Source organism: Poecilia reticulata, linkage group LG16, assembly GCF_000633615.1.
Source record: "Poecilia reticulata strain Guanapo linkage group LG16, Guppy_female_1.0+MT, whole genome shotgun sequence".
NCBI lineage: Eukaryota > Metazoa > Chordata > Actinopteri > Cyprinodontiformes > Poeciliidae > Poecilia > Poecilia reticulata.
The window spans coordinates 11886154-11945895 of NC_024346.1; the positions used below are offsets into that span (position 1 = coordinate 11886154).

The 59742-nt window shown below is 40.4% G+C and overlaps 1 protein-coding gene across 1 annotated transcript; it reads left to right on the forward strand.

The window, feature by feature from the left end:
- Positions 1–14785: 14785 nt before the first annotated feature.
- ephb6 (eph receptor B6) lies at positions 14786–58551 on the forward strand. The gene is made up of 18 exons (XM_008431488.2): positions 14786–14853; positions 27948–28220; positions 31937–32106; positions 32204–32499; positions 48398–48553; positions 48911–49182; positions 50893–50974; positions 52963–53087; positions 53177–53339; positions 54008–54122; positions 54237–54292; positions 54795–54911; positions 54990–55237; positions 55319–55537; positions 55627–55776; positions 56188–56372; positions 56459–56617; positions 57345–58551. The coding sequence occupies exons 1-18, from the start codon at positions 14788–14790 to the stop codon at positions 57448–57450; spliced, it is 2958 nt and encodes a 985-aa protein (XP_008429710.1). The 5' UTR covers positions 14786–14787; the 3' UTR covers positions 57451–58551.
- Positions 58552–59742: the final 1191 nt, after the last annotated feature.

Sequence of the window (59742 nt, forward strand, 5' to 3'; positions counted from 1 at the left end):
GTTGTGCAGCGTTTTCTGCCACACTTTTTCCTTCCCACAGAGGTGCCTTGATACAGCACTCTGGGAACAGCCTATTGGTTCAGAAATGTCTTTCTGTGTCTTACCCTCTTGCTTGAGGGTGTCAATGATGGCCTTCTGGACAGGAGTCAGGTCAGCAGTCTGACCCGTGATTGTGGTTTTGAGTAATGAACCAGGCTGGGAGTTTTTTAAAAGCCTCAGGAATCTTTTGCAGGTGTTTAGAGTTACTTTGTTGATTGAGATGATGAGGTTAACTGCTCGTTCAGAGAACCTTTTCATGATATGCTAATTTTTTGAGACGGGGATTTTGGGTTTCCATGAGCTGTATGCCAAAATCATCAGTATTAAAACAATCAAAGACCTGAAATATTTCAGTTGGTGTGCAATGAATCTAAAATATATGACAGTTTAATTTTTATCATTACATTATGGAAAATAATTAACTTTAACACAATATGCAAATTTTTTGAGAAGGACCTGTATTAGAATGGCTTCAGATGTGGAGAACCTTTAGAACCAAACCCCAAAGAGATCCACAACTAGAGCTGCAGCAGTGTTTCAATTTCTTCCTCTCACTTTACAAATACTACTCCGTGTTAGTCTATCACATACGATCCCGCTAAAACACAGTGACGCTCGTGCTGACAAGATGTGAAAACGTTCAAGAGATTTGAATTCTTCTGCAAAGCACAGGCGCTGCGTTTTGCCTCAGCTTCTTGCACTTGCAGCCGCAGGAGCGTCGCGTCTTCTCCTTTTGCGTGCGGCATAACTGGGAAAGGTGCGACTTTGGATTTGCCACCCTCACACGCTGCATGTGTGAGTGTTGATACACTGTTGATGGGAAGCCACATGGCCGGGCTCTGGAGTGCTGGATGTGTGTGGGAGACTGTGTGCTCACACTGGATTAACACGACGCATTAACAGGAAGGAGCCCGCGCCGGGAGCACACCTGATGCCCTCCGGTGTTTCCCATCGTGGGTGAGCAGAGACGCAATGATGCTCCCTGACATGTGCAATTACTGAAACTTATGTTGTGCATTTCAAAGTTAACGATGTTTGATTCTGTTCAAACGGGTGCAGGCAACAAAAACCCCAAACAAATATCGGTAATCTCCTAAAAGAATGCACTGAAATTCGCGTGCAAAAATCCACAAGGAACAAATTAGAGACTCTTATTTTCATCTTTATGAGACCTTTAGCAGTAAGAATCCTTTTTGTATACTTTTTTTATTTTATTTTATGCAACTGAGATGAAGATTTAATTCTCAAAGGATCTTTATTATCATCTCCACAACTGCCAAATACAGCATAAAGTTTAGTAAGGCACAGCTGACTTGTTTTGGCTTTTGTTTTACTCCACTGCATCAAAGGGGCATAAAATACCATAATGTGTTCATCAAATGTAAGAAAAAAATCATCAAAACACAAAATGCATAAAAAAAAACAACTCAGGATTTGCTTGTAGAAAGTGAAGGGAAGTACATGAATGGATACATAATGTGAAAGAGAAGCTAGAATCAGATGTTTTTATTAATCACGATGGACATAAAATGCAAGAAGAGGATGCAATCTTGCGTTTGGAAGAATCGGATTTGTTTCATATCCAGAGACTTTAGACAATAAGTTGTGGACGCTGAACGGGCTGGAAAAAGCAGTCAGAACTGCAGCGACCACAGATTCTTAACATGTTGAGAGGATTCGAGACCATCTTTAATCTTTTCCAGCAGCAGTCGACCTGCATAGATCATTCTCAGGCTTCAGAAGAGAAGCGAACAACAGCGACTCTGAGAATACATGTGTGCGCTGACAGGCGATTTATTGCTTCTCCTAAGTCTCATATAGATCAGATGGATGTTGCATGATTTTTTTTTTTTTTACGTAACTGATGAGATCGAGTCAAATTTGTTGGATCGAAAGCGTAACCTTAGAAATGATGTGGTAAACAAACTGGTGGTGGTTTTGTGCTTTGGGTCCATTGTCTCCTACATCTGGGCCGGCGCAGTCTGCTGGCGTTCATGCAACGATGGGTCCCGAGCTACACAAGTGAACTCTAAGGGAAATTGTCAGGACATCTGCTCATGAACTGAATAACGACAGTAAGTGGGTCAAGCGGCAAGAGCCCAACAGCCCAAAGCCCAAGAGTCATTTTACCGCCTAAAGACGGATAAGGTCAGAGTTTTGAAAGAGCAGAGGCTGAAGCCTGGCTCTGATCCGATGTTGGGGACGGGCTCACAGTTAATTTGAGGAAACCGTCGCGCATCACAGAATTGATTTTAAAATGAGGTGAGGAAAGGAATACGATAGTTTCTATTCAGGTTCGTGTTGAACAATGCAAGCGTACAAAACACGTGAATAAATACGCTGGTGCTTTAAACTTAGAATGATGATCGATGTGCCATCAATCTGGAGGATTGATCTTTGAGGTGAAGTATTTCATAAAAACGGCTCGACTCGGAATATTTAATTCACTGACGGTGAAGAAACATAAAATTTAATTAGATCCTGTACTCAGGGCTGACAAATCACCTCAGCGGCCTGCATGAATACTCTGGGGTGTTTGTTGCTCGGTGACAGTTCACTTTTCAGTCGAAAAGTTGAAGGTTTGGTCTCAGCTTCCAGTTTTGCCATTTGGCTGCAAGTCTGGATTTTCTTATTTTTTTCTTAAATAACGACACGCATCTCTCAGTTATTTGTTTGTTCATTCAGGAACTGATTTGCTCATTTTTTGTAATTAATTTTTATTTTCCACCATTTATAATATGTATTTATGTATTTGGCCATTTTGGAATTTATTTAGATACTTATTTTGTATTTACAGTGCCTTGCGAAAGGCATTTTTTGCATTTTGCTGCCTCACAACCGAGAATTAAAATGGATTATTGTAGAATTGGCATCATTTCACATCACATGCCTACGAGTTTAAGTATTTCATTTGCTTTGTATTGTGACACAAACAACAAACAGGACAAAATATCAGAAAACGTCAGTGTGCCTAACTATTCGCCCTGCCCTAATTTCAGCCGACGTTTGCAGAAATTACAGCTGCAGCTTCTTCAAGTTAGGTAGTTTCTGCTGACGAAGAGCAATCATTAAGTCTCACCACAGCTTCTCAATTGGATTGTGGTCTGGGCTTTGGCTAGGCCATTCCAATACATTTATGTGTGCATTTCCTCGTAAAGCACTTGCGTGTTGTTTTATGCTCCTGCAGAAGGTGAACCTACGCCCCAGTCTCAAATCACTGACAGACTAAAGCAGGTTTTTCTCAAGAATATCTCTACATTTAGGCTCTGTCTTCATGATATATTTCTCTGTTTTTTTTTTTCTTAATTTACTTCACAAACTTGTAATATTCTATGTAGGTGCCTCATATTTGTATGTTTGGATATATAAAGCACACATTTAAATGCAAGTTGCAAAATAATAATTTATTAATTTATCTGTTTATTTATTTACTTGACTCTGCCTATTCATTAATACATTCCTTCACTAGTTTTAAGAAAATATTTTAATTTAGATAAGAAATAAAACTAAATACATTTCTTAATTTATATATTTATTAATCTATTAACAATACATTTTTGAATTTCTTGTCATTGTAATGTTTCTTAGTATTATTTTTTTTCTTCCGGAAAATGTTCTTTAAAATTACCATTCCTTTTATAAGTGCATTCGTATTAATTTCATTTTCTTCATACAGTTTTTATACACTTTAATCTGAAATCCAGCCTCATTCTTAATTATCAACATAATATTAAACACACTGTGGATAAACTAAGAGAGGATTTGTAAGTCCGGTAGTCTGAAGGTGTTATGAATCATCCTGGGGATGAGCAGACGCCTCCCAACAATGAACCTGTCTGCATGTGGACAGTTCCCACCTCAGGGTCGCCTGGGCCGCCGCTCCAGCTGTCAGCCGCCACTCTCTAGCCGGGTATTAATTGGACACATTGCCTTTCACCTTCTGAGTGTCATAAGCTGGAAATTAGCAAAGTGTCATAAGGAAACAAATGGCACACTTGTCACAGATGCTCCTGATGCTCGCCTCCCCGGCTCTCGTCCCCTCGCTGCTCGGACTCTGTCAGCTGCACAGACCCCACGCTGATGGGAATGCGGACGCAACATCCTCATCCGTGGCGCTACGAAACCTACCTGTGCGCGTTACTTTCACTTGCAACGTCAACGGCATCTGTTGAGAGCGCAGCAACAAGACTAGGTCACATTTCCCTCGGATGAATCACCCAGCTGCCTTTCGAAGGCGGGGAGGCCGAAGCCTCCGGGCGGCTGTGAGGAAAGACGCTCTGTTAGGAGTCAGACAATTCATTTGTGGGGTTATAAGTCGCAGCATGAATACAACTGAAAGATAAACACGATCTGTCGACTGCCACAATGGAGGAATGTTGTTTAAAGTGTTGGATTTCACGTTGAGAGCTGTTGCTGCTCGGTGGTTCGTGCACTGGCTCCGGCAGAACTTTGTGATTGAGGAAAGACTCGGTGAGGCTGCAGAAAACTGATCTCCCCTCGTATTTACATTCCTTCAGCAGCCACGGTGCAGAAGGAGGAAACAGTGATGAAAATAGGCTTAATCCAGATTTCTGCTCTTAAAAGCAATTCAATATGACTTTTACTGGCAACGTCTGGGCCATTTAGAGCCAACTGTCTGGTTTTCTGGTTATCCTTTATGATTCTAAGCCCTTTGTAATAAGCATGACTTGGACAGAGTGAGATGTTGCAAAAATATTTCTCTTCTAGTCCTAATTAAATCCTGCAAAGTGATTAGCACTTATCCTACACATATATATATCTAAAATGTTATACAGTTAATGTTAGTTGTATTTGCCTAATTGTATTTATTTAACTGAGAAAAGTAAATACTTCACTTTATGCACTCACAGCCGTGTGTAGCCCTTTGTTTGCATTGACATTAGTTGGATTGCAGATAAAACAAGCCTGGGTAGGTGATAAATCTGCCTGCTGACACACGCAGAGCTCAGAAATGAATGTGTCATTTGTTTGTCAAAAAGAAAGAACATTACAGACTGCTGTTGTTTTCTCTGCTCATTACATGCAGATAATTGCAGATAGAAATGTCTGCACTTTAAAAACACAACTGAGCCTTTTTCTTTACGTCTGCAGGTTATTATCCGTTTGAAATAGACACCATGAGACATTTGCCAAAAGCTAATTACTGCGGATGTTCCTGTTTCTGGAGGTTATCAAGAACCTGGACGAAATGGAAGAACGTTGGGCTACAGTGGTCTGGCGCTGCTAAATGCTGAGTTTCATGAGCTACAAAAAAAAAAAAACCCAAAAGGAAACAAGTATTTTGATTAAATTTAGGATTCAGCTTTTGTCAATATGTACATTTCTCCAGCAGCGATGGTCAATAACAAATCAGGATACAGAAATTAAAACGTTTCATATGATTTAATTGTGCTGATGAATTGATATACTGATTACTACCGGTCTAAAAATATGATATATAATATACTATACGATACTATTATTTCAGTAAGTTCATTCACTAAGTGAAACACATTATTTAGATTAATTACACACAGACAGATGCCTTCAAATTTGGTGAGTTTTCATTAATGAAAACGTGGCGGATAAGATTAGAATATTGTGAGCTTAATGAAAAGGATGTCTAATACCTGCTTAAAGGTTATTTTCAAAAGGTACTTTTAATCTGACAAATAAATATCACCCCATCGCAATTCCCGATTTATTGAGTTTGACCAGACTGGATTAGCTTATGTGTTTCAGCAGCTATAATATAGCTACTCAAGCTGGCTTATTTTTTTGTTTCTCTTTGGTGTTTTTGTTTAGATTATTTTCATGTTTTCCAGCGTCTCGTTTTGTACTGAGTTTCGTAGTTTATCTCTGTGTGTTTTTTTTGGATTATTTCTGAAGAATCTGCATTGGTCTTCTAGTTCCTTTTTTGGTATTGGCTTTGCTCCCTTTGGGAAATTAATTCCCTGCAGTCCTTTTTATTTTATTAGAACCTCCCCAGTTGCTCTGCATCCTGTTTATTGTTTCCAGCTGGTCTCTGTACCACAGTCACACCTGCAGAGGATTTAAGCTCCTGGACGTCCAGTGCCCCCTGCTGGGTTCTGTCTCTCTTGTGTCCTGTCTCTCTTTCGTGTTGTGCTTTGTAAATTGTTTTCTGTTTGATCACTAAATTAATCTTCACCTTCATCTCAAATCTGCTGTTCTCCTGCTGCTACTTGGGTCCTCTTTGCAAGCCACAAAGCACAATAATCCGGCAGCCGGTTGCTTTATAGATGTGCTGCACAGTTGTTCCTTACCCTTGTGGTTTTAAAACAGTCATGATTGGGGCTTCTTTGGTTTCCCAGACTGTATGTGTTTTTATGAGACTAGAAACATTTCCTGACTACTAAATTTGTGTTTCTCCGAAGGTAAAAGGTGGCACATTTCAGCCAGTTGACAGAAAGTGTGCAGCAACATGTGTCGCTTGTGTCGCCAGGATGAAATTACAGCCTGTCCTGCACTTTTTCCACATCTCCTCAAAAGATGAAGTTTTACCTTGATCTGTACCTCACCTGTACTTATTGTACAGTCATTTTGCTTTGAAGAACCTAATTTTCTGTTTTATTTATTAAATTCTGCTGCATTTCTGTCATCTGTCGATAACTCATCTGGAGAGATGAGGAAAACTTTGCATAAACTTAGTTGAGATTCTGTGACAGGATCAAATGCTGCACGGTTTTGTCCAAATAAGTCACTGTTTCTGTTTTCAGCAGCAAAGGGGACTCAACACATGGGAGTGCCAAGTTTCCATTGACTCCACATGAATAAAAACAATAGAAAACTTGTTCAGATAAGTTTTTTTTTTTTTTTATCTGGTGTTCATGGCGCCCTGGGCAACAGCCCATATGGTCCTTATCAAAAACAGCCACGGCTACCAGAACTGCAGGAAGCCTGGTTTGAGAGTTGTCTCAGCTTGTTAAGATATTATCTAGGAAGAACCTTTGCCGAATGTAATACAAGTGTTGGTTGTTTGGTAAGAAATCTGTATTAGAGGTGGTTAATGTAGAAAAGTGTGCAAAGTAAGCTGCAGAGCAAGAGCCAAATGCAGCTGATGAAGAGAACCAGGAGACAACATACCAAATAACACAGAAGAAAAAGCAAAGGCAGAGCAACAGCTGATCAGAGCAAAAATAACCAATCATAGCAAAACAAAAGAATCCACTCAATATACAGAAGAAAAGTGTTTTAACACAAAATACTTCAGTACAATGGAGAATGATCCAAAATCAATTAATCATGCCCCACTGATTTTCTCACTTCACTGTGATTAAAAACAACAAATGGAAAGAAAGTGCACTGACGGCATTCTTACTTGGGGCTTAAAATCAGGTTGGACAACTTAAACTGCAGTTTTGTTTGTTTCACTGTCCAAACTCCTTTCACAGGAGGATAAAGTTATGATTTACTGTTATAAATAGAAAAAAGAAAGTGGAATACACCAGCTTCATGGTAAACCATCAGTACATTGTGTAATCTTTTATAAGAAAGTACAATCATCTATAAATACTCGGAGCTTGACTTTTAGTAGTTTTTAAATAAACTGGCTAATTTTCAAGTCTCACAAAGGACTTCGACTAAACACTCATGTGGTACAACAACAGCACCTTATGTTTTCTTAATTTCTGTCACCTCTAATTTTTTCAGGGATTAAACAAATTATTATATAAGATTTAAAAAGCTGAACAAATATGAATCGGTTTTTAAATTATGATTTATTTTGTTCAGGGGAAAAAAGCAACTCAAACCTGCAGCATGTCTGAGTACAACCAGACCAGACGACAGAAAATCACAGACAACAACATCCATCCATTTTCTTGCACCCTTGTCCCTTAATGGGGTCGGGAGGGTTGCTGGTGCTCACGCTCGGGTGGGAGGCGGGGTACACCCTGGACAGGTCGCCAGTCTGTTGTAGGGCAACACAGAGACACACAACACACACTCATACCTAGGGGCAATTTGGAGAGGCCAATTAACCTGACAGTCATGTTTTTGGACTGTGGGAGGAAACCGGAGTACCCAGAGAAAACCCACGCATGCACAGGGAGAACATGCAAACTCCATGCAGAAAGACCCCAGGCCGGGAATCGAACCCAGAACCTTCTTGCTGCAAGGCAACAGCTCTACCAACTGCGCCACTGTGCAGCCCGATCTGACAACAACATGAAGTAGAATAAATCAATTGAAGAAGAGATAAAAAAAATAATAATAATCTACATCTTTCATTCTGTAAAGGGTTCAGAAACATCTTGACTTCTGGGAAAATATTCTCCAGACTGATGGGGCAAAAGTTGGGCTTTTTGAAACGTATTCCATCTGACGTTAAACTGAAAGAACCTCGCAGGTTCATGAAGGTCACAGTGCAGTCAGAGACCACTGGAATACCTGCACCCTTAAGCTCAAGCTCATTTGTGTAAGGCAGCAGCAAAGCCAGCCAGTAAGTCCACATCTAAAAAATAAACAAAACAAAATGAAGATCTGAAGACGGCCGGGTCAAAAAGTTTGATGAAAACACTGCGGCAGGACCTTAAACAAAAAAAACGTTCCAACTGAGATAAATTGAAAACTATTCTGCAAAGAAGAGAGGGACAAAAACAGCTGTGTAGTAGAAATATTGGCATTTATTACATTTGCACAATCTGGTATTAAATCTAGAGCGCTTATACTATATGACTTGGGTTAGTTTGGATCGCCTTTTTTCCCTTTACTGAATAAAATCTGTCCTAAAATGAACAAAAAACCGTTGTTGGCTCAAGAAAGGAACTAGTTTTATGATTCAACTTGGCAAAGTGCTCATTTTAAACATCAGCCTGTCTGAAAGACGATTTACCTCAAATACCCTTTGGTGGATTGGTGAGAGATCCAACAATAAAACAGTTTGGCAGATATAAAAGAATATTTTAACAACAAAAAGGTGATTTCCAAAAAAAAAAAAAAAAAGCTATGACCTGAAACTAGTTAGAGAAAAACCCTCTTCACAGACAGATAATGAACATCTTGTCATCAAGCCGTCAGTTTTTGTGAAAAGTCTCCCCTCTGCCTGTTGCTACCTGCTCAGAGTTTCTTTGGAGATTTCACTCTGTCATCTTTCTCTGCTTAAATACAGTATTTTCGCAGCTGCACTTTCATTCAGCTTTAACCGCCGCTGACTTTTTTTGATAACTCCCTTTGACATGTGCATGCTTATTTCTGGCTTCACGTTAATCCCCCGCCCTCCTCTTTGCCTCCTCCTCTTCCCTTTCTGTCTTGGCGTATCACTCTCGCTGTGGTTGCTTGTAATGAAGGTTTAGCACAGGCCTTGTCCTTCGCCGACTGTCTGTGGGTGGGAGCATCTGGAGCTTATAAAGAAAGGGTGGGAACGGGAGGATGAGTGGACAAAAGACAAAACACAATCTTAGAGTTCTTTAAAAAAAAAAAAAAATTATTTGCCGACACTGTGGGAACTGCTTTGCTAAAGTGTCTCAGTACACAGGTTCTTAAGAGTTGCTCATTCCCTTGAATTTTTACACAAACTTTGGTGTATTTCTTTGGATTTTATGCTGAGTAACATATTATTTGCGAGGGGCAAGAACATTTTTTTTTTTTTTTTTACCAAAATAAAATCTAAAAATTTGATAGGTTTTTGCATTTGTGCACCTTTCCAAATGATCCTTAGTAAATGAATAAATCTGTGTGTAATTTAATCTCAGTATAAATCCAGTAATTCTGTGAACATTTTCAGAACATACAGACCAAGAGCAGCAGACGGGTCAGGGAGGAAAATCTTTAACTCCTCTAACACAGCAACCTTACTTTGAAGTCCTAGATGCTCTCTCTCATAAAATTATCAAAAAACTGTAAAATTTTTCACCCAAATACTCAAAATATTCCCAAAACTTCAGACAGAAACATGCATGCAACGTTTTTTTCGCATATTTTATTTTATTTTATTTTATGTTCTTTTTTGTCATCTTGAGCGTTTTGTTTCTCTTTTCGCCACATTCACACCACTCTTAAATTGTGTTGTGGTGAAAAATGGCGGTGGCAGGAGATGTTCTTCCTGAGCTCAGACAGGGGAGCTGATCCAAGCTGACGAGACGATGGCTGGAGTAAAATCCTGGCCACAGCTACAATAAAACGATTTAAGTTGAAGCTTATCAATGTGTTAGAATAGCCTAGTCAAGTCCAGAGACAAAAATCCAATTAAAACCCCTCAGTAAGACTCCATAGACACGCTCCAGTCACTCTGAGTGGGCTTGACCTATTTTACAGAGAACAATTATTGAATACTGTAGTTGTAGCAAAATGGACAAAGCATTGACTTGGGAGGGAAAAATTGAAATACACGTTTCACTTTTCAAATTTTAATTCGTAATAGATGTAAAAAAAAAAAAAAACGGTTTTAGTTCCACTTCACAGTAGAAATTTCAATGAAAAACATTCATTCAACTCTGCAACTGCAAACTGATAAAAGTCCAAGAATTGCAAACACTCTCAAAAGGCGCCATGCTTTTCTGTCCGCTCTCCTTTCCACTTTGACGCAGAAGCGTGATTCAAACTCGCATCTCTCGAGTGTTTGCGAAATACTAACAGCAAAATCCTTCACTGAGCACCAGGCCGAGCTCTGGAAAAGCGTGCTGTAAAGTAGCGTACATGTGCTGTCAAGAGGTGTAACATAGGCGACAGAACAACACTTAGTGCAAGAGAGGGTGTCAGTGCATGCATGGCCACACTGAGAGGGAAATGTGCTGGGCACGGAGACATGAGTGGCGAGAGCAGAGAGGGGGTCATTCAGCTGAAGTGCACACTCCAGAGGCAGAGGGGACAGCCAGAAAGTAAGGCAGGTCACCTCTGCAACAAGAGAAAAGAGCATTTTACACCCACGGCATGCGCAGTGAGAGAGGAGAAACGAATTCATATGCACAAGCACAATCATATCACCCCTTTCCTTTCATAACCAGGCCTTTTTTCTACTCTATTGTATCCCATCTTCTTTTGCCTTGGATATCAAAGCACTTTCCCAACAAATCCAGCATCAATAATGGAGCACAGCGTTATCTCCCTCCTTTATGTTCAGAGATGCCATACCCTGCTGTCACTTTTCAGATGAATAATACACACACACACACAAAAAAGAAAGAAAGCAGAGGGCAGACAGGGAAGGCTGGGGGGACGGAGGTAGGCAACTTTTCCAACAAGAGAGAGTGGAGCGAAAACCGGCGAGGGGCCTCCGTGCATTAAGACGGCACTCAGGTGGAGACTGCAGACTCAGCGGTTCCTCCGACTGTTGGGGACAAACTTTGAGTGTTTCGTCCCTCAGATGGACATCTTTGTGGAGATGCCGCAAACGGGGAGTTAAATAAAGGGGCTTTTACGACCACCCGAAAGTCCCCCTTTCTCTTCGGGCGACGACACACACAAGCAGTGATTTCCCCCCCCACCCCTCAAGTAATCTTGGAATTTGTGCAGCTCTCTGCTCTTACCTCAGCATGTCAGTCGCGATGAATAATTCAACGCGCTTAAGTCACACAATGAGACACACGTGACGCTGTTTGAACTCTCCTTCATGTAATCCTCATGTACAAGTTTGTAGCAGAAAAAGAGCAGAGGAGATGCGAGGGCCCGGGTCCCCCACGACGAGAAACTAAATAGCAGCCGCATAAATATTAATGTCAAAATTGTTTGCTGCGTGTTTTTTATGCATGACTGAGGAGGATGGCTAAATGAATCGGCAATGACACATTTGCGCTACTTATCCATGTGTGTGCGTGTGTGTGTCTGTGTGTGATCTATTTGATGTAAAAAGGATGATACTTAATAAGGCCACAGCACACGATCTGTGAGCTTATGTGGTGCAAACGTGTTTCGTAACTCGCTGAGCTTTGTAAAAGTATTCATCCCTCTGGAACTTGTCACAGGAACTACAGGGAAAAGGACGCATGTTTTTGAAACGAAAAAAAAAACAAAACATCTGAAATGTGTTTCCTCCGTCTCTCGGTCAGATTAGATGGAGAGGACATGCCAACATATTTCTTCAAGCCTTATCGCAAATTCTCAAATGAATTTGAATCTGAGCTTTGACTAGGTCATTTCAATGCACCGACATGCTTTCGTCAAAAGTGGGGATCTTCAAATCCAGGCGTCCAGGTGGAAGTCCTGCAACATTTCGATCTGTCCTGTTGAAATGTAGATATCAGCCCAAGTCTTAACCCTCGTGTTTAGAAACAGGGTCCAAACGACCCCACGCCCATATCACTTGTATCAGTTGCCTCAGTCCTCCCACGCACAAGGCTTAAGTCTTTAACAGGCTATACAATTTTTTTAATTTTTTTTTTCCAGATCTGCTCTATATTTAATTCCCCTTCATTTCTGTCCAGCTCCTCTGTCCCGGCTGAAATAAAAGCATCGCCACAGCATGATGGTGCCATCACCATGTTTCTTGGGGTTGGTTTGTTCAGGCTTACATTTTCTTCCACGTTTAACGTTTTTGATGAAGACTAAAAGTTGGTCTGACCAGACCACAACTTTGTTTGGTCTCCATCCAGCAAACTTCAGTCTTTGTGTAAACTCACTTTGCCTACTTCTCCATGAAATATTTATATAGAGTGCATCTAATTGTTGCCCCAGTAAAAGATCAGCTGGGGATTTCTGCAGCTCCTCCACATTTAATTTACAGGTAGTTGGTTGCACTGGATATTATTTAGGAGTATCGTAATAAAGGGGGTTATATAGCAATGCATGCCACGTTTTTAAGATTTGTGTTTGCTAACCATTTTCCCTTCTGCTCCACAGTTGTGCTCCACTTTGCACTAATTACAAATGTTTGGTGTTGTCATGAGAGAAAATGTGGAAAAGTAGAACTGGGATGTAACCACACACCCACACACCCAGTGTGATCAAAATAATGAAAACAAAAATTGTTTACAGGTATTTGTAAAATTATGTGCTTTCTGTCTTCAGCTCCCCTCGACAACTTGGCTATTTGTGCTGCACGAGCTTAAAAACACGTCACAGTCCATTTGTATTCCAGCAGCTGATGCAGCTTGTATCACCTCAAATCCTGGAGGACGTCCATGGAAAATCTGTGACTTTAATGAGATTGACATGAAGACAAGCCAGTGGGTGAAATCAGACAGACCCCCTGAGGAATGAAGGCTTGCCGGACAGATTTGTGGGTTCTCCATCTGCGAGTTTAATCCTGCAAAACAGAGAAGGGGGGGGAAATCAGTTTTCAGAACAGCCGGAGAACAGCGACGTGTGTCAGGGGCTACAGGAGATAACCGTGTTCTTTTGGTTGTTTGATTTATTAAGACAGGCAGCAGATTTTTGTGCACGTCTCTCTGCATTTCCGGGACTAAAGATGTATCTGTCGTTCTCTGTGTGTCGCTGTTGTTTTTGTGGGGTTGGCATACTTTTTAAATTCCCGGTGTGCAAACGGATTCAGAGGATACCATTACTCCATCTTTGTTTGGCTGTCAGTGAGAGCAAAAGAGAGCCGTTAGCTTCTCCAGTAAGCCAACGGGGTGACATTAAATGGAGATGAAAGCATAAAAACATAACAACAATGAGAGGAATTATTCATCTGTAAAGAGCGGACGATGGTTCCTCTCTCCCACAGTGCCTCGTCTGTGAATATGTGTCTGGAGCCCTTTGGGTGATTAGTGCGCTCTGTGTTTTTTCCTCCATTAGCTCCGAGCGCGCAGGCCCCAAGTCTGATGCGTTCGCCACCTCTGTGTCAACGGCAAACTTTGGCGTGCATTCAGTTCCCCCGACGCAGGCTGGGCCAAGCTGAATGAAGAGCAACTGCCACAGTTTCTGAATACTAATGGAAAATTCAAGGGCTTCGAATCTGTGTGGGAAGCTGCCATGTGTCAGCATGCAGCACTCAGCATTAAAGTCACTCTGTGAGAGTGAGCCAGTGAGTGAGTGTGTGAGGGAGTGTGCGTAATTTCTTTGCCAGTTTGCTTTTTAAAGCACTTAAACCCCCAAAAGCAAATTTATGGGAAAACACCCTCAAGCGCAAAAAAAAAGTAGAGCCTCATCTTCATTGCTCTCTCTCTCTCTCTCTCTCTCTCCAGATCCGAGGGAATGAAAGCATTTCTGATAAGAAATGCAGCAAAAGTTGAGTGCTAAGCATGTTGATCCAACGGAGGAAATGTAAAGGGCAAAACCTGCAGGTTTCTATAAACATGTAACAGTAGCTGTCATTGCATTTTTAATCTTGGAAATTTGGTTTATAATCACGGTGCCCCTGCGGGTCAATCAGTTTCAATTTCCTAAATCCCAGAAGTCGGTGCCAAAATGCTTCATCACTCAGAATCGGCTATCGGGTTTGACAGATGCACGCTGTTGGAGATCGCCCTGACTTCACTTTGCAGAGAAGGAAAGAAAAAGAGAAATGTGGTGCAGCTACACAAACTGTGCTGCGACTTCCAACTTTGCGGGATATCAAACAAAAACTCTTAATCTAAAAGGATTCTTGAAAATGAATACCTAATGTACTGAACCAAGTTCCAGATCTTGATGGGATCCCAGAGTCCCAAAGGGTTGGCTGTTCTCAAATCTTCAAATATTGATTCTGGTTCACAGGTTCTTGTCTTACTTTGGTGCTCAAGCTGTTCCTCCGTGAAACTATCAAGATTCAAGCAATTATTTTAAACAGAATGCTGCAGATGTCTGGTTTTTTTTTGTTTTTTTTTTTCTCTCACAACTTGTCTATGTCTCTGCTTTTTCCTCCTTCCAGTGATGCTGCTGGACACAACGGAGACTACCTCAGAGCTGGGCTGGACCACACATCCAAAACTATCCGGGGTAAGTGTTGATCTCATCTGCAAATGTGGCTTCCAGGTGATTTTGGGATTAACGCTGCACACACAGATCTAAAATGATAATTTAGCTTATTAAAATGATCAAAGTTCCTGACTTAACCCAACTCAACTCCCAGTACGTGCTGTTGATGTTCTGACTGCAATTTTATCTCAGCTGCCCTCATAACACAGTAGCCAACACGCAGTGTGTTTATGTTCCGCATTTGTTTGTTTCTGAAACTGAGGAGTTGTGTCTGTATTTCCATAAACTGCACTCATTACATTGTTGATCTGAAAGAATAAGGACTTTCTGCAACACTTTTCAGCACTTACAATGACGTTCTCAGAAAAACTGAGACTGAGTTGGCTGCTGCTGCTTCTATCCTGTCTTACTTATATGAGCTTCAGACCATCAAATCAAGTTACAATGAAAGGTTTGTTTGTTTGGATGCATTAAATTACTCAAAAGAAACTTTGGCTGATACGAGAATAACCCTGGTCCAAAATAAATATACATTATCCATGTTAGCATCAGGTCGTAGTTTTCTTCTCTTCAGACGCAGCAGACAGAGGTGATCGCAGTGAGTGACATAAACGGGCATTTCAGGCCATGGTGAGACCAGGCCACTCTTTAAAGCAGAAGCAGGTCTTTCTTTGACGACTGGACAGATGCTGGTTTGCACATGTTTGGTGAATGCAGTGACTTTGTGAATTTGGCCCAGGGTGAGCATGAAGTTCCTCTACGGCTCTGAATCACCAGTTACCAATTTAAAATGTCTGCTTTTGCTTAATGTTTGGTCAACTTGGAGGCATGGAATGCAAACTAAGCCTTTTGACAGAATTATTACAATTATCAATCTGTGTAATAATGTTGCTTGTTTGTTGTTTGTATTGTGTCTAAACAAAACAATGATTTAGCACACTAATGTAGAAATTACAGCTGCATGTCATTGTTTGCAACATTCGTATAGCATAGAACTGTTTGGAGTGCAATAGTTCAATTCGGTTCAACTCGGTTTATTGATATAATGCCAATATTTTCAATTAATCACATACATTCCAACTGATTATCAAACAGAGCAGTTAGCTCAGTTAATGGCTAATATATTCTGAGTGTTATAAGCTTGCATTGTACATGCTAATGTTACAGTCAGCCCGAATCATGACAGCAGATGCTCACACCAGACAGAAATGAAATTACCCATAATCCTAAAGGCCAAAAAGAGAAAGAAGCAAAGAGAAAGAGATTAAAGAAGAAAATAGACATTTTTCATTTTTATCATCATCACAAGATTTTCTAATAAGGTGCAGCACTACTAGAAATATATATATATATAAAAATTATTATTATTTTAACTTTGTATCAAAGTCTTGTTATTTTGAAATTCTGGTTGACTTCTTTTATTTTGTGATGAGTGAAAAGGACAGATTTTTACAAGTTTCAAAGAAACACACTTGCTGACAAGGGACAAAATCTTTTTCAGACTCATTGCTACCTCTGCTTATGAAGCTAGAGCTGATTTTTATAAGTAAGAGAAAAACTGAGGTTGGAGCTTTACAGAAATCAGAAAAGGCCAAAGAAATAAGCAATTTGAGTCTCACCATGAATAACATTGTATTGTTACTCAAAGGATCGAGGTCTTCCTTTAATTCAGGCAGTAGATTTATTTTTTTTGTTGGCGTGCATTTCTGGGAAAAAGGGGAGAGAAAGAGTTCAGCGTCTGAACCTGGTTGACTGCTGGCGTTAGTTTTACAATTGCAGACACGAGGCTTTTTCAAAACCCACCAAATAAATCAAGGAAATAACAGCATCAGAGAGCGAAAGAAAATAAATCTATTTTCAGGGAACAACAGATATTTTTCTGTGGATCAGCAGGTCTTAAATCCGAACTCTGAAAGGTGAAAGGATTGATTCAGTTCAAACGCCGCAGGATATACAGGACCTAACACTCTGACTGGATTCATTTCTTTAAAATCAGAAACGCTGACGGTCACTTTCACACATAAATGAGGTGTTAATTTGTGTTCAAAGCAGGCAGCGTCGCTGAAACGAGCCTCACGCTCTCACACATGCACATAAATCTAAACGCGCAGCTGAATTAGCACAGTTTGCTCCACACGTTTTCCACGATTACAGCAACAGAAAAGTACAGCTGACTTCTACAAACATCCTGGTTTCTCTCTCTCTCTCTCTCTCTCTTGCTGGATTCGATGTCTCTGGTGGTGTCGGTTCTGGTGCGCAGCAGGACATGTCAAAAGGGCCACTAACAAATAACTGTGTTGCAAAACACTTGTTCAATACAAAGCGATTTTCAGGCTGTTGTGCAGTGTGTCGCTTCCTTTATTAGGGCACTGGCAGAAGAGATCATTGGGATCATTCCCAGGATATTCAAATCCAGCATGGTCACTTTTTCAACTAATAACTTCAGATTTACAGAGGGCTTGCAAAGGCACGTCTAATATATAGTTATGGGTAGGAGACAGGATTATTATCTTTTATAGCAGCTGAAAGCTGACTTTACGAGAAGCAGCCAAAGCAGGCCCCACCTCTCATTTCTCAGGAGACTTAAATGCCTTTTTCTCGTGTTTTTCCTTTATTGTTTATGGTAATCCACGACAGAATTACTCACAGTAAAGCAATGATAATGTTTGAACTCGGTGTGCTTATATTCAACACCACTGAGTCAACATGTTGGAGAAGCGCCTCTCGCTGGAGTTACAGGTGTAATTCTATTATGGCGAGTTTCACCAGATTTGCACATGGGGACACTTTGCGCTTCTGCCCATTGTTCACAATGAGATGACTCAAACTCAGTCACACTGGGTGGAGAACGTCTGCCAACACCAGTCAGTTTCTGTCAAGAATTCTGGATTGGATTTCTGTCCTTTGACTAGGCCGTTAATGTATGTTTTTGATCTATGCTATTTTGTTGCACCTCTTGAATAGAAATGGTATAGAAATTCCTTTGTTGTCCCACAGTGGGGACATTTCAAGTGCAACAGCAGTAAAGTGAAAGGCAAGCAAAGCAATCACAGAAAGAATAGCAAAACACTTGAGCATTTCTTTTGTCCAAAGAAATGTGCAGCTAGGTAGGTTAGTTAAACATGTTCAAAAGGGGTATTTGTGCATTAGATTGACAATCAAAACAGTGAAGCAGCAGAAATGAACAGATACTAGCAGAAATGTAATTTAAAATGAGTAAGAACTGTGCAAATACCAGCATCTCCTCTTAAAGACTTCTCATTGCTCTCTCTAAACACCTGAACACTACTGTCACTCCGATAGTGGCCATATTTGCACGCTGTAATAAATAAAATGAAAATATACAAATTTTCCCCACTTTTATCCCAGTTAAGACAAATCTTCACCAGTCTGAACTCGATGTTTGCCACAGTTGTGTGAAGGGTTAAGATTTGATTCTGTAAGTGTCTGACTTAACTCCAGCTGATGTCAGCCAAACATGTTTTAACTTTTAGAACCAAATCTAGACACATTTAGGAGAACCGATTACCCAAACTGTGAACAAGCTCAGCAACAGCTAATGTTGCTTAAACCAAATCCCAAGAAAAAATAAATAACAATTATAGCAAAATCTAGACTTATTTCATGTGGTTGAGGTCAAACTGTTGTGTTCACAGCCAAAAAGGCTTTAAAAAGAAACTGGAAGAAGAGTTGAAAGGAAATAAACAATATAAAAAAAATCTAAGAAAGACGTGGCAACAATTTATCCAGAAGGTTTTCCAATGTGAATACAGCAGCACTGCAAAAACACACAATCTTACCAAGTAATTTTAGTCTAATTTCTAGTTAAAATATTTGCACCCTTGAAATATGACAAAACTAGCTTACATGTAACTTTTCGCAAGATATGAGCTAGCTTGTTTTAAGTCAATAATTCCTTAATTTTGATGGAAATGTATCAGTTCCATCGGTAGATAATTTTACTCATACCATGAGAAAAATGTATTGGTACAAGTGAAATAACCTACCAATGGAACTAGTACATTTTCATCAAAATTAATTAATTATTGACTCAAAACAAGCTATATATTTCTTTAAAAGTTACCCGTGAGTTAGTTTTGTTTTATCTTAAGTGTGCTAAGATAATTTAAACAGAAATTAGACCAAAATGACTTGGTAAGATTTTGTGTTTTCGCAGTGAGATGCTGACCAGGAGCAACTTTCTCAATAAATCCTAGTCTAGAGATCAAATCATTAAATACAATTTGCTTTTCTCCCAGTACACAGAGGACCGCACTTGGTGTGAGCTTAAAGCGGAAAGACGTTGATGCTTTAATGACTTGTTTATATGTTAGGTCACATTATCACAACATTTACTATTTCATCATCACACGTTACATGCTTTTCTCACTTCCTGCAGCCACATATTGTTTTTCACTCAACGGCTACAGACGCCTTTGTGTCGATCTGTCACATAAAACACCCAATAAAATACACTGAGGTCTGTGGTTATAACAAGATGTAACAAGAAACAAAAAAAAAAACAAAAAAAAAACTTTAACCACTTTTGTCTGTCATGTTTTTTTACTAGCTGTTTTTATTAGTTTGTGCTCTGACGCTTTTTAGGCTAAATGAATCTGTATCTCTGGTTGAATGTAAATGTTGGTACTTTTGAATGGCGCTGCTGTTTTGCCGGGTCCCTTTTTTAAAAGAGACTGTAGATCTCAACAAGGTTTTTTATCTGGTAAAGTAGAGGTTAATGTTATTATTACAAATACTCTTGCGAGGCCTTATAATGTCATTAGGCTACCTTGAGGGTGTGTGTGTGTGTGTGTGTGCGCGTGTGTGTGGGGGTGTGCGTGTGTGTGTGTGTGAGTTTGGAGGGTGGTTTCTGCTCGCTATGTGTGTGCTTGCGTGACTGTGCGAGGGTCAACCCCTGGGTCAGTTAAATTCATTCATCTGTGAGTGATTATGGCTCAGTTCTAATATGGCTCATAATTAGACTTATACATTGTTCTGATGCTTTGACGCTTGTGAGTGAAATTGTCATTTTAAAGAGACCTGAAAGCAGACTGCCGGTGCAGAACGACTCCGTCAGACTGTGTAGAGATGTTCAGATTTTATATTATATTAAGAGCATCAAACCACACTGGGAAGTCGCTGAAAGTGATTAGAAAGGTTTGATTGTAAAGCAGAGCAGATTTTAATTTTAACCAACATCTGGCAGGCAGACGCACCAACGTCAGCCTTTTATCTCCTTCTGCACTAACTCTACCTTCCGGCGGCGGCGGCCCGTTCTGTCTTCCAGCGACGGGACATAATAGAACATGATGTTTGATTAAAAAGGGCCTCGTGTGCGTTAGAAAGTTGTGAACCGTGATGGCAGCTGCTAATAGGAGAGACGGTGTGTGTGTGTGTGTGGAAGAGAGAGGAAGTAAGTCCAGGGATGAGCTTGAGTTTTCCTTTTTTCTTTTCTTCCGCTGTCCCTGGATGACAAGTGCTGCTGAGATGAAGATATGGTTATTTGACCTGAGGGCATCGAGCTGAGAAAAGTAGAAAGACAGACCATGAGAGGAGCCGAGGAGGAGAGATGGAGTGTGTGTGTGTGTGTGCGTGTGCATGCGTGTGTGCGTGTGTGTGTTCTTTTTAACCCCGTTCTCTCCTTTCTTTTCACATCCCAGCTTTTCTTTCGCTTTAGGGTTCATGGATATCAGTTACTGCAGTCATTCCTTCTCCATCTTTCTGCATTCTTACTACTGACTTTCTCCCCATGTGTGCAACTCCATTGCTCTTCACACACTCATTTCTTCTGTCCTCCCACAATCATCTTGATCCTCTTTTTTTTCTCTTTCAACCCCAAATCAGTGGAAACTTTTCTCATTTAGTTGCCTTCTTTTGCTCTCGTTATTTTCACTCTCTGTTCATTGTGTGTCTTAGTTTTGCATAAATAAATGTGTGTATGCATGTGCGCGCGTGTGTGTGTGTGTGTGTGTGTGTGTGTGTGTGTGTGTGTCGTGTCAGAGGCCCTGCCCCTCCCTGTCCTCTGTCACTGAGAGCTTGCACGACCCTCCGACATTTCACTTCAAATTAAATCACAAAGATGAGTGTTCTCCTTTTTGTCTGTAACTTTTCCAACGAATCATCCACCCCTCCTCCCCAATTTGTCCCATTTTTCCCCCTTTTTTTTTTTTTTACAAAGGGAGGGAAAATGAGACAAGGCAAAAGAGAAAAAGGCCTGGAAGGGTGAGGAGTAATGGATGAGGAAGGAGTTTAAAGTCACAAAAAACAGAAAACTGTGTTTTTGCACGCAATCATGCAGACTCTGTATACTTAAGAATATTCAGTTAATTTGTTTTCTGATATTTTTTGCTGATAAAAAAGCAAAATGGGATTTTTAAATGATTAATTTTTACAAAAAAAAATGAAATGTGGTAGAGTATCTGTAATGATGTGGGCAAACCACCCTGGTCAAATGTGTGATAAAACAGATCCAGTTGTTAAATAATAGATTAATTTTGATTAACAACATTACTACGCAATCTGTAGAGTCAAGAAGTCACTAAACAAAAAGAAGCACTCGCCCTCCAATCTAAAGAAACGAGAAATTCACTGACATCTATCACTTTGAAATGTTTTACAAACTCCTTGTCGAGGCTCAGAGACGTCGGCAGACCACGGGGGAAACTGTGATCCACAAACAGAGGAAACATTGAACAGAGCTGAATATTCCCAGTCGCCAGCAAACAACTCATCCAGGATGTCACAAAGGAATCCTGAGCAACATCTTAAGCATTGCTAGTTTCACATGTCTCAGTTAAGCAGGACTTTACCGGGAAGAAAGAGGCTGGGCAGAAACAGTTTGTTTAGCAGAGCTGCAAAACCAAAATTAAACATTATAATGATCCCCAGGAAGGATCACATGAAGCTCCATGAATGATCCACAAGAAGCTGTTCTGCGGACAAAATCTTCTGGTATAAAAACTAATGCATGTCTGAAAAATGACTGCTGAACTTTTACAAACTACCTCTCAGTCCAACACACTTAAGAACGGTTGTAAGCGGCATAATGGAAAGGCAAAGCTGTACCGAAGAGCAGGAGCTTCTTAAGGTCCAATTTCAAGGTGATAAAGTCAAATTTCTTTAAAGTTATGTTTGGTAAATATAGGATTTTTATTCCGTATGAAGACAGGATCCTTAATTGTGTTATAAAATGACATTGTGTGCCTGGAAAGTACATCATACTGCCCTTTTAATCACAGTTGTGTTGAACAGCAACACAACGATCTGACCGCTAGTGAGGATTTAACTCAACCAGCTTTTAGTTTTAGAGTCAGATTTGCTATTGAGGCTATCGAGGTTCAGATGTAATTTTTCCACTCACAGCTCAAATCATTATTCGAGAACTGCTCAGGTTGTCTGATTTTAAAATTAGCTCCATGATCTGCGACATTTAAGTGTGGCAGTAAAGCTTAAACACAATAAATCTGTGGAGGAGAAAGCACTTTCTCACAGCCCTGGTTCAAAGCCGTGGCGTATCAATGTTTTACTGCACAACCTCCCGCTATCTTTAAACGCAAACCCATAAAACTTCACACTGGTGCTCAATTTTCAGCTCGCAATTTTTATTTTTTTTTCTCCACTCTCCTCATCTGCATCCGTCCACCCGACCGTTTACTCTCCGTTGTTTCCTGGTTCCAATTTCCCCTCGTTGCCTGGTCTGAAGGAGTGAGTCAGAGCCTTGGAAAGACATTTCTGTCCTTTCACTCCATTAGACCGACAGCGCCTCAGACGCTTTTTATGTGCTCACTGATCATATCATTATTCCAGCTGGTCCAAATACCAAATCACTCTCTGATGTGTGATGCTATGAAGATTTTCCTCCCCGCAGACTGTCAGAACCACAGTGAAACAGACCTAAGCGCGCCAAGATGGAGTAACACGTACAAAACCATGAATCACACATGAAATGCGCCCCTGTTGGCTGGTTGGACCTTTTGTCTTCTTTCCTCTGTTGTACTGGGGAATAATGACGATCAGGGCCTAATACATAATTCTTTTGAATTAAGCCAGAAAAGGTCCAGCTTTTCCCTTCGGGAGCCAGGTGAACCTAGAATCAGAGTCTTTTCATCCCTGAAGGGAGCGAGCTCTGCAGCTAGTAAACCTAAAACCCGCATGTACATTTGCATTTTGCAGAGTCGAACCGAGTTCCTTTCTGAGTTCACTTAAATCTAAGTTTGTACTCTGCTGAAGGAAAATAAAACCGGATTATTTCTTCACCTGTCACAGGTGCACAACTCCAGGCAATGCAGACGGATCAGAACAAGGCTGCTGAAGCGCAAACTTATTTCCATACTATTTATCGGTATCATATAATTGCAGCAAATTGTTCAAAATGTGTTGTGAAGTATGCCTGATTCTCAGTAGTTTGTTGTGTTGACATTGAATTTTGTCTCTGATTCCGGTGGGCGTGAAGAGAATCTCTCTTTTCAAATAAACTCAGCATCAACACGTCTTTTCATGGGCGTCCTTGCTGCTCCGTCCTTTATACTGAGGGAGGATTCATTTTGAAAATCGCTTGCATTATCTCCTCTGTTGTTATCCGTTAATATAAAAAGAAACGTTTTTTCGGGATATGGCAATTTTATTTCATTAATTTTTGACATCGTCCCTTTGAGTCACTGAAATATTAGGCAAATTGAAACCGGATGAGATGGAAGGCTATGGAGAAATGAATGCTTTTGGATCATTATTTATCCACAAAGAAAACAAAAACTTCTAATATTGTGTAAATGGACTGATATTTAAAATGGTTATTGTTCATAAAAGTTTTCCCTAGAGCATAAAGGACAGCAGGATTCACCTCATACGGCTGCACAGAAAGATCCAAAGCCAAAAGTCACATGTTTCTGCTTATGTTGTCACCTCGTTTCTTAAGGTATGTGGGCCACAGCTGATGAACATGTGAGGGAGCGGCGAGCCCTATGGATGTGTGTGTGTGTGTGTGTGTGTGTGTGTGTGTGTGTGTGTGTGTGTGTGTGTGTGTGTGTGTGTGTGTGTGTGTGTAAATGGGAGTCATGCTTCTCAGCTGTGCAGCTGTCAAAATGTCAGCTTGATATTTGAAATCACCAACAAAACACCACAGCCACAGTTTTCAGCAGGAGAATGCAAAACAAAAGCTGGGATGTGAAAAGAAAAGAGAATGGGGTTAAAAAACACACACACACACACACATGTGCGCGCACGCACACAAACACACACACAAAGGCAGCATCACATTTGGTCATTTTATTGCTCTTGTCTGGAATTTGCAGAGTTTTTTTTTTTTTGGTTCTGTGAAAAGTGTTTCCCAGTTATTATCAATGCTAGTTTTTACAACTGGACTCAATTTTATTTTATCTGTGCGTTTGTATCTGTGCGCATGCAGCCATAGCGCCATCTACGACTGTAAGCATTCCTCTCAGTTTGCAAACTCAAGATTTCACACGGTTGGAGCATAAAGAGAGAGAAATCTTTGATCTCTTCGCACAACCTCTCTAGATCATTCAAGGTCGTCTCTTGTTCTCTCTTCTCCTCAGTCGCCTCAAACACTCTCTGCAGGGTTTATGTCTGAAGGCAGAGCTGACCATGAAAAGTACAGATTTGTTTCTGATTGTCTACTTCTGTGTTAATCCACATTCTGGATCGTTATCCTGCAGAAAGAGCAAATGACAACCAGCTTCAGGATTTCTGGCAGAGACTTAAAATGTCCCGGTATTTCAAAGAATGTGAAATGCTGTGCACTTTAACAAGTTTGCTTTGCACTTTGAAAAAAGCATGACTTGCCCGCAGCATGACAGATCCACTATCGTGCTTTATCATAAGATTGACGGGAGGTTATTATAATGGATTTTTCACATTTCTGTTGTTTTAAGCAAAAAGTGCTGTTTGATGCTAAAAGGGACGTTGTATCCTCATCTGCCCAAAGTGTCCAGTTTTGCTAAGAAACCCTTCACTATTAGCAAATTCCAGATATTTATATTCATGATGGTGGGGAAGAAAACACTTTTTTTTTCTACTATCATTCTGAAATAACAAGTTGGCACACTGATTAATAATAGTTATTATGGAGGATCAATGACAACAAGAAGAAACTCTTAACTAATCAGAGGCGATGAGCAACAAGTGTAGCGAAATGCAAGCAGGGAAACTGAAGGAGAGCGACTAATTAACACAGAGGAGCTGAACTAAGACTCAAACTAAATTTAAGAGAAAAACAAAACTACAGTGGTCTGTGAGAACCAAATTTAAATGCACAAATAAGAAAACAGGAATGTGCTAAGAAACTAACAGTTAGTCCTCTTCTAGCAATAGTTCACACAGATATTTGAACTGAAATATGGCAAACATGAATAAACAACAAATAAAAATGCTTAAAACATCAACAGATATAAAAACCGTAACGCACGCGTGGATCAGGACAAGAAAGCAGAACATAAATAAATCCTTCAAAATAACAGTTGTCTGCTTAAGTATCATTTTATCAATCAAATCACAGCAGCTTTTATCTGCACAGTGTTAAATTAAATACATGTGAAAAGATGGTCAATATTATCAAGAAGTACTCATCGAATACAAACACAGCTATTTTAGTAATATTTTACTAAGTTTGTTAGTTGGCAGTTTTATCAAACGACTGGTGAAAATAAGTCATTCAGCATTTCTGTTTATTTGTTATTCTGTGCCCAGAATATGGAAATAGTTTACTAAAAGCGGAACATATGTGAACGAAAGTAGAGTCTTCTAAGCACAAGCTGGCTCCATCGTTCACGTGAATGACTGAACTCGCGTCACACAAATTCAATTTGGCCCAAGCCGACGTGTCACATGATGTTTTGCAGCTGCGATATAAAACGGGTTTGCGAGATAACAAGCCGCCATCTAACTCGAGTTAAATCGCTGCTTCAGTAAGAAAAAATAAAATAACAGACAGCTTGTTTTGAGTGTAATTCAATATAGCTGGTTTATTCTGTAAATTACAATTAGTTGCAATTACAATTGCAATAGTTATTTTAGATTTGAATGCAGACGTGACTTGTGCTTTTGGCCTGGCCTTTCTTATCTCATCTCTGCCTTGGCCAAAAAATAAAAAAAAAGTTAAAACCCCTTTGAGTAGCTTTGATGGGCTGTAGCAATATCAAAATTTAATTTAGCTTTAGATATAATTTTATTTATACGAGCTCCCATTTTTTGTAGCTTCGCTACACTTGTGTTGGATGTGACTGTATTTAACATAATGCGTACAGTAATACAATTACGACGACTAAATCCACAAAACTGCAAATGCTACTCAAAGTGCCTTTTTTGATAATTAAATATTTGGTTACTTTCAAGCTGTTTCGTCCTATTGCATCAAAACATCTCCTCTGCTAAAAGACCTGAAACACACAGCATGAGTCATGCTGTGGGTCTAATTACTGTTTCCTAAGGGAACAATTTCCATAACGTCAGAGAACCATAAAACATTTATGGACAGCTTGAGACATCAACGTTGAGGTTGCACAGTAGAAAAACACAAACCCACCGGATGACATCATTGTAGCAAAGCTTTTATCTTCTGCTCGACCAGCCCGGAGGAGAAAGGACACAGAGAGATAAAGGACGCTGTGCACGTCTGTGGAAATGTCACAGGTAGCAGAGAGGGGAATGAAGCGTTTCTGAAAAATCTGAACACCTTGGGTTAAATCTCAAATTATTTTATCTCGAAGAACAAATCCACGATGAAACGTTTCAAGACATTTTCAAATTAATGTGATATTTAACGGGCAAACAAACAAATCTGTTTGACAAAATAATGTTGAAAATACAAAATCTTTAACAGCCGAGTTGCACAGGTGTGTTTAATGTATTTTAATGTTTTTACAGCACAGATGTGATGCTTTTTTTTTTTTTTTACAAAACTATATGCGCCAAGTTTAAAAAGTCAAAGCAACACTAAATTGATATATTAGCACATTTAGAACCATATTTTAATTGAAGTGTATTTAAAAAAAAATAAATAACTGTAAAACAAATCACAAATCAATTCAATTTCAGGGAGGAAAAATGTCTTTAATTAAATTTCAGAAGTATGAGCAAAGGATTGGAAAACAAACAACATAAATAAATAGAACTGCTCTAATGAAATAAATTAGATTTTATACTTAGTTTGCATGTTTATTTTCTTTTTGTTTTGCATGCCATGTAGATATAAAACAACATATATTTAAAGATCTGCACTTCGCAGCTACCTAAAAACATTACTTAAGTCATGACGAAGAGATCATTATTTAATGTAGGAGAAACTGCAGGCGGTCATATTCACCATTATTCAACAGTATGCATGCCGTCTCTAAACCCCGGTGTTGTGCTAACTTCTGTGTCCTCATTTAGATCTATTCCCTCCGCTCTGCACAGAAAACATAACTCAGCACAACACCTGGAGCAGATGTGTTTGTTGTTGCAATTTTTTACATTGTTTTATTCCTTGACCTTAAATTTCACTAGCGTAAGTGTTTATCAGCTGCTTCTTGTGGCTGACTTTGGTTTGCAAGTGTTGAATTAATTAAACTAATTATCTGAGCTGATATCTCAAAGCTCTGCTGAACATAGGGGCCGCTGGATAAATCTCATTAATACCAGGTGCTTTTTGCAAAACAAGCAATATTTAACCCACCTGTGTTGGAACATAAAGGGAAAACTGCAGAACCAGAACATTTAAAGCTGAAATTATCTCATGGATTTACCTCAAGGGGAAACATGCAGAAATTAATTAGGTTATCTCCTGGTCATTAGTTTTTATCTGCAACACTTAAAGCATGTTCCAGGCACTAAACGAAAGGCCCAAGTGGTTTAATTACTGGGTTTGATGATCATGATTAATTAGACAGAGGAAAGGCTGCCGTGTGTGGACACAGACGTGGCCTACTTTTGGAGTGATTTTGATAAATATGCTTTTTATCTGTGGATTCAGAACAGATTGTTTTTGTACCGTAACGAACAAAAGCAAACCTGCACAATAGTTCTTGCAGATCAGAAAACTAAAACTGACGTAGGATACTAATCTGATTTATCTCTCTCCCCTCCTCGCCACCTCCCTGTGTGGTCTCTGCCTCCCTCAGTGGGACGAGGTCAGCGTCCTGGATGACCGGGGGAAGCTCATACGGACCTTCGAGGTCTGCAATGTCAATCAGAATTCCCGTCAGCAGGACAGCTGGCTGGCGACACCTTTCCTCTTCCGGCAGTCGGCTCCGCGGATGTTTGTGACGTTGCGCTTCTCTGTGCGCGACTGCGCCAGCCTGCGGACGCCGTCGCCCACCTGTCGGGAAACGCTCACCCTCTTCTACAAGCAGGCCGACTCGCAGGCAGAGCTAATGAAGACCTGGAGCCCGGAGGTGAGATCAAACACGGGAACATTCATATATTTTGTCATTCCAGTTTGACTGGAAACTCTCACACCGAGTGTCGAAGTGGTAAGGAACGCCATGTTCCAGATGATGTTAACCTCGATTAGAGGTCAGCAATTTAAAACCCGCCTTTTCAAAATAGTTTGCAGATTTTTGTTTTGTTTCTTTTTGGAACATCCATGCATGTTTTTTGCTCTGCACTGGCAATTTGCGCTGCTTCTGAAGCGCATGTCTAAATGCTATTTGTTGATAACGCAAGATGAAAAAAAAAAAAACGTGTCATTTAAATTTGCCGTGATTGGTGGCAAAGGCCACTTTAAATGGCCATGTGCTGGATGGTAACTTTAAACGCCTCTTGGCGTTTTTTTCAACTCTGGTTCCTGTCTTTGTTGGATGATGTCACGAAACAAGAAAAAGACGAGAACAGAAAGCAAAGATTTGCTGCATCAGTTTAGTCTAACCACAGATGTAGTTTTACACATCCGTCACCTCTTGTCAGAATAAAATCTCTTCACACACACCAAAAGAAGACGGCACAGTTTTGGCTTTTGGATCAGTTCCCCTTTGGGACTTCAGAACTTGCTTTACAGATTCTTTCACAATGTAAAATACATAATGCCCTGCAAAAACAAATATTACCTAGCAAACTTTTCCACATTTGGTCACATTACAGCAGCATCTTTACTCTTTTAATTGGTGTTGGCCAAACTGTGCATAGTTGTGGCGCAGTAGTGAAATTACATCTGAATGTCAATTGTTTGCTGTTCTGTGAAGAAATCAGAGGTTTGAAGACAAAGGAGAACTTTAGGCAGAAAGTTGTGAAGAAGTGTCCAAGATTTTAACATCTCAAGGAATAATATACAATCCATCATCTGAAAGAAGAGATGCACAGATCCACACCTCAGCTGGCAAAATCTGGGTCTTTTGCAAGAGTGGCAAGAGTAAAGTGAGAAATGGCAATGCAGTAGTTTACATAAATGCTGAATGGCTCAGTCAAAGTCCAGACCGAAATCAAACTAAGAATATGAAGTGAAACATGGAAAATGCTCTTGATAGACTGGATTTGAATTGATGAAAACTTCAATGTCTAGATGTGAAAAGCTGGCAGAGACGAACCATGTGAGACTTGCAGTTGTTACAGCAAAAGGTCAAAAGGTCTCTAGAAAACTCTGATTCAGGGAGACAGTTTCTGCAATTGTAAAAAAAAAAAAAAACATAAAAAATTGAAGATCATGTGTTTATGGTCTCTCCACCAACATGGAGTTAGTTCTCTGTGATGGTCTGTCACTTAAAATTCCAACAGAATATATTGAAGTTTGAGGGTTTTGGACAAAAAGTGAGAAAGTACAAAGAGGGTGTGAATTATTTTGCAATCTGCTGTATTTTTTTTTGTTTGTTTGTTTTTGTTTTTTATAGCAGATGATTCCTTAAGGAGATAATTAGCATACTTCCTAGGTAAAAAAAAATAAGTTATTCTGCATACAGTGGAATGATGAACATACACATCACTAGGACATTCCCAAATCCGGTGTGTGTAATTTATCATTTCATGACCATCCGAGTTTGAAAGTTGTGCTGATTCAAAGTACTCTGACTGCTCTGCCGTTTCCTCTTGGATAGTTACAAGTCTGCATCTGTTTCTCCCCCCCTTTTTTTTTAATTTGGGAGAAAATAAAGGAAAGAGAGAGAGAGGGATTTCTTTTTCTGGACTTGTCTTGTCCTTCATCCTGACTGCTGTGATGGTATGACCAGGCGATGCATTTATCAGCTGGCCATCACCACACACTGCCTTGACCTTTGTAAGGCGCATGTGTGGAAGGGCGCGCGTTGCTCAGTGCTCACACAGCGATGATGTCTTCACAGATAAACCTCCGGATTCTCAGCCTAAGGGGAAATAACCACGGCTACATGTCAGCAGGCATGTCAGAGCAGAGCAGCACGGTGCTGCATAGACGTCACCGTCTTCCAGATCCATTAAAAATAAAAGGCTTAAACCCAAAAGGTGTGGAGTGGTGTCAGAACTGAGAGGAGACGACGTTTTCCAAATGTGTACATTTTAAAACGGTTGAAGTTTGCTAAATACATTCAATGATTAATTAAATGTAGCACCCAGAAGAATTGGCCTAATTTGGTCCTAATTTTGTGCACATGCCTGCAAGCAAATGATTTAGTTTGCACGGCTTGGCTTGTCTAGGATGGGACCCGGAGGGAGGAGCTAGCGCCATCGTGAGTGAGTCGCTTTGTATCCCGGCCCTGAGGGGGGCCTGGCATGTGACCATCTGTGTGCCGGTGCTACCAAATCTGTGATCCATTTGACTTTACAACAAAGGCAATACAGTCACGGGACCCCCGACGTTTCCTCTCCACACCGACGGAGAGCTTAGCACTCCCTTTTCTAGTTAGTCATCTGAAACCATTAATTATTACAAGTTTGGGATGTTAAGTTGTGATTACCAGATCTGTCTGGGTATTAACTCTCTATACTTTGTAATAACAAAACTGAATTTAACTGTAAAGTTACAAAACTCTTGTGCATGTTATGTGTTGCTACCCAAAGCTGTTAATCCCCGAATGCCCACTGCAAGACTCAAACGACTTCCTAATTAAGTAGTCTGGCCACAGCCGATTTAAACAGGTATTATTTTAGTCACTGCTTGAGGCAAAGCACCTCCAGACAGAATTATTAAAGTCATCATTAGTGATTCATCGCTGTTAACATTAAAGCGGCAGCCCTTTCATTGTCGTCTGACAATGACTGATTGCATAATCACTCTGATTACTGTAGAAAAGCTGCTGGGATTAGTGGTTTCTTTAAACCGGACACACGGGCAGCGGTTTTTAATATTTAAAGTCTTTCAGCTTTCACCTTAAACGTCACGTCATTCCTACGACGCGATGCTGATAATAATCATCTTTAAGATGTAAAATCAGGCCTTTGAATCGGGTGCAAACCGAAATGACTGAAATCAGAAACTGTTTTTCTTCTCATTTTTCTCTGAGGTCGTTAGAGTTTCAGTGATTCAGATTTTCTTTTTCCTGAGGACAATAATACTTGGAGAAAGAATTTCTGCAGGTTGTAGTTTTAAACCTAACAGGGAAATGATCACACACATTTATGACTCACCTCTCTGAAAGTCCAAGCAAGGACTAAAACACAAGCCCCTGCTTGGATCTGCACAGACTCAAATCTGCAGTCACAATTATTATAAAATATCAGTTGAAAGCATGAATACGTATGCTGAAATAAATCGTGCTTGATTATCTAGCTACAGCTAGAACAAATGTATTGTGTGTTATGATTCCTGGTTTCATTTTTATTACATCTTATGCGACACAAAGCAGTGCATTGCTGCAAAGTGCAGCGTAAGGGAAATACAGTTTCCAAGTCCTTTCCTATAAATAAATGCTTTAAAAGTGAGGTGCGCATTGGTGTTCAGCCGCCTTGAGTAATTACTTAACTTGTTAGCTGTTCACCACACTAAGGGTTTTATAGCGCCTTGCTCCATCTGCTTGATGTTTCCCTAGCAATAGCAAACTGCTAACAGGATCTTTTATGGCCATCTTTTAAAAATGACTTTCTCTGCTTTACTCTTCCATTAAGCTGAGACTATATTTGGCAGGAACATGACCAGGACCTCTGTAGGAGTCGATGTGTCTCATAACTAACAGTGATCAAATGTGCTTTGTCCTCTCTGCCTCTACAGCCGTCTAGCAGCGATAAAGAGTCGAGGGAGGGCTGGGTGAAGATCGACACCATTGCTGCTGATAAGAGCTTCTCCAAAGTGGAGCCCAGTTCACCTCACCAGTACCAACCCAACCGCTACAGTCGCATCAACGTTAAAACGCGAAGCTTCGCTCCTCTCACGCGTGGCGGGTAATCAGCGCCGCGCCGTTTCCTATATCTTCTGCTTCCTCTCTGTAGAACAAAGAGTCTTTAACATTCCAGTCTCTACGTGCGGCCTTGGTTTCAGGTTCGTCTTGGCAATTGTGGACAGTGGCGCTTGCGTTTCCCTCATGGGGGTGTCCATCTTCTACCGGCGTTGTCCAGCCACCAGTCTCCACTTGGCGTCCTACCCTGCGACTCCCTCTGGCGCAGAGCCGACCGCTCTGGTTCCCGTGATGGGGAGCTGCGTCCCCCACAGCAGAGCGCAGGGCGGGACGCCCCCTCGCATGCACTGCAACGCCGAGGGCGAGTGGATGGTCCCCGTCGGAGGATGCGTCTGTGACAAAGGATATGAGCCGAACGTCAACGGATCTGCCTGCCTGGGTGAGTTCAGAGGCCTGTAGTGAGGTTAATTACTGGATGGGAAAACTCACAGACTGGAAACAAGCAATTCTCTGAAGAACCTCAGCAAAGCCTGGAGATCCTTTTGTGTTCAGAGTGAACCTGGTTTGCAATTAATGGAATCTTGTTATTGGAGTCGCTGCTGGGTGAAGGTCAGCGCTTCTGGCAAAAAAAAAAAAAAAAATGCACGGCACTTTGTTGTAAAATATTACTAGGCAAGTCCACGGCTTTCTATAAATGAAGGGTCTTCTGGCAAAGATGTGCATAAAGTGCAGCCAGCTTCTATTCCAAAAGCGTTTAAGCTGCATCTTGCTCATGTTGTAGTAACAACAAAAAAACTGCTTACCTACTATTGTTGGTCCAGGTCTCAGTTGCTTTGAACTTTTAAAATGATAGATTAATGTTTGGGCACATGCTATTTTCTTGTCGTCATTGCCTGAATTGTGAAGAGCAACGTACATCTTCGATTCTTATTTTTATGTTTCAAAGAGCAGCTATAAAACTTTAAAAAAGCAAAAATTGTATTTTATAGTGATTGTTAGAGACACCGATAAGCTTCATGATGAAATGTGCTTTTGATATTTCCACTGCAGCATTTTTGTTGGAATTTTTTCTTCAAATAGGCAACTTTTCCAGAAAATATTAGGAGTTGTAATTATGTCAACAATTATTTCTTAATCTTTGAGACAATTACAGTGCTTTAAAAGCTAAGAAGTGGCAATGACAGTAGTGTGCATATAATGTTTCAGTTCATTTTAGGAGCACAGGGTGCAGGCTTATTTATTGTTCTGTATTTTCAGATCAATAATAACCAATCGTGTCTCCACGGCAAATAAAAAGACAGATGCGATATCCACACATTTTGATAGCTTCACAAGATCTCGCTGCATTCTTTCCAGCACAAGTTTCTCGTTGGGCATTTTTATCAACGCAGCCCATTTGCAGTTGTAAAAATTCCTCGGCCTTATAAAAGTGCGGAAGCATAAAAAGCTGAGCATTCCTCCACCAAAAGATCTTCGCTCCCTCCAAACCACATTCTGACATCATCTCAGTCTCTTAAAATTTGCCGATCTGAAGGTGCTCGGATCTGGATTTTGTGGCTGATTTCTTGTTTCCGTCTTTGCCAACGCTTTGACCTCCGCCAATTTTGGCTGATTCCACTTTCTGTTGCCGGACTGAAATGTGAGAAAATGTACATTTCACTCAAAATTGTTTTCATAAGCTTTCCTGCCAAGATTATAATTATTTTTTTCACATTGAGAACAGAGGAAATGCCACTCTGTCTGTAAAAGCATGGCCTTTTTTCACTTCACATTGGTGTTTTACTTTACGTTGGTCTCATAACATTGCATCTGTGGTTGAAGCACAATAAATTGTGTGGGATTTCAAAACGTTGATAAAGTAGTTGGGTTTTTTTTCACTTGTAGCCGTGAGCTTAATAGTTTCCTGCGCCGTCGTTTCCTAATAGAATAAACGGTCTTGAAAGTCTTGTTGTTGTGATAAATGCTGCCTAGAGTGGAAGCAGACATGTGACAAAGACCTCCTGTTCCCACAAGGTGCTCCTTCTCCTCACGGGTAATCCAGCCTTGACGTGTTGTGACATTGCCTTCTAACTGTCTTTGTGCGAGGTGAGCTCATTTGAATTCGGGTGTCCAAAGAGCCGCGCTCGCAGTCAGTCAGCTGTTTGGATCAATTTGTTTATTTTTTTATTTTCCCTCCCTGTCAGTTTTCCTCTCTGTTTTTTCCTGATTCGCTGAGCCTCTTGATCAATAGCGCTGTCGCTCTGATGCACTTCTGTGATTGATGAGGAGACCAGAGGGAATTGAGGGCAGGCAGGCTGAGGCGGGATGAGACGAAGAGACTCTATCCTCTCCATACGGTCAGTAATCACTGGAGGTTTTTCATCCAGAAATGCAGATAATTTACTGTCAAAGTGGGATTAATGGATCAAAGGAAGAAGGGATGCTTGTACAGCCAAGAGACAAAGAGATTTAAGAAAAGGTCAGAAATGGCAAAACTGGTTAAGGAGCACTTTACACTTCTTAAGATGTGTACAAGTAAGGCAGGAAAACTGAGACGTCCAGATGGACAGGAAGGAATATATATGAAGAGAGAGTGGGGTGGGGGAGAGGGGGAGAGGAAGAAAGGGAAAGAACCGTAGTGGGAGGGACATGACACATTTAGGTCATGGCGATGTAATGGCCACTCGTCTGTGAACAAGTGACAGAAACCGCAGGGGGAGAGAGTGGAGGAAAACTGGGGAGAGACTGAAAGATAGGAGGATGCAAGTTAATGACTTAAAGAACTGAGCAGGCAAAAAAAAAAAAAGTAAAGATGAGGAGGAGAATTTGGAGAGTTGTTGCGTACATGTGAGTCTATGTCACTGCGGTGCCGATGTTTGCTCGGCGGAGGCCTTGAAAATGCAAGGACCGGAGTCAAAAACTGCATCCTCACAGGAATTTCACCAGACGTAGTTGCTCAAGTCTTAACTAACGGTTAATCTTCAATCCTGCCAACTCAGCTGTGAAATGTGTTTGCGCTCCTTGCCTTTGCATCTGCGCTCAGCCTGCCGCTTTGTGTCCGTTGCATCTGACTGATGTCTGCTGACAAACCGGCCCTCGAAAACGCTCGGCCGCTGCAGCGAAGACCTCCGGTGGCCGTCCCGACGCGTTGCTGCCCGCGCCGTGGTCGCTCGGTGTTCCAGTTTGTGTTTTGTTGATCACTTCACTGACTAATGACGGAGGCCGGCGTCTGGTGCGTTGTTGTCCTCTCTGGTTCCATGGGAATGATGAGGCAGCAGGAAGACGGTTAACTGGAAACGCAAAGACCAAACCATTGTTCCCAGTTGAGACGAGTACCAGAGTTTCCTCAATCAGACATCTTGTTCTTAAGATTCAGATTTAATAATAAGATTTTTTATTTTTTATTTTGTCTAAATGCAGTAAATGAAACAAAAAGTGGTTGTTTTTTTTTGGGGGGGGGAGAAAAAACTTCATCCTCAAGACATAATTCAAATCTTTATTTTTGCACAACTACTCATATTTGTGGTGACTCTGGAGACTTTATTAAAGTAAATCTGTTATTTTTATGGAAATTATGGCATAACAATAAAAATTTAAACTTTTTAAAATAACAATATGATAGCAATGTTCAAGCCTTTTGTCACTTCCTCGTTTTAAACCTGTAGCCTATTTGCCAGAGGCAATTGTACATTACTCTTAAAGCCGTTCCAAAGTGTTTAATTATTAGCTGCAAATGAAATATGTTAATTTTCTCAATGTACAATACAAGAAACGGCAAAGCAAGAGAATGGTACATTTTACTCAAACAATGTAAACTTTAACCACAGGTGCAAAAAGACCTGAAAAATATCACACAGGAAAAAAGTAACATTTGTTTTTATTCAGTGTAGAAAAATCAAACCACGTGACGAAATAATTGTTTCTAATGAAAATCAAGGAACCCGACCCACAGCATCATAGATCCTCCATCATAGTTAAAAGTGAGTGAACATGAAGTGGTTTCCACATGTATATTTTTATTCCATCCCAAACTTACAGTCTCTTTTCCAATGAAGAAAGTGAACTCAATATAAAGTAGATTAGAGTGTTTGCTCTTTAAAAGCCTAACCCTATTTTAATGCATTTTGCACATTTTTAACCTTTAGCTTTTGAAAAGTCTGGATCCTTTCTAGAGACTCCATCACAGCTTTTCAGTTTAATTTTATTTGCCCAAAAACAAGACTGCCAGCTGGCTGCCTAAATGGGCTGAAGCAGCGACAATTTATTTTACTGTTTTTTTTCCCCCCTCCGTTGGAAAAATGTCCTCGATTGAATCAGGAGGACAAATCCTAAAGAAAACGCAGAAATTACAGCTCTGACTCTGTAGGTGGCAATAACGTGAACATTAATTGGCAAGCCGTCCTGACCCTCAAATTACAGAAGAGCAACACTCTAAATATAACTATTGAGATTCCCAAAACAAAACTGTAGCTCATTATTTCTTTCATGACTCTCACGCATTAATTTTGTCACCGCATGATACAACTTAATGGCCAAACAGTCAGGAAAATGTGAGCCAGACAAAAAAAAAAAAAAAAGACAAAACAACTCGAATGCTCTAGTGGTTTCTCGTACACAAAACAATGCTGGTAATGCACAACGCAGGCAGTTAAATGGTTATTGTTCACAGCATCTCATTTATTCATGTTTACGCATATTAGCAAAAAGAGGTTGAGTTTTCAGTCGAAGCTTAATCCCACCAAAAACGTGTCGCTTCCGTGCGAGTGCGAGGCGCGAACTGTCTCTATGAGCGCTGCTAGATTTTAGGAATAGATTCCTTTCATCTCCTATGGCGTGGACGCATTCCAAGATGGCAGAATTTAGGGCTCAAGTTGTGAAAAGAATAGTCCAGAAAGCATGAGACATCATTTTCACATGTGCAGATCTCGACTCCTTTGAGAATTGTGTAAGTCTCTGTTAATCCATCACATGCTTCTTGATTCTTCTGGCGTCATAGTCACAAAAACAACAGTTGGACTGATGATAAATTGAGACGCTGACTGAGACTTTGGACACTTGCAAAAAACAAAGACAGCATTTTGCGAAAAGATGATTAAAAAAACAAAACTCTTAATTTATCCTAAGAACTGTTGATCATATTTAAAAGAACACCCAAATTGTGACTGATCGGTGTGACATTCAGATGTCAGAAATTTGCTTGTAAGTCTTGAGAAAAATTGCAGAAGATGATTGCGCCAGCAGCTGCCTGCTGGTTTTTAATAATTTTCCTGCCAAACAGCATAAGGATGAGTTGGCCTTTTGACATTTTCAGCTCAAATGTGAAAGGGAGAAGCAGGGAGCGCACAGAAACATGACATGATTGCACCTGTTTGGTACAACATGAAACAGCTCTTCAATTTTTTTTTTTTTTTAGCCCCCCTCTGAGTTGCTTCCTCCTGGCGTCACATCGTCCTCTGACAGACGTCGTTTATTTGATTCCCTGTAAGCTACAGATGAGGATTTAGGACAGAGATTAGTGCCAAATGCCAAAATGAGCCTCGATTTCATTCGGTGCAACATGCTGCTGTTTGCGAGTGTGACCTGACTGACTGAAATATCCCACATGTCAGACTGTCCTGATTTACCAACGAAGAGAGGTTAGTCAGCACAAATCTTACTGGTGTATATTCAGAGGTAAAATCAGAGGGGTGATAGATGCAGTGCTGTAGGAATGTCTTTCCACACAAATGTTTAAAGTCAAAGATAAATCCACAAAGCAGTTTTCATATTTACCAGGTTTACAATTATTCTGTGTTTTCTCCTAGATAGTGGCTCTCAGTTTGCTGAAGTCCCAAAGACAAATTACTTTGCATCCCAAAGACATTAATCAACATTGACAAGTTGATTAATGTCAATGATCTTGCTTCTTTTAAAAGCTTTTATATCTGGGCATGATGGTTTGCTTTTTGAGATTTTGACGACAGGCTCTAGAGTTCAAGGGTTGATTACTTTTCCCTTTGGTTCTTTGGTTCTTCTGGATTTTGTTCATAGTCCCGTATTATTAGCAAGTCTTTTCAGGTCTAATTTCTGAAATAAGTTCCTGCTTTGGGGCAAAACATGAACAAAGCAATCAATGAAATAACTGATCAATGTTGACCTCTGGCTTGACCTCGCTGCAGGACGTTTCCAGGCCAACTGGATGATTGTGGTTGAACACGCACAGCCAAACGAAATCAATCACACGTTGGGGATTTTATTGAGCATACAGCAGTGTCAGAAAAGGGCCTGTGATGTTTACTCTAAAGTAAAATGCTTTAAATTATGCTTCACAGACTTCTTAAAGGAGAAATGATGGCAATCAGGATGTGTGTTTGCGAGATTTTACATTTTGAAAGTGCATCTTTTAGGCTAAAATATGACCAGATCTCGATTTTATTATGATACCTGCTGTTTGGGAAGAAGGTGAGTTATGTACATAAACACTGATAGAATCCAAATTGATGGATTATTTCCTGTTTTAGTTGTTCAAGGTAAGAAAATGAGTATTAGTTAAAACCTCTTTGTCAAGCCTGTGCTGTTTTTTTATTTGCTTTTCGTACAGTTACCTAACACGTAACAGTTTTGTTACGTGTTAGGTTGAAATGATCTAATCCTCAAGACCAATGCAACCATACTAAAACCCAAACAAACTGAAATAGGATGCAAAAAAATGATATAAAGAAATGTCACCCAAAATTTCTAAAAAAAAAAAAATTATCAAAATGTGTTGTGTTTTGGTAAGTTATTTTTCAAAACTGAAAAATAAATGACCCCTCTGAGCAGTCGACACATGCTGTCTCTAAGGCGATACAGTTAAAACAAGCTAATCCTAGCTACAGGATAAATCATGTAACTTAATCCGGCGTCTCTCCTAAAACCTCAGATAAACTTGTTTAGAGAAAGCAGTCGTGAATGTTGCCAGGGCTTTTGCTCTTGGCTGCCTAAGTGCAGAGCAGTACAGATTACAAAAAGGACACCGTGAGCACATAACTTCTTAGATGTGCGGTCAGTTCGCTCTTTACTTTGTTCACAGTCGATGTTTTCCATTGCAGCTGTCAAAGCTAAATGTATAAAGAATGTCATGGTTTGGATGTGTCTGTCTGTGGCGCAAAGAAGCCAAGTCACCGAGTGATAAACAGGTTTGGATTTTTAATGTGCTGTGTTCACAGAGTGACGAATATGTTGATTTTAAAATAATTTGTATTGAAATGGTGTGAGTGAGCGCAAACCGAAAACCGGACAGCGGATAAATGTCTACATTAACACTTTGTCCTGCTCTGCAAAGTTCTGGAAACACTAAAACTGGTCTGGCTGGGAAATCTTTCAAAGAAGTCCAAAATCCATCCTGTGTGCCTTCAGGTGTTATTTAAGGAGTGCAGTGCAGGAGTGAAGAGACTTCAGAAGTCCTCTCATAAAGTTTTGTTTGATCATGCAGTAAAGAGAACTGCATGAATCATGAGTCCTGTGACCTTTGTAGTGATTTGCAGTCTGTTGTTTGTGTGTTAGGCTTAACTCGCTGCTTTCCCAATTTTCCGTTTCTGCATCTCTTTTCTGGAAAACCCCCCGTCTGAATGTGACGACGCAAAATTTGCATGCCGTCGGCAGCCTGAGTGATCTTAACCAATCAGAATTGGCGGCAGTTGTGGAAATTCCTGATGCAGAAATGATTTCAGCTTACACAGGTCTGACTCAGGTCTACTTATGCTCACTTTATGTGCATTTCTAACGTTGTCCAGCGTTAACGTTGTCCAACGTTGACTTGCTGTATATCTGGCAATGCAGCCACTAGAGGGCAGTTCTGAGCTTCTGAACCCAAAGGAAAGTTTATAAAAAATACCAAACAATGAAGGAAATTATGATGATGTACACTCAGGAGGAGACATAAAGAGCACAGTAAAGGTGGTACATCACAGCCATTCTTGTCATTGTGTTTTTCTTGCTGCTCTCATGTGATCTTTACTGCGCCACATTTCCACCATGATCACCAGCGGTAACGCTCTGTTTGTTAGACACAAGACTTTGTATATGTCTGCATATCTAAGGTTGAGCGTGAACAGGACTCGAAATGTTTATTTTTTATTTCATGTAATGGCTGCAATACAAATGTCAAGTCAAGTTTATTTGTGTCGCACGTTCTCAGAAACAAGGCACTTCAAAGTGCTTTGCATCGTACAAACATTATACAGACATCAATAATGAAACGTGAAATATGTTGATCAATGTTAGCTAGCTTTTACTTTGAGACAGTGAATACAGTTTGAGTTTTCAAAGCTCTCTCCTTTATAAACATGTCACAATTTTCTGTTTTGTCTTACTTCTTATGAAAAATGTATTGAGTTCATTGTTTTGCATTGTTATGCAGAAAGCCCTTTCATTTAGGCTGCTTTATTTGTGAGCCACCAGAAGGGGGCAGCAGTCTTGGCAGCCCATCATCTCCCAAAGTATTCAAAGCAAATTTGAGACAGAGAAGATAAGAAGGAATAACAAGACATTTTTGAAACAATTTGCTACATTCTGGCAGCTCTTCCTCTCATTAGCCATTTTCTAAAACAGCATCTCTGTGACGTTTTGCCGCATTTAGTCGTCGCTGTGTATCTGCATGTCCGCTGGCCACACCTCGAGCTCTGAAGCATTGACTGGTTTTTAATCAGCAGCTCAAGCAGCAGATGATAGCCGATGGGCTGTCAGACTGCGCAGAAGGAGCCAACACACCCATTCAAGGACTGGCAGGGAAACGAAATGTAAATAGTGGAAACCGGAGAAGAAAAAGCTGAAGAGTCGACAGCAACAGGACTTGAAATGACAATTTTGCCTTGTAAACATGCATTTTCAAACAGATTCTTCAGATAAAATTCCCCCCCAAGTAGCTCAAAAACTGCTTGAATCTGAGCCGCGCTTATTTAGCCCAACCACATGCAATTTGTGTTTTTTATCCCGCCGTATGAGCTCCCGTCATGATGATGCCCTGCTCCTCAGAAGGGATAATAGAATGGTCTGAATATACTCGGTATCACACTACAGAGGGTTTATTTCATAAAATACGGTTCAAAAGGTTCTCGTCTATCCAGGACAGAAGCAGCACACAAAGGGGGAAAAAAGAGGCATAATTTTGCTCTTTGGAAACTGCAGATTTTCAAAAGTTTAATGAGTCCAGGACTGAAGTAAATATCCCAGTGAAAGGAACTGCTGCAATTATGATAATTTGCATTTGCTAATCTTTTTTTTTATATGGATGTTGGCTTGACAAAGACTGAGAGGGCCGTTATTCAGTTTGTGGGAAGTTCTTCTTCTTTGAAGATTCTTCTAACGCATTAATTCACCTCACCGGACTGAATACGGCTCGCAGAAGAAAGCAGAAATTATTTCTTTTATCAGCACCTGAATGAAATGTTCCACCTCAAACAAACAACACAGCTTATTTGTGTGGGGAAATCCAGAAGGAGGCAACGGCTGTTTTTTTACTTTTTACATTTGGGAGCGTGATTCTGCAGCTCAGACGAAAAACAGAGAGCAGATACGCTTCAGCTGAGAAGACAGGAAGTCAGAAAGACGAGGGCCGCTGAGAAAAACTCAAAGGTCCTCGTAGGTGGGCAGGTGCGTATACTGGACTCTCCTGCTGCGCGGTTGCATCAGCGGTGGAGCTTATGTGATTGTGCGCGTTTTTGTTTTTGTGTCAAAGAGCAAACAAGAAGGGAAAAAGCGAAAAAAAGAGAGAGAGAGAGAGAGAGAGAGAGAGAGAGATTATGCTGGGAGCCAGAAGAGGGGAATGAGTGCATGAAAAACGGACTAGAAGAGAGAGAGAAATTGGGTCACTGATCTACATTGCAGTGTATTATGTTGACATCAACTTACTCACCTCGCCGCCATCTTTTTTTTCTATTTTTCAGTTTATTTTATTTCCTGGGGAGAATAATTTCAATCTTTTTGTTATTGCTTTTTTTAGTTTGGTGTTCACCAAAATAATTGTATTCAGTTGGCTATATGTTTCTGACCGTTTCCTCCGTTATTCTTCAATGCATTTTATTGTCCTTTAATTACAATAACGTACAACGCAACATCAGATTAACTGGAACAAATATTAACGTGCTCATAGTTGGAGAATAATTAGCAAACACGTCATTATTTTTAGCTGTTTATATTTATTTTACTTCATCTGGTTTCTTTAAGCACAATATTTCCTCTTTGTTGTGAGCGATTGTGATAAAATGTCTGCCTTACAGTTTGTGAAACGGGCAGAAAGCGTGGATGGACGGGCAGAGCTGGGGGAAAGGTGGGGGTTGCAGATCAAGCAGAAGGGCAGAGGGCATGCGTTCTGATTGGCTGATGTAATCAGGTGGATATGAGGAGGAGGAGGAGGAGGAGGAGGAGGAGGAAGAGGGTCGAGCCGCTGCATCTAGAGCGCGTGTTGGCGGCGATGATGAGAGCCTTTGTAGCAGAGTCATGTTTCATGTCAGAGCCGTCCGGGAACGCATCTGTTAATGTACAGCGAGGAAATAAATGATGGAGGAACTCGGCTCCAGACGCTGACTCTGTTATTGTTTTTCTTGTTCATTTTTCTGCAGCTTCCTCTGCTAACCCGTCGAATATACGGCTGGAACCAGATCCATGTACAGAAATTTGCATAACCGACTTTCACTGTCGGATATGAAATCTACGCTTTTCCTGTTTTTGATCGGTCAGGATTACCAAAATCATTTTTATCAGAATAATCAGAATTAATACTTGGCTCAAAGTTTTTCAAAAATGTAAACAATTTGTGAAACATCTGATGATGATGTCATGACTTTTGTAGCTTCTGATTCTCACGCCGTTAAGCTAAACAGAGACACACCAGTGGCTGTGCTTTGGCAAAACCTCAAACGTATTTTCTCCTTGTGATCAAGAAAAATTTTTTATGAAATCGTCTTGGGCATCAGGTGGACGATTTGTATTTTTTTTTTATTTAACCAGGAAAGTCCCATTGAGATTAAATTCCTCTTCTTCAAGGGAGTCATGGCCAAGAGGCAGCAAAAGATGCCGGGGACTGCCATGATCACCTGCTCCAGTAATTATGTGGGCAACGTAGGGATTTACAGATAAAATGTTCAGGATGGATGGCAAATGTGCCTCCGCAGAATAAAAGCAAAAAACTTTGCAAAGATGCTGTCTGTGCAGCTGGTAAGGCAGTTTAATTAGTAAACACTAAAATGAGTTTGTACTGACATGGGCTGAAAGGCTGCTCAGGAAGGAAGAGGCCAAAATGCACTCAGGAACAGAAGTATATGGATGTGGTCGCATCAAGTTGTGTCGTTTTCCTGCAGGAGAGACCTGTGCACTTTTCAACATATGTGAAATGATAAGGAAAGAACAATATGGGGGAACGTGTTATCAGGACATCTGTCAGAAAGTTAAAGATTGAATGAAAAAAGAACCCAAAGGATGCAGCCAAATTAGTCCCAACGTAGCTTAATGACAGCAGATTTAATGGTTTTGAGTCACAATAATAATAATAAAAAATCCTTATTTGAGTCCCATGGAACAAGTCTGTACAGATCTTAAAATATTCTGAGCAAACCTACCTACAAATTTGACTAAGTTGAGGAAAGATGCCCAAAACATTTGAACCAAATCAAAGTTTAAAGGCATGTCTAACAAATATCAACGAAATGTATTTTATTTTCTGAAATTGAAATATGCTATATACTATATTACTGAGGATTCAAGGTTTGCTTACAAAATGACTTCTTTTCTGATCTGCACACACTAATGTGCACACTATCTCAAAGACAGACCAACAATCACTCAGAGCATTTATATATGTTATTTATGTTTATGTCCCATTTTCCTCTTGATGCCATCAATATATCATACTCTGTGTAATAAATGAGATTTGCGTTTAGAAGAGAATTGCAAAACTAACTCTCTGCTGATATCCAGACTTGTTCAGATGCGTCATCCTCCCTCCATCCTTCTCTGGCTGTCCGTCTCCGAGTTCACCTCTTCTCTTTCGCCGTCTCCCATCACTCGTTCTCTTCCCGCTGCCTCCCTTTTCACACCTGTTTGATCGCTGAGCAAGCTTTCAGAGACAAGTGAGAACACAGAAAGCCTTTTATCTGTTTATTCCTCCCCTCTTTCTCATCCTGCCTTCTTATTTTCTCCTCCCACGCTACCAAAACACCACCTCTCTCACACACACACACACACACACACACACACACACACACACACACACACACACACACACACACACACAGAGCCATCCACGCTCATTCAGCATTTAAAGCTTGAGACGCGCTACATGTCTCTGACAAGGTTATATAAATAAGGTCAGACATTCCCTCTCTGCAGACCAGAGACACCAGACACACACACACATGCACGCGCACACACACATCATCCTTCATTCTCCAACTCAAAAAGTACTTTAAAGCTGGTTAAAAACATATGAGTGGCTCTGTTGGTTACACCTGCGGGTTCTGGTGGTATCAGCCTTCCATTTGCACCCAGCAGGAAGATGCAGCAGAGCTTCTCCAGGTGCAGAGACTCCACTTTAAGGTTACAGACAAAGTGAACCTGTTTTAAATGATGCAGCCTGTAATAGACACCGCTCCAGGCGCGCTCACACATACCTCCACGCAGACTTTAAAAACAGAAGCAGACCAACCCACAGGCTGCAGGCTCTGTGTTCTGGTGATCTGAGAGCCGTCGAGGTTCCGGCAGGTTGCTGCAGAAGGTGATGTCTCACTCAGGTCGACCTCGGATGTCTCACAGTTGACGCCAACAGTTGACCCTCATCGCAAGTTGCTTTCAAAACTGAGGAACGTCGGCGTAGGCAGCTGTGTTTGATATTCTGTGTGGGACAGAAATAGTACAGGCAGCCTTTCCACAGGAAAGTGCTATTCCTATCAATTTAATTGCATCTCATTGTACACAAATAGTTACACAATATTTAATGAAATATATCAGTACTAATTCATTCTGTGATCGTCTGATTGTATGATTTTCTAAATAGTTAAAAACTAAATGCCTTCTATGTTATTTGAGTGTTTGTACCTCAGTGTGACGGTTATGAAGCAAATCAGTTGAGTAAAATTAATTTAAAATCTTTCCTCTTGTCTGTCACAAGACTTAATGAATTTAAATGTCCTTAAAACATTCAGATTGATTGATTAACCGTTTTAATTTACAGTTATTCTCTGTTTTATTTTGGTATTTATCCTTCATAACGTTTGTTTGGTCATTATAATTTGTTATTGATTAATAAAGCTATTTGTAGTCTTATAATAGAAATCCATAAAGAATGTTTGTCACAGTCTGAGCCCAAAGGGAAGCTCTTATCCAATTAAATTCATATTTTCAAGGAAATGGAGAGACAAATTGAAAAACTGACTGAGACATCTTGTTCTGTGACATTTAATTTCTTTTTGACAAGACAAAATTGCATGCGTGAGTCACACTGAGCGATAAACTTAAACTTGCACACAGCTATTTTTCACATTTTTGGGGGCATGTAAGTTAATTTTATTTATGTAGCACATTTTGCAGATGTGAATCACAAACGGCTTCACAAAGACAGCATGAAAAGAGAAACATGATTAAAGAGGAAAAAACTAACTAAATAATACGGACAATTTAAAACAAGCATCTGGATTAGGTTAAGGTAGTCTTGACATATTGAATGCGCTTTTATTCCCCACCATTAATTAAATATCCTCAAAATAAAGGCAGGAGTTTTATAAAACTTTTTTTGTGTGAGATTATGACATTTATTGATTTTTTTCAAGGTTTTTTTTTCTTCAAATCTCTGCCAGTTGTGCCAATATATGTGAAGGTTGACTGAACGAGATATGGAGTAAAATTGAGAAGACTGTTCCCTCAGTTTTTGAAACTCATAAATGATATCATATAATCAGTTTCCTTTTGAAAAGGTTGAATAAACTGTTTTCCTCTGATTAGAATGAGTGAGGGTGATCTGTTTGGCTGCTGATTATCTATTAATTTCTAATTTAATCATTTTTGATCAAACAAATCAACCTAACGGCGCTCACAGAGCGTTTATACTGTGGGAAAGTAGCCGATCTTTATGTTAGGCCGGTGCGTTGGGTGTGCTCTGCTCAACCTGGACCACATCCTCTGTAAAAACAATTAAATGACAGAGCAGGGAAAAGTAGCAAACAGCTGTGAACTTCTGAACCAAAGGAAACCACAAGTGGTGCTGAAATGCTTTTAAAACTTCAAAACACATGTTGACAGGACTGACCAAAGCAATAAAAAAAAAAACAACCTAAAACACCAACATGACATCCAAACACAATTCAGACCATTTTAGTAAAAACCCTCTAAATACAGTTTGATGTGGGTGAGCTCTATAGTTTTTCTCCTAACAGATACTTTGACTTTTTTTTTTTACTTTTTTTTATGGAAACAAATTATTGTGGTGAGCATAAAGGGGTTCTCTCCAAACCTTTCTTGGAGTCTTGGTGTCTTTGGTATGGTTTTATTTAAGTGGGTCCGCCCCAAAACAGGATTCTGCTCTGGATGCACACACACTAGAGGTGCTGCACTTGGGACTGGCTCCAGCATCGGTAGGAAATTAACAAGTTTGTGCATAAAACTTAAACTCTAACACTCAGCATTCACAAAACATCCATATACGTGATCAGTTTGTTTACTTACTCCAGGCTTTTCTTTAAATACTTCCAATAGTTCAGTGCCAACTCAGCACAAGCCAACGGATTTACTTGAGAGATTAACTTGTCATAGTTAAAACCGCTGATGCACTGATCAGATTTTTGAGTCTAATTTCCAGTCTTTTTTTTACTTTTTTTCTTTCGTAAAGCTCTGATCTGCACGTACGACTTTTAGCCAAACCGATTTCTTCTTAAGAACTACAAAACAAGAACATATAAAAACAGGATTCATAGTTTTATTTTCTCACCTTTATGTTGCGTGTGGTCATTATTAACATCAGTATGTTTGTAAAATCGGACAAAATTACATATCTTCAACATTTATATTAGCAATTTGCAAAGTTAGCTTGGCTACTTTAACTAAAACTGTAGTCTCCATGTTTAAAGAGAATGCAACTCCTAACTTTGAGATTTCCAAACAGTTGACAACATTTTAAATCCATTGTTTTTGTGACAGAGGACCATTTGAAGCCAAAGGGATAAAACAACAGGAGCAACAGGAAGACTGTAGTCCATTTAGCCTTCCTGTTATCTGCTGAAAGTGTTGCTCTCTCAGCCTGAACAATCACGTCAAAGCATACTGTAGAAAACATTGTTTTCTGTTAAATAGCTTCTTGCATCAGTGTTCTTCAGACTTAATATAAACACCATTGACCCTGAAGATGGCAAACTTTTTGTTTCCTCCTACCATCTAATTGCTGTTACTGTGACAAGGGAGCTCTTTGATATGAAAAAGAAATCCATCTTTTTAACACAGTAACATTAAAATATGTTCAACAATATTCTGTCCAGTGGACCTCCAGCTGTATTCATAGTTCAGTATTTGCAGATTTTTCTGTGGAATTTGACTCAAAACTATTTGAGGATTTTTAGTCATAGACCATATCTAAAATATTCTAAAGAAAATGCAGCTTTTAAGCTGAAATACCTCGACACAATGCTACTGGACACATGATTAGCTGGTGCTTGGAATCAACCAAGGATCATCATTCATTTTCATTTTGATATGCGCCAAAAATGTTCTGGGTTCAAATCTAGTCCAAGGACTTTCAGCACTAAGTCTGCATGTTCTCTCCAGTAACTTAAGTTTAAACCGTGTGTTGTGGGTGTTTTAATAAGCTGATTTCCTAATTTCTTGTAGCAGCTACAGTGCTAACACTAGATTGTATAAAAACATGACGAGCAATAAGAAATCTGGTGTTATTTGTGTTATTTTTGTGTGTCTGTCCTTCATCATGACATCAGGAACTTCATTCCTAATCCATCTCCAATAAACGCGATGTTCTTAGCCGCTGCTGGTGTGAAGTTGCATTATAAAAATTAAATCACAAGGGGGAGGAGGTCTGCAGCTCTGGCATCCTTCTCTTGTCTGTGCTTATGACTTAGCAATGAGAATGAAGAATAGATTTTAAGAAATCTTTTTTTATAAAGGACTAAAGAAATGATATCACTTCCATATTTTGCACAAATGCATCTTTTTTCGTGATTATAAATTTGTCTGGTACACATATTCATAGCTTATTGTGTTGTTGCTCTGCCCAGCGCTTTTCTTCAAAGCTTCAAGGCTTCTGTCGGATTGTGGCTCATAAGGATCAGCAACCACATTTATTGTATCATTTGTCACTGTGAAAGTACTCAACCATCTTTGTGCCCTTTTCTGTCTCTCCGCAGCCTGTCCTGTGGGCTACTTCAAGTCTGTGTCTGGCTCCAATCCCTGCTCCGTGTGTCCGTCCAACAGCAGAACCAGCCAGGAGGGATCGAGTGTGTGCGAATGTCGCAGTGGCTTTTATCGTGCAGCCAACGATGCCAACTCGACCGCCTGCACAAGTGAGCCTTGTGTGTTTGTTTGTTTATGCCCAACTCTCTTGGAGATGTGCAAGGGGCCCCCCCTGGAGTCAAACTGTGGAAATAATCAAGTTACAATTACCAAATCCATCTTGTTTTATGGATTGCATGTACAAAAGACAAACCTGAGAAGCATTAAAGAGCTGTTCTCGCTTAAGAAATGCATCACCGTCAAGCTATTTCATGAGCCTCTTTCCATTACTTTTATACAGGAATAAATGGCTTTGCCAGCATGAAACCTTTCTTGTGTCATAAACTTTTCACCAGACGCTTCAGTCTAAGTATCCCCTGCTTATATTATACATGCCGAACCCCCCTGCTCCCTCTGTTTTTCCTCAGCTCCTCCTTCTGCTCCAGTATCTCTGACATGGGAGTATGAAAGCGGCGATGGAGGAGTCTCCTTAAGATGGCGTCCGCCGGTGGAAATGGGAGGTCGCACTGAAGTGTGGTACGGTGTAGTTTGTCGCATTTGCCCTTCGCCCACCTTCAGCAACCCAGCCGCATGTTCCTGGTGTGGAGAGGGAGTCACCTTCAGTCCGTCACAGACCAACCTGAAGCAGACTAAAGTCACCCTCAACAATCTGCTGACCAGGGTCACTTATCTCATACAGGTACTGGTCTCTGTAGGAATGAATGATTTCTCATTATATAAATAAAACTTTTATTTATTAATGAATATCCAATATTAGACAACTTTCAGCCCGGAGTATGATTCCTGTTGAACGATGTAAACACACAATGATTTGTTTATATTTAAATATTTAAAATTTTTTGTTGAAATCAAGACAACACAAACATTTTAATTTAGATTGCATATCAGTGTTTGTTTTTCATTGCAGATTCTGTTTTCGGAACAAATATCAAGGGAAGGAAGAAAAAAAAGATTTTTGTGTCTGAATGTGAGCCTTATTCTACTGTCACTATAAAAATGTTGCTCAACAGCAACATACACAGCAGCTGCATCTGTCAAAACTAAATACAAGAAAGATGACAATATGATGGTGAAACAATGAAAACTGATTATGAGCTAATGTTAGCTTTGATCCCAAGCTAACAGCACAGCCAGCTGCCACAGGAAGTTAGAAAATAATCAGATTTTGACTCATTGCTTCAAAAAATGTAGGATTTTTTATGATCAATTTATTAAATTGTTGCCAGGTTGAAAACATTTAGCCAATTAAACTATTCCAGTGTGGACTGTAAGAGTGTGAAACACATGAGACTACAGGCGTTTAATATTAACATTGGTAATAGTCATTAAATTTAACAGAAAGGAGTTCTAATACTATCATTTGTACGGGTGAGTTTCTGTCCTTTCTAGGTCGTGCCCAAGTTGAAACCAACTTGTAGACACAATTCATATTAGTCACTTGAAACGTTTCAACCAACTGGAAGTTGTTGTTTCAGCCAGATAACCCAGTGACAAGAACTAGTCAATATCTAGTTTTAAATCTTGTGTTAACTCTAGTCACACGTTTGACTCAAAACTCTTGTGCTGTTAAAGCAGCTCAGGTGCCATTTGATGCATATTCAACACACAGCAAGACTTGTAAAGGGAGTGCTTTGCTGCCACCTAGTGGTCAAGGTGTGACCTACATCTGATTAATGTTCTTAGTTGTATTTAAAATATTGTGGCGAAGACCAATAATTGCACATAAACATATGTTGCAATTAACCTTCAAAGCCACGTTAGAGCACCACACACCTACATTTTAGCTAGATAAAATTCAAACGTGCAATCTTTATTGAATCCAGCTTCTGCTTGACAGAAAAAATACAAATAAATAGTTTTTTTATATCCATTTGTAGATCAATTCAGGTATTAAAATATTTCCAGTTTGAACAACACGCTCTAGATGTTTGCTCAACTTTTTTCTGGCCTACTCCAAAACCCTCGCTCATTCAGCACAAACCTCTCCTCCCCTTCAAGCTGCACATGCTCTAATTACTGACTTTTTCTTTTCCTGGTTCTGTCTCTTCCGACTGATCAATGAAACAGGTTGTAAATTGGGCTTTGAGACCTTCATGTGAGTGCCGAGGCCTTTTCAGTGTTCACATAAGGAAGATTTTAGAGGGTACGAGCTGAATTAATTTAAAAGCCCCTCATCATCAAATACACACATTTATTATTTAGTTCCACACAGCTCAGTTGGAATCATGGCCTATTTCTTATTCATTATGGGGAGATATTTCCCATTCACTGGGATGTGTTGACTTGACATGGTGAATGCTCCGTGGCTGTCTTTGTTTCTTGCGTGTGTCGTAAATGTCAGCGTTGGCTCTGAATGTCACGTCAGTGTGTGTTTTCTCCATATTGACAGGTGCAAGCAATGAATGAGGTTTCATCTTTGAGTCCTTTTCCAGCTCGATACACAAGCATCAATTTCACCACCAGCCAGTCAGGTGAGAACGGGACAGAGCGGATGAAAAAGATGAGATGAAAGAAAATGAGAAGCTCTGTGGATCCTGTGTGTGTGTGTGTGTGTGTGTGTGTGTGTGTGTGTGTGTGTGTGTGTGTGTGTGTGTGTGTGTGTGTGTGTGTGTGTGTGTGTGTGTGTGTGTGTGTGTGTGTGTGGGTGTGCTTTTTGTCCGGGGTGGGGGCTCCTCCCCCCCCCTTTTTATCTCTTTTGGTGCTTCAGCCCCATCTTTTCTGCTGCCGCTCTCTGGACGAGGGGTCGCTCAATGTTTCAGCGTGCTGTCAGATCTCATTATGATCTCCGAGTGGGAAGAAAGGGACGAATGAGAGATGGGAAGACAAAGAGACGGACAGAAAGAGAGATGAAAGCAAATGAGTCGGGAGACAAAAGGAAAGCTAAGCGCTGTACAGATCAAGTGCATGATTTTTGTAGCTTTCCAAGAAGCCAATTACGAGAAACTTGAACTTTAATTGATCTAAATTATCCAACAACCCAGTGTAGGGGCCTCAAGAGATTATCGATTAAATACAAAGAAAGTTTTCTGTAGCTTGAGTCGCCTTGCCATCGCAGTGACTGTAACGAGATCCTGCTTGGCGCTCCATAAAACTCCACTTTTAGACGCTCTTGAACATCCCACACAGGTTACGTAATACTGCCCCCATGTGGTTACGAATCTTCGGTTAGGATTTAATTCAGCTACAATGAAATTTGATTAGGTTAAATCATTGTAAGCGAGATTCAGTTAATTGCATGTATACTCTAATTAGCTGCAGTCCAGTTCTATTTAGATCAAAACCACTACTGAATTGATCCTCACAAATACAGGGTGTTTCTTAATTAATCTGATTAACACCAAAAACTTAATGTTAGTTTAATAACTTACAAAAGAAAAATTAAACACATTTATGATATGGATTGACTACACTTACAGTGATACATTTATGCCTGCTTATGTTGATAATTATGGTTTGCAGCGAGTGAAAACACAAAAATGAACATCATCAGATGACAGAATGTTACATCAGAACAGCAAAAATAGGATTTTAAATCAGAAATGTCATCCTTCTGAAAAGTATGTCAGAGTACTGTACAGTATATGCACTCAGTACTTGTTCAGGCCTCTTTTGCATGAATTGCTGCATCAGTGCAGTATAGCATGGGGGGATCAGTCTGTGGCTCTGCTGAGGTGTCAGTGTTGTGTAAATATAAATATTAGCCTTCAGCTCGTCGTTTTGCTCTGCTGTCTCTTATCTGCCTCCAGACAATAACTTATAGCTAGTCTGCTAGCCATTCAATCTATGATACCGTTGTCATTAAAGAAAACGTCAGTGTCCCCGTAAAGCTTCTCAGCAGACCACAAAGTGTTTAAAACTTTAGCTTTGCTGGTTTTTGGACAATTGACCAACACCAGAAACTTCACGGAACCTCTAAGTTGCATTCTCTGCTTCTCCATTCTTCTACAATTAGTTTCATTTTTGGATTACTAAGCAACAACCATATATTTGTTTCCTCTTCCTTAACGCTACTAAGTCACCACTGATGTCTCCGATTCGGGGATGGCTTAACACCACAGATGCAATAGTTGCATCCCATGTTTTGAATGTGTTTGGCTCTTAAAGCACTGACTCAGCAGCAGTATATATTTTGTGAATTTCCTCCAAAGTCTTGAATTAAAAGAGTTGAATTGACTTTACAATCTTCTCAAGGCCTGAGAAACCTGTTGTCTGTGCATCTTTTTCTACCATATTTTTTCCTTCCACCCATCTTTCCCTTAATATGTTGGGATACAGTACTCTCTAAACAGCTCTGACCTTTTGTGACTTACCCTCACGATATGTGACTTATCTGTGTAACATTTTTAATAACTTTTTTTATTGTTTTTTTTGTCTGTGTCATTGACTTTTATGTTGTCTTTTGCTGTAAGCCATAATCATCACACCAGATATGAAACTGGTGTTGTCTCACCCACCACAGTTCCCAGCACAGTTCCCATGTTGCACCAGCTGAGCCGAGCCCCAGACTCCATCACGCTCTCGTGGCCTCAGCCGGATCGACCCAACGGAGACATCCTGGAGTACCAACTACGATATTACGACAAGGTGTGTTTGCAAACCAGTTTAATAACTTTCACATGCCTTTTACTTGGCTAGAGAAAATGAACGGGACTTTTTTTGCCTGCGTTCCTCAGGGCTCAGACGTGGACAGTGCCATGATGGTGTACAGCGAGACCAACACGGTGACCGTCAACGCCCTGATTCCCGGCTCCATCTACGCCTTCCAGATCCGAGCTCGAAATGAACGAGGCTACGGCCCGTACAGCAGCACCATCTACTTCACAACGCTGCCGCTCGGTACCTCAACTCGTTATTACAGTAAAAAAATAAAAATAAAAAATTGAGTTACACTTGTGGGATTTCATCGGCTGGAAATCGGCACCAGCAAAGCTGAGAGGGATAGTGTGTTAGATGATGGATGGATGGATGGATGGATGGATGGATGGATGGATGGATGGATGGATGGATGGATGGATGGATGGATGGATGGATGGAAGGAAGTGTAGTCCTGGGACAATAGTTAGTATTATTATGACAATGAAATATTTAGGATTAGATTATTTATTTTGATGCTGTTGTTAGTTGGTTTCACTGCGTTTCTCACGTCCATAATAAAAAAAAACATTCCTTTTCTTCTTAAAATATACTTTTAAAAATGAATTTAAACTTTGAAAATTGTTTCAAAGTTATTTTGCTATTACAAGACGTAATAGCAAAAGATCCAGAAATATCACCAGATAATCCCTTTAAACATGCTTTTGACAAATTGAAACAAATTGGACATCATCTATGTTTATTGTTCTGTACAAAGCAACTTACATAAACAATAGGGTAACTAAGCACAGGGGACATTTCAAGGGCAAATCTTTTCGGGTGGAAACGCTAAAACTGTGCATTCAAATTGAATGTGTTCAACAGTAGAGGTTTGGCTCTGAGCCTGGACTGTCCTGTTGTGTCTCCCACAGAGGAGCATTCACAGCAGATCCAGAACCGACTTCCTCTGCTCGTCGGCTCAGTGATGGGCGGGGCAGCGTTTCTCCTCGTGGTGGCAGCAATCATTGTCGTGGTTGTGTTTCGCAGGTAAGTCTTTAAGAATATGCATTCATGCTTTTATGTTCTCAATTATCAACTATCATGTTTGTTTGTTTGGGTTTTTTTTTTTAGAAATTGACATGCTTTTTATTCATTTTGCAGCAAGAGGAGAGAGAGTCCTTACAGCGACCGGCTTCAGAGGTACATCAGTAATCGTGGTGAGTATGTTTAGTTTACTGAAACTTTATCAGGTTTATTTATATGTGCATAATGAGACAAAGACGTAACAGCAAAAGATCCAGAAATATCAACAGAACGGCTTAAAACTTTCGCAATCCATCTGTAGCTGAATATTTTTTTTCCGAATAAATGAAATTTATATTTATTTTTGTAAAGAGTAGATTAGTGATACTCAGAAGGATCATCCCAATTTTGTGATAAGAAAATCTGTGTTGGGATTTATGTCAATAAGTGGCTAAAATCCCTGATTTCTTTTCTTTAGAGGTTTTGTTGGCTCTAGTGGCCTTTATTTGAAAATAGTTTGACAGGAAAGAGGGTTATCGGAAAGGGTGAAGACATGCGGCAAATGTCACCAGGCCGGGAATCGAGCCTGCGACCACCGGCATGAGGACTAAGGCCTCAATACATGGGTTCTGCTTTGCCCCTGCTCCACCACAGCACCCCCTGATTTCTTTTCTAAGATTTGATTTGTATTTCCAGGTGGTGTTAAATATTATGTGGACCCGTCCACTTATGAAGACCCCAGTGAGGCCGTTAAAGAATTTGCCCGTGAAATAGAGCCTTCTCACATCAAGATTGAGGAGGTGATTGGTGCAGGTTGGTTTGATGTCCTCCTAAATCTCTCCTGTAACCTTCTCAGCTCTGGCTAACTGGTTTGGCTCTGTCCCCATTCAGCCCAGTTTGGCGAAGTGTCTCGTGGACGTTACCGTCCTGTGGGCCGCAGGGAAGTGCTGGTGGCCGTGAAGACTCTTCGCTGGGGGGCGTCTGACAGAGAGAAGGGCATGTTTCTCAGTGAAGCGGGGGTCCTGGGACAATTTGATCATCCCAACGTGCTGAAGTTGGAGGGGGTCGTCACGCGCACTCCTCCGGAGAGGATCATCACAGAGTTCATGGAGAACGGACCACTGGATGGTTTCCTCAGGGTGAGAAAACGTCTCTTTTTTTTGTTTGCGCCATCGGACTCCATGTTACAACTCAGATTTTCTGTCCCACTTCCTCTGCAGGAGAACGAAGGTCAGTTCAGTGTCCTCCAGCTGGTTGGGATGCTCAGGGGGGTTGGTGCTGGGATGCGGTATCTCTCCGAGAGAAACTTCGTTCACAGAGACCTGGCTGCCAGAAATGTGCTGGTCAACTCCAACCTGGTGTGCAAAGTTTCTGACTTCGGCCTCTCCAGACTCATGAGGGGTCTGGATCACAACATGCCCACATACACCGCCTCTCTGGTGCGCTCCGAGACCATTGTTTTCATTTCATTTGACTTCTTTGATCGGTGATTGTCAGTCCGACTGTCTGGCTCTGTTGTCTCTATCAGGGCAGTAAGATTCCAGTGAGGTGGACAGCACCAGAAGCTTTTCAACATCGAAAGTTCAGCACAGCCAGCGACGTCTGGAGCTTCGGCATACTGATGTGGGAAGTGATGTCCTACGGAGAGCGCCCGTACTGGGACATGAGCAACCAAGAGGTGAGGATGGGACTGTGACCTAAGCGGAAATTTGGTGATTGGTGAGCATACTGCATACTCACTGCAGTCCAAAACTGTGCAGAACTGCTTTCCCCCCTGGAAATGTAGACCCTCTCCAGAATGCCTAGATTGATTACATTTAAACTCATAGAGGGTTTGCAGGAATAATTTTTGTGCACATTTCTACTTTTTTGCTTGTTTTTGATTTTACATATACATGCTGATACAGAATAAATGCGCTCCCTTTCTCCCTGCTTCTTGAATATTTTAGTAGTTCACAAAATGCCAAAGCGCTAAAATCTCCATAGTGTTCCTCCAAATGCTCTTACAAGCACACATTGACCTTTTCCGGGAGCCTCGTCTCTCTTCATCCGTGCGTAACCTGGGCATTCGGTGCCTGTGTGTCTGCAGGTGATGAAGGCGGTAGCAGATCAGTATCGGCTCCCTCCACCTCACAACTGCCCCCCTGCCCTCCACTCCCTGATGCTTCAGTGCTGGCAGGCCGAACGAGGAGAGCGGCCAGGCTTCGACCAGCTCCTCTCCTCCTTGGATCGGCTCATCAGGCACCCTGCCTCCCTCAAGGCCGAGCCAACTCGGTGAGGCAGCAGCAGCTTCGAAACACGCACCGGTTCAAGTTTCTCCGCAACAATGCATCTCATCCTGTTGTTTTTGGCGTTTGCAGGAGCTGCTCGCAACCGCTGCTCAGCCCCACGCCCACAGACTTGACGGCAGTGGTGACCGTCGGCGATTGGCTGAAAGCGCTGAGGATGGAGAGATATCAGGAGGAGTTTGATCGGGCAAACATAGACACGTTAGACAGAGTCAGCATACTCACCATGGAGTAAGTTCAAGAGTCATTTCTACAATTTCAGGTTGAAAAATATTCAGCAGGTCTTGTCAGAAGTTTGCATGCCCTCGTGATATGTCACAAGATCAAAGGGTACTATTTTCAAGAAGAATAAGTTCTTTGTGTTTCTCTGTGTTTCTCAGTAATCCGCGGAAAACCATTTTAGTGGGTGTCACAGTAAACAAGCTCTTTTTATAATTGCTCACCACCTTCTTTCACGTTTCCCCTGATATTTTTAATCATTCAGCTTTGGTGATGAGCCACGTTTTTGAGGTAGGACGATCTTGTTGCCATCAAACTAACCTTCAGCTCCATCTACAGATTCTTAGTAGGATGGTGAGAACAGGTCAAATGTCATTTGTGAAAAAGTTTAGGGACAGAGATTAGACCTTTTTTGAAGTAAACTTGGAATAATCAAAGTGAAGAATGTCATATGAACTGTAAAGCATGGTGATGGGTGCATTATGATGAGGCTCAGTAGAAGTGGTGCATCAAAGGGGATGCAATAATAATTATTAAGAAGGACTTCTGCCTCAATTTTCAACTTAGAACAAAATCTAAATTCTGATGTTTTGCACTGGGAAACCATTGTGAGTTCCAACAAGACAATTATCAAAAACACACACTGGCTGATGGTAAGCGTCTGAAATTGCCGACGTGAAGCTGAACTGATTGCTGCTTGTTGCTAACTGGACTGCCCTTCTCTCTGTGTCTCGTTCAGAGATGTCCAGAACCTTGGTGTGAACCTGCTGGGCCATCAGAGGAAAATCTTCAGCGCAGCCCAGCAGCTCAGGGCCCACCTGACGCAGGGCCAGGTGGAGGTCTGAGGCCGCAGCCAGAGCACAATCTGTCCCGGTTTCCACCTCCTGTCACTCGTCATTTTTATTTCATGGGGGCACTTGCAATTAAGCAGAAACGGAAAAAGAGGACCCGCTAAAAGCGTCACTCTGAACTGTATATTCTTAAAAAAAAACCTGATGCACCACGGTAACGGAACGCCCTCCCACTGGAAAGAACAGAAGAAAGGTGCACCATGGGAGCTGAAGTCCAGGTCAAACGGAGGTTTGTAAGATTTCTGAAGAGGACTTTAACGTTTCTTTTTTCCTGTGCTTTTCACTTGTCTTTTCATCATCATTCTTTGCCCTTTCTCGCTGAGACTCTATCCCATTTCACCCGTTCCAAATGAAGTAAAACAACAAAAAAGGTTTTTCTTAAATAATAAAAAGAAAACTCAAGGAGATCTTTCCTCACAAAGAATTGCGTGAAGACAATCAAAGGTTTTGTTATTATTATTATTTTTTTAGTTATTTGTAAAGCTCTATCACTTCCTCTCTACTTAAACAACCAAACTACCTAACAGCCTACAGTGGCTGAATTTTGCTTTCAGAAAAATATAAAGTTTGTTTAGTGTTTAAGCAAAAGTGCGATAAACCACCAATCCAAAGTCAGTAAGTCACTGGGAAAACTCAAATGAAAATGTTTTTGTATGAACACTCTAAGCCATGTTGTGTCCTTTTAGAAGGCAAATCCAGGTCTAGAAGAAGCTCCTCTCTTACGGTCCGCGCCGTCCTCGGTGACGGCAGACCTCCCACATTAAAATTTCACCAGAACCGTGACAGAAACAGAAGCCAGCAGCACCGTATGTGTACATTTCACACGTCACCTCTGTTTCATTCAATTGCCTGAGTAAAGACACCCAGTCACTGGAGCATGGTGAATGTGAGAAACGGGAAAGACGGAGAAAATCTGATCTGATTTACACCTGGAGGAAGCAAGATGCTTTGTGGCAGTTTGACAGAAGCACGTGTGTGTGTCTGCGTGTGTGTGCGTGTGTGTGTTGTAAGGATGACTGTGCTGTTATGTCCACCAGGATTTTTGCTGTAACATGATTTTGTGTGTGTGTGTGTGTGTGTGTGTGTGTGTGTGTGTGTGTGTGTGTGTGTGTGTGTGTGTGTGTGCGTGTGTGTGTGTGTGTGTGTGTGTGTGTGTGGATGCATTAGAGATGAGTGTGTCAGGCTACACACACTTCTAGCAGTTTATTTGTATGAGGGTTCACCACTATTCTGTAATTGTGCAAATTTGTAAAATAAATATGATTTTATTTAAAAAACAAAAAAAGCATTGTTTATTCTTTCCTTTCAGTTTGTCTTTATTAGCGAAATTAACATTGTAAGATTTTCTGATAACTTTTTATTGTTTTAAGTTATATTTAAATAATTTAGAGTTTTCTAATGATGTACAGATGATGTATTAAAGTTTTCTGTCATAAATCACAGTATTTAAATAGAAGAAAAAGTAATGAGCTATTCAACCATTTTCTTATAAAAGCAGCACTTTTATAAGACACAGCGTCTTATAAAAGTGTTCTCACCCATAAACTTTAATATATTTTTACAGCAAAGTGTTTATTGGTATTAAGCGACTGATCAACATAGTACAGTGCCTAATTGTGACATCAGAAGAAAATGGTTTTAATTTTTTTTTTTACAAAAACTATGAATTGTGGCAGGCTTTTGTATTTGTACTTTTATTTCTCTAAATGAAAAGAACAGTGCAAGAAATTAGGGGATCGGGAGCAGAAACACCCTGCTGGACATGTTGCCTGTCCACTGCATGCTTATGTAAAGAAAAGCAACCATGCATACACATAACTCCTAATAGGAATTTAACAAAAATGAATCGGCCTCATGTTTTTTACAGTGGGAGGAACCTGGAGTACCCGGAGATAAAATGCAAACTCTGTGAAAACAGACCCCAGGCCGGGATTCAGACTCAGGACCTCCTTGCTGCAAGGCAACAGTTCTAGCAACAGCATCCTTTATTTATAATAAAGAGAATAAATTATTATCAATAGTAAGAATACTACAGCTAAGGAAATTATATCTTCATCTTTTTTTTTAAACTTGCCCATTTTACATTTTGGAAACAGTTTTGCATAATTCATGCAATTTCTTAATGAGCCTGTCTCAGATGAAGTCTATTAAAACCATTTGAAACATTTCATATCATGTGTTTGCGCAGATTTCCATAAATACCTAGGTTTAAATAATGTTCAAAGTGTCCTGAATATAACCATCTTAGTGAGAAATAAATCTTTTTCAGTATTGCAGTCACCTTGT

Bases quoted from the DNA above. Each gene is read 5' to 3' on its own strand.
- ephb6 (XM_008431488.2), top strand. From the start codon at position 14,788: ATGCTGCTGGACACAACGGAGACTACCTCAGAGCTGGGCTGGACCACA. The intron at 14,854-27,947 runs GTAAGTGTTGAT...TGCCTCCCTCAG, and splicing joins CACATCCAAAACTATCCGGG to TGGGACGAGGTCAGCGTCCT. The intron at 48,554-48,910 runs GTGAGCCTTGTG...GTTTTTCCTCAG, and splicing joins CAACTCGACCGCCTGCACAA to CTCCTCCTTCTGCTCCAGTA.